Source organism: Schistocerca serialis, unplaced genomic scaffold (genome assembly GCF_023864345.2).
Source record: "Schistocerca serialis cubense isolate TAMUIC-IGC-003099 unplaced genomic scaffold, iqSchSeri2.2 HiC_scaffold_1420, whole genome shotgun sequence".
NCBI lineage: Eukaryota > Metazoa > Arthropoda > Insecta > Orthoptera > Acrididae > Schistocerca > Schistocerca serialis.
Genome location: NW_026047648.1, coordinates 5,115,470 through 5,184,626, shown reverse-complemented (window position 1 = coordinate 5,184,626; position 69,157 = coordinate 5,115,470). Strand labels below are relative to the sequence as shown.

General features: G+C 40.3%; 1 long non-coding RNA gene across 1 annotated transcript; it reads right to left on the bottom strand.

The window, feature by feature from the left end:
• Window positions 1-11,151: 11,151 nt before the first annotated feature.
• On the bottom strand, window positions 11,152-41,504 carry LOC126443010 (uncharacterized). Its single transcript, XR_007581806.1, has 4 exons — window positions 41,332-41,504; window positions 41,099-41,223; window positions 15,002-15,113; window positions 11,152-13,133 (listed from the first exon to the last, which is right to left on the bottom strand). It is a non-coding gene; the product is annotated as an uncharacterized LOC126443010 (long non-coding RNA).
• Window positions 41,505-69,157: the final 27,653 nt, after the last annotated feature.

Sequence of the window (69,157 nt, the reverse complement as noted above, 5' to 3'; positions counted from 1 at the left end):
GAAGTAAAGATGTGCCAGTTTTCGAAGGAGGGGATATAAGAGACCGTGGAAACGGTCGGCCAATAACCGTCACACCTGTTTTGTCTAAATGGTAAAAGCAGTGATTACAGATGACAAACTTTGTAACACACATCAGTGAGGCAATGGATCATCAAAAGAAAGTATCTAGTGTCTATTTAGACCGTTCAAAAGCCTTTGATTGTGTCTGCCATTAAACTCCTACAGAATCTGGACTGCTATGGCACAAGAGAGAAAGCTGCTGGAAACAGACAACAGTGTACTGAAATAAAATAAAAATCTGGAAATACAGAGAGAAATGTTTACTCTGATTTTCTGCAGGTAAATTGTGCAGTAGGTCAGGATTCAGTACTACAATCTCTGCTCTATCTTTATATCAATGATATGCCCACTGCTGTAAATAAAGTGATCATGCATGCCAATGACACCTTCACTAGTACGTAGTGACTCCGTGAAGGAGTTGGAAAAAAGAGCCAGTAAAAACTTACAAATGGCAGAAAGGTATTTTATAGATACTGACTTATTGGTCAACAGGAAGACGACTATGTTTACAAATTTTGAAACAAACAAAACCAACAGATCAGAGGAATTTACAGAGTGTATTGGGGTGTACACTTAGAATCAGTGGACTGTAACAGTTTTCTGGGTGTAGATGTGGACAAATGTCTACATGTGGAAACCACACTGACAGGATCTGTTTCAAAATAAGTACAAATATATTTGTAATGAAAAAAAATTGCTGTACAGTGGACACAGAAACCTTGCTTAATATGTACTATGGACTTTCCTTCCCACACGTATTTTACTGTACCCCAACACGAGGTGATGCAGCAGATGTCCATGAATAAAAAAATCCTAAAGCTTCAAAAGAAAGCCATTACATGCACAGCTAAACTAATGCCTCGAGAATCCTGCAAAAACAAATTTGAGGAATTTAAAATATTAACTGTACCAAGTCTGTACATATATGAGAGAATACTTCTAATGGTAAAGTGTACAGCACCTCTAAACAGAGAGACTACCACTTAGTATCAAGAGCATCAAGCAACTAAGCATGTTCAAAAGAAAACTCAAGGGACACCTCATCTCTGGATGCTGGTATAAGGTGAAACAGTACTTGCTGACAAATCAATAGGACAAATGTTATTTGGAATTAATCTCATGTAGTTCGTGAACGAACTAGTTCGAGAGAGCATTCCCACAGGCGAAGTACACGAAACAGTTCACGGATAACCTAGCTCCTTAGTTCGTTTGCTCTTTTCCGAAGACCGACGGACAACAGCGAGACGGAGAGAAAGCCCGCAGTTGGCTTTAAAAAAAAAATCACGTGCTTAGAAATCAAGAATAAAGTTGGCAGAGTGCAGTTACCTCAGAGGGAGAATCGAGATATTTTAGTGGCTGATCCTACTGCTAGTGACCCTTTGGCGTCTTATTCTAGTAGCAGCAGTAATGAAAATAAAAAAGACTATATGGGACGAGTATGACCAAGAAATAAGAAAAATCACTAGACCAGATAACCAACTTGCTGCCGGTATTCGCGAACTCTATAAATACCTCAACGAAGAGTATTTAGATCGAAAAGAAGATTCGCTCGAGTGGTGGCACGAGCGTCTTCAGTTACATCCTCATGTACATGCATGTGTGTTAAAGACATTTTGCATAGTAGAGACATTAGTGCCCTGTGAACGCGTTTTTTCTGTTACGGAAAAAATCCTTAATGAACGAATAACATTATCAATGAACAAAGTTTCCAAATTAATGTTTTTACATAATAATATGTACATTTTTGTAATATTTCACTTGAAAATTAGAAGACTGATTATTTAAAGAATGATAATGCAAAGCACAAAATGTATGCTTTAGAATACAATCTCACTCAGTCGGTCATAGTTATTTTTTCTATGTCTAATTGTTCGGTAGCAAATTACAAGTGTTAGTGTTTCTTCTGTTAATGATGAAAGTATTATTGCTTGTGCCATATAGTACTTAACCTGTAGCTAAAGCAGAAATATTTTTGTTGGTTATTTCCAAAACTTTAAAAAAGTCTATTATTTATGAAAGTGTATTTTTATTTAAAAAAAAGCACAGAATTTGAAATAGACACAGGAGTACGACATAGAACTAGACTGTTTAGCATTTGCTGATGACGTGGCACTGATTGCACAAGACATTACCGATGCACAGAAACGGCTAGAATTATTACAAGAAAAGGCAGCTAAAATAGGATTACAAATTTCATTTGAAAAAACAAAATTTCAGACTGACATCAAAGATGCGCCCTCTGATCTCAAAATTGGTAATAACTACATCTCTCGAGTAAAAGAATTTAAATATTTAGGTGAATGGATTGCAGAAAATTGTAATGAAAAGAAATCTGTCAGATCAAGAGTCCAGAAAATGGAGACGGCGTTTCAGTTAACAAAAAACACCTACAACAAAAAGTCTCATGGAACTGCAAAATACGACACTATACAACAGTAATTAGACCCGAAGCTCTCTACGCATTTGAGACACTAAACTTTCAACACAGAATACTAAAAGAGGAATTAGAAGTGAAAGAACGTGCGATAATGAGGAAAATCCTAGGACCAAGAACTAAAGATGGGGTACATTATCCAAAACCCAATGCAGAAATATATAAAAATATCTCCAAAATAACAGACACAAAGCACATGAGAAGAATCCAATTCATGGGGCACTTAGAAAGAATGGACTCAAACAGGTTAATGCACAAAATCCACACATTTTTAAAGAACAAAACTACAAGACCGAACTGGTACAAACAGACGGAAAAAGACCTGAGATATTTAGGGTCTTCAAATCTACATGATAGAAATGAAATCACAAACACACGGGGCTTTGAGGAAGAAGAGAGAAAAACCTAACTGACATACATGGTCTACACAACGAAAGCTAGCCCATTCGTTGTTTATGAAGGAATACTGGGCTAAAAGAAAGGCCAACAAATGTTGATTACGCGTGGTCCTAAGTGATCCATCTGCGAAGAAGAAGAAGAAGAAGAAGAAGAAGATTAAAAAAAAGCATTTAGCATATTCTGTAAGTAATATTCCTACACTGAACTAATAAATAAATAAATATTTTTTAAAATTAAAATACTACAAGTGCACTGTACATAAAGTAAAGTGGTTTACTACCCCATTTTACCCATTTGTATAAATAACTAGTTTATTTGCCCTTCCTAAGTCTAATTACTCGACATAAAACTGTGATAATACAGGCATTGGTACCACTGGTCATTATTTAAAAGACCAGCATAACAAAAGAGCGTGTGCAGCAGCGGTACCAAAGCGAGTGAACTGTCTTTCCGGAAATCGAGATGGGCGCTAACGAACTAAAAGAGCGACCTAGTTCGCAACAGAACCGTGAGCTAAACTGAACATTCCCAGTCGCGAACTGTTATGCGCAAGACTAGTTGGAATGTCTAATTTTCCTGAAAGAAGGAAAAAGAAAACTAAGTGTAGTGCTGAAAATACAGAAGAAAACGTGCAGACTAAGACTCAGAATTGCAATAATGTATAAATGTCCTAATTTTTCTATGCAGTGTGTTTAACATAGATGAAGTAAAAGAGTCTTCAGTTCTTCTACACATATTATTATTCGGGACCTGAGGACTGACCTTGTGGCCGTAAGACCCATCGAAGGGCAACCTAAGTGTCGGAACCAGGTCCGAGCACTGGCCACGCTACGCGGATAGGGGAACGCCTCCCGTAATAGGAGGTAGCTGCCGAATGTATGTCAATAGGTAGCTCCGGACCGAGGCCCCGTGGGCTTCTCTGGGGGCCCTCTGTAGTGGAGGGTTGCTGCTGAATATACTGAACAGGCAGTGCCACGCAGGATCTACAGGCCGACCTCGTAGTAAGTCCCCTTTTCTGCCGTCGGAGGGCAAACAAGAGTTGGAACCAGGTCCGGTCTCATATGGTGGGAGACCGTCACGAATATGTTGAATAAGAGACTGTTATGGGGCCCTCTGTAGTGGAGGGTTGCTACCGAATATGCCGAACAGGTGATGCCAGACCAGTCCACGGTTGAAGGGTTGTTGGCCAGGGCCATCGTTAGAGGAGTCGGGCCACGTTCTTTAACGTGGGAATCACTAGTAACCTAGAGCCATTTGGCCACGATGTTACCCTGTCAACTGCATGGCAACGACCCTTAGAACTGTCACGTTTCTACCCGATCCCTAGCTCACACGAGTTAGGTCGTAAAGGGCGAGACTGGCAGATCGTCAATGCAGTAGAGGATCGCGTCGGCGACCTCGGCGGAAACCCGTCACGCGCTGCAAGAGGAGTCTCGCTAACACGAGTAGCGTGGTGGTAAAAGACCATGCGAACAAGCGGTAAACGCTGGGATAGCCGTCTGAGGTGTCGGTTCACGTGGTGGCGTGAACTAGTATCCGAACTCTGTTTGGTAACGGCGATGTCCCTTGGCAGACCACACGCCGTTTACTCACAAAACTGCCGGAAGCTACCCAATCCCGCGCCTCAATAGGTAGAACCCACGGGCAACGGGCACTTTCTGGTATGCAGGAGATGTGTGGTAGAGGATTGCGCAAGCGACCTCTGACAGTAACTCGTCAATGTGACAAGAGAAATCTTGTTAAAACGAGTACCCGTTTAAAGGGAGCCATGGGGTAGCTGCTGGGGTAGTCGTCAGAGGTGTCGGTTCACGCGTGAACTAGTATCCAAGTTGTTCTGCGGGAGATACGATGAGCCCCTTGGCAGACTGCACAGCAGTTACCCATAAAACTGCCCGTTTTCTACCTCATCCCTGGTTATCGCCTTTTTCCAGGGCAACGGGCGACTCAGGCAGTATAAGATGTGCGGTAGAGGACCCGAATTTAAATGTCCTCGGCGGTTACTCGTCTAACGTGGCGGGACTAAATGCCAACACGAGTAGTAATTATTATTATTATTATTATTATTATTATTATTATTATTATTATTAGCAGTATGTCGGAAAACAACAATTAGGTTGTAGACTTTCCCTATGTGTGCTAGACTGCTGTGTAAATGAACACAGGCTATCATATATCACTAAACAAAAATATTATCAGTAAACGTTACTACAGAATTATTTCATGGAACAAATGACAAATTTGCAAGAAATTTGTTTCTTTCTGTATAAATTTGCAACATAACACACCTAAAATCATTGTAAAACTGATCATCAGAAAAAATATAAAAAATGGGAGACCTAATCATTTCTGAGAGTGAAGTGATTATGATCATCATAGTTTTAGCAGTGGTGATGGCTTGCCTTTGTCTTCGCTTGCCACTAATACATGGAGTAAAATTTATTGTGGTAGTACAAAGTGTCCCAACTTCAATGTTTATGTTGGTGTAATGGGCAAATTGGAAGATGAAGGTAGCAACATGGCACAGCATAATTTGCTTTCTGTTTTTCGGTTATGATTTGATTGAACATTTAACACTTCAAACTAACTTGCATGCCACCTAAAAAGCCACACGTGTAACCAAAAACAAATTGTTTTTCTAGCAAATAATATTGTCGTGGGAATAAAATGCCCCCTTAGTTACTGTGACACTTGGTCTTGCTGTAAAGAGTTGAGGGACAACTGTACAAGTTCACTCATGCCCCTAAAAAGTTTTGGAGGGCTACTAACACACATCCATTTCAACAACGACAACATGACGCCACGAAGAGAGTCTACAAATTATGGTATACTTTTATAAAGTAAGAGCTACGTTTGACCACATCAAGCAGTTGACGAATGCAAGGCGACATTCAAAGGTAGTATTATTTATAAATAATACGTGCCCAAAAAACCCACCAGGAGCGCATTTACAGTAAGGCTTCAGGCCGATGAATAGTTTGTGATTTTTAAGTGTACACTGCAAAAATAGATAGAGCTGAGGATAATTTAGGGCAAAGAGCTGTACCTGACTTGTGCTAGGGTCTGGAAACGGAAGGTTACCACACGATTTCTGACAACTGCCTTACAAGTTTGCCACTAGCAGAAAGCTGAAACAACATGGGATACACAGTTGTGGTACCTTCATGTGTGACCACAAAGGTTTGGCACAAATGAAGCACGAAGAACTCAGTAGAACGGAATCTAATTGGCCAGTAAGGAATGATGGAATATCCTGTATAACAACGGAAGGACAATTTTTTAACTACGATCAATTCTCCAGATGACGTTTCTGTCGTGAACAGAAACGAGACTGACGGCAGCATGAAGCAAATTTCTTATCCTGACACAGCTAACACATATCGTGCAAATACAGACTGCACTGAAAGCTGACACCGTTCTATACAACTGACAGAAAATCGTGAAGGCCGCGATTAATATTTGTTTCTGTATTTTGTCCATTTATCAGTTGCGATGTATACCGGTATGAGATTACGACTAGGAATTTAGAGTTAATGTTTTAACTGGTTAAATAAGTACTAGAAATGTGACAGGTTTACCACGTAATACACCACACCCCGACAGATTCAAACGACAGGTGCCGACAGAAAAGAAAAAGTCAGAAGCGACACACACACACACACACACACACACACACACACACACACACACACACACACACACACACACTCTGCAGCAGGGGCCTCTAAAATGTCGTGCAAACTGTGGTATGAAAAAACACTTATGCTTGTCACCTGACAAGACCGCTTTCATTCCTTTCCATAATTAGTTATTTTGAGTCTATCCAGGCTGTGACGTACGTTTTCTACTCACCGTGTATATCTCTAAGATTTGCCACAGTGGTTTCACACGTAGCCAACCTCCAATATTCATTCGAATGTGTAAGAATGTAATAAATTCAAATGTTTATTTCCTTACTCTGTATCTGATTAAATTTAATAAAATTCCACCTGAAATTCAGCAGTTTGATGTTACGTTCCATAAAATGATTACCAGATACGGCAAGGTAAGAGCACCACTTGTCATTAACAGCCCCGCCTTCGCACTCGTGCGGCTGCAGACCGGTGCATCACAATTTGCCAGAGACTGTGACCACATACTGGACACTGAGGTTGTCGTCAGGCACCATCTCCTCCGTGAAGTGTACACGGGCGAGCTGCCGCAAGGGAAGGGGAGTGGGAGTGGGCAAAACTACTGCCAGCTGCAGACAATTGTGAGCTCCCTCTCCACAAGGAGGCTCGTCAAGACTAATCGGTCCTGGGTTCGACACCGGAGGACGTGGCAGACCGTGCAGTGCCGGCCTCACGGCACGTGTACTCTCGCCTGACGGACACCGCCGTCGAGCCGATCTCCCGGGGCCTCCCCGGACGTCTGGAGAACGGAAGACTGACGAGACGGGGCGGCTAGCTGCCCACAGCCGACGGCACTAGTTTTGCAGTCAGTCGAAGAAAAAGAATCGAGTTTGCATAAAATTCACACTTTCGAAGTAACGGTTTGAGACGACCCTCAAGTTTCCTTCCATCCGTGATGCAGTAATGTAAATCTCACACGGTCCACAATCGGCACCGTCAATACACGTGTATTTTGTCGACAGACACACTCCGTAAATGATTTCTTCTTTGAAGGTATTTTGAAATTTTCATATCCTCGTGCAATATTTTTGAAGTCAGTCTCGTGATTTACAATCTATAGTGCTGATGACTTAATGCAGATATGGGATAGACATGTAGAGAGAGAGACTATCAGTTCCACCGACAAAATCCGAACGTGAAGCATTGTGCTTCCTTCTAGAGACACTAATATTCCTAAACTGACTAACGTCGCCACTAGGTATATCTCGCACATGCACTGTTTTTATGTTTGTACAGGGTGGCGCAGGGGAACGGGAAATTTTGAACGTTACAGTTGGCAGCACTGTAGCACCGGCAGATGTTCGAAACTTTGCACAACTGATGTGAACGCATTGCCATTTAGTAATCGTGGAGAACTGGACTGGTGCGGAACGTGCAGTAGCTGTGAGGGCGTTTTACAAAAATGGTGATAGTGCGACTGCCGCACAGAGAACATTCTGACAGCATTGCCAGCTCGGACGTCACGGACGCGTCCCATCTGCGCATGCGATTACAACGTGGGTGTGTAATTTTGAAGAAACAGGATCTGCCTTGAAAAGAAACCTCCAGGTGGCATTCCGACGGTACATACCCCAGAGAACAATGCAGCTGCTAGAGCCGTTCGACGGCACGCATCTTCGCTAGGGATTAAGCAATGAAGCTTACGGAGAATACTGCACGAATTAGACTTCCATCCCTATAAGTTTCAGATTGCGCAACACTTACACGAACACATGTGGAGTTTAGTAGCCAGATATTGGCTAAAATCAACGAGGACGCGAATTTCCTTGGTAACTTATGGATATCAGACGAAGCCCATTTCCACCTGAACGGATTCGTGAACAAACAGAATTTTCGTTATCGGGCACAGGACAATCTTTGTGAGTTTCAACAGCGACCACTACATAGCGCCAAGGTCACAATACGGTGTGCTGAATCATGTCACGGTGTTATCGGCCCTTATTTTTTTGAACGTGAGGATGGTAGTGCAGTGACAGTAACATCCGCTCGATATGTTGAAATGCTTCTAACATTCATTACACCGAGACTGTACGAGCTTAATGTTAACGTCGAAAACGTGTGGTTTCAGCAGGACAGAGCCACGTCACCCACTGCTCGACAATCGATGGCAGCAGTTCGTCAATTGTTTGGAAGACGCATTATTTCATGTAACGGTGACATTGCACGGCCTGCGAGATCCCTTCTTCCTGTGGGGATATCTTAAAGGCGAGGTGTACCGTACACGTCCTGCAACAATCCATGAACTGAAGGAGAACATTGAAAATGAAATCACTGCCACTCCCCGAGATTTCCTACACCGCGCATTGCAGAGTTTTCGTAACAGGCAGTTAGAGTGTGAACACCGAATGGGAGCACATCTTTCCTATGTCACCTTTAAAAAGTAAAGAGACATTTTTGGACATTTTGATTGTTAAGACATACTGAATAATGGCATACTGAATACGTTCACTTTCGTTAATAAACTACTAGTTTTATGAATTTATTCATGGAAATGACGTTATTTCCCCCCCCCTCCCCCCTGGGGGGTGGGGGGGGGGGGGGGGGGTGCACCAAAGTGTTATCCACCTTTGCGATTGTGGCCAGTACAATGAACAGCTTTCCCTGGTCTGCAACCAGACAGTGGAACCCGGTACAGTGATGGTGACTTGTCCCGTGTAACACAGTTCTGTCATACGATGCTGCAGATAAAACCCTGGTGCTAGGCCAGCAACATAGATCAGAAAACGCGTGGTTGGCATATCAGAGAGTGAACGTCAGACACAAAGCTGAGGAGAGTGTTTTTAGTAGTAGGGGCGAGTTATTTTGCGACTGACCTCAGACGTGATGCGCTATTTTTGACGAGTTTCTCCAGTTGGGGGCGGCAGGGGGGGGGGGGGGGGGAGCAGTTGCTGTTGGGCCGCAGTGTTCTTTAATTTGGTAACTGCACTGTCAGGTGGGAATGAGATGACTATTTACGACTAAAGGCACCGAACAGCCAGGCCGTCAGTGCTCTCGTGTTAATGATGTACCGACGAGCACAGAGAACAATCTTATTTCAAAAAACGGCAATAAAATGGAAAACCGAGTTGCATTCCCCTTCGAGAACTGTAAGGCAACCACAATAATGTGAGCTGCAGGAAAGCCCGTAATAAAATCCCGACGAGATGCTGCACGACAACTAGATGAAATAGTGGATGAAGTACCAGTAAAGACATCATTAACAAGGAGTCAGGTGTGTGTCGCTAGGTGACTACTTATAAATAATCAGTGACCGAGCCACTCTGTGACACGTTAAAATCTGACATTCCATATTTGGGAAAAATTTCCGGAAATCAGACAAAATCTTGAAACACGAACACTACTCGCCTCATTATCAGTTACAATAGAGGGCAAGTCCTACGGGAGAGCCAGATCGACACTCGTATCGACATATAACACACACTCAAAATACCTCATGCTGATGTCTGTGTCCCACATCTGTGACAAGCTGGGGGCAGTCTTGCATCTTAAAAAGAAGCCACGTGTCAATGTAGAATGTTCCACTACGAGCTGTATAACGGTTACTCCTTCAGACCCTCCCAGGTGGAAGGAAGTAACCCAAGGACACACTGAACGTTTTACAGAACGTAGTTCATTACTCCTCACTTTCAACAACTGAAAGTCCTGCCGACACGTGGCCTTCCCGGTCAGAAATGGGGGGACAGCGTACACGGAGGGGGGTTGTTCGACAGTGAGCGAGAGTCAGAAAGGGAGCAAGCCTCCTCGGCAGCCGCAGTGGTGAGTTCGTTTCCTCGAATCCCTACGTCCGGGAAACGGGCAGGAAATGGTCCCCTCGTCTCGCCTTTAAGGTGAAGGGGAGCATCCAGCACTTCTCGCAGGGTATAACACAGTACCAAAATTTCGAAGACTAGCCATTCCGTACCGGCGGTGGCCACATCGGGGACTAGGCATCGAGTCGTGGCAGAGCACGCAATGCCTCCGAATTGGGTCACGGTCAATTCCACGTGGGACCTGTCAGTTCGAGTTGGGACGTAAACTGCGGCACCTCAGAGTTTTGACCGAGTGCCGTCCACAGAGGGCCCGCTTGTCAGCAGAGGACAGCACGGAACACCACAGTTGCAAATGTGGCGAGCATTTTAAGCGGCACTGTGGAATTACACGCTACTGCCCGTCTCGAGATCGACAGTCATGTGTCGAATGCAAATTTCTGAGGTTACACACCGAGCTTTCGATCACTACTTTGTCTGTAATTGCGAGTTTACTAGGGGGCACAGTAACTGGAATTTTTATTTTGCATTTTATTGAACCCTACATTTACAGTATTTTAGTTCCCTTCAAAGTATCATCCGTGTGCAACGGTACACTTAGCCCGATGCTTTCGCCACTGCCGGAAACAGTTCTGGAACTCTCGTGGCAGGATACTGTTCGAAGCCGTCAGTGCGTTTTCTTTGACGTCATCTACATCACCAATTCAGTTTCCTTTTGGACTTCGCTTCGTCCGTGAAAATAAAAAAAAAGTCAGAGTGAGATTGGGTGAGAGGGTGGACGAGGGACAAGCACCGTGTCAAGTTTTGCCACAGACTGTCGGCCTGTCGGAGCTGTGACGGCTGGAGCATTGTCTCGCTGGAGCAACCAGTTCCCATTTTTCCCCAGTTCTGGCCATATTCACTGCACACACCTTCGAATCTTCCTAACACATCCTCATAAAAATATCGGCTCACAAACTGTCTGGAACAACACACTCCCTGTAAACAATTCCATTCATATCAAAAACATAGATAAACACTGTTTTCATGTCGGACGGCACTCGACGTGCTTTCTCGGGCCGTGGCAATGTTCGAGTTTTCCACTGGCTCCGCACTCGCTTTTACCCCTCGACTCCAGATTGTACCCGTAGTACCGACTCTCATCCGGCAGTTGGACAGTTTTGCATTTCACTCTTCGAACCGTGGCAAACATTAACGTGGTTTTCTGTTCGGTCACCTGTGAGTGAGCGAGGAACAAATTTTGCATACTCAGTCTCGTGTGCAAATCTTCAGTTAAGATTTACTGGACTGTGCTCCGTGACACTTTTCTTTCCTGAGAAATTTGGTCAATGGTCCTCTGAGAATTGCTAGTTTGATTGATTGTGGCAATCGTTTTCATCATTTCTTGATGTCTAAGTACAACCACAGTGTGGCACTTTTCAGTCGATGTTTTGCGAGATCTGAAATAAGAGAACCACTCTTAGCCCTGCGATTTCTCCAAAGCATCGTCACTAAAGGCTTGCCGAAGCATCCCAATAGTCTCTGCTGCAGTTTTCCCCGACAGGAAACAAAATTTCATGCAGACTCTCTGCTCGTTGTCAACCGTGTCATTAAATGCCAAAGGAAGCGAACAGAAACACTAACAAGAGAGCGCAACAAACAAACCACTGAACTCCAACTGATGCCAGCTTCCTGAGCCATGTGGAATACCCCTAACCGACACCAGCTAGTACCACAACACGTAACAACAAAGCGTGCACATCCAACTGCAGCATTCCAGGTATTTTTTGATCCCATCTCAAAGTCTCAGTTTTCACTGCAGTTTATCAGTGTGTAAATTCACAGGTGAACCAGTAACACTGCTATACACTCAGTCATTAAACAGAATTTCAACACCAACAGACTTGTTAACAGTTTTGACAGTCAATTTTTGTACGTGAAGTTAATAGATGGTTTTAGTGAATAAATTTACGTGTTGAAATGAAAATTTGTTTTACTCAGATATCTTCAATCACATTAAATAATACGCAAATCCCTGCTAAAGGATCTACGCGCGAGGCCACAGTTAAATTTTAAATTCCGCACATTAAAATTACAGGATATGCCTCAAATACGTGGCCTGCTGAAAATTACTTTTCTGGGTTAGCAAAGGTAACCCTGAATAGGGGATTTTGCAGGGTGATTCCCAAATCAGATGTAATGTGGAACACCACCCTCTGGCATTACACTTTCAGTTCTACAAATGTTGTCAAGTAATTCTGTGTAGCCTCAAAATCTACTTCCCCATACTGGACCAAGTTGTCAAGTCTTACACGCTGCTCACGCAACTGGGTTTTTAGCACGTAATTGGCACGGTTATGAAGATTTTCAGATTTTCCACTGCGGCAACACATTTCCGTGGAAAATAATACTGCAAAGGAGCAAGACATCGAGAAGCAGATTCAAAATGCACAGGGAACGGAGACGCGGCCAAAGTCCTCGAGGTCTCTGCCAGGGGAACAGACGCGAACAACCGGCCCGAACGCGGCTACACTCCACCGCACTGTACAGCGGAATTCTGCCGCAGTCGGGGGCCGACGTCAACACGCAGAACAAGTGGCAGCAGGGCGGCCTCCACATAGCGGCAGGATACAGCAGGCAGGGCGCCGCAAAGCTCCTGCCGGTCCCCAGAGTGAACAGAGATGTGAGGGACAGCGAGAGGCAGGCAGTTCTGCAGACCGCTGCGGCGCGTGGTGAAGCGGCCGCGGTGGGAGTGACGCTGCGGGTGGGTGTGGTCGAGTCCGCGGCCGCCGGTGACTGCTGCTGCTGCTGCTGCTGCTGCTGAAGACCTCTCCAGCTTGCCATAGCCTACAACAGGAAGGTAGTAATTAACACTCTGAGGGGGATTCGTGCCATGTAACGCAGGCCTGTGATACGATGCTGTAAGTAAAACAAATAAAAGACTGGTATGCCACACATCAAGTGCCACCAAATTACTGAAATTTGTATCCACTCCTCTTCCCCCCCCCCTTCCACAACCACCCTTTCTCCTCCTCATACTGTCTTCCTTCCACACGTGAGACTTCCTAAACTACTGCCTTTGACTTTGTTCAAAAAACTCTCAAGCTTTCCGAACAGAAGTTTGTGTTCACACCTCTCGAATATCAGCCATTAACAGTTTAACCTTTAGGTGTTTTCGGTGGTGTGCACAGACTGATCTGTTGCATAGCACGAGGTCTAATCTGACTGCAGTTAACGAAGCCAACGAATGTGAATACGGGATATAGTGTGTGGTAACAGGAGTGATCTGCAGCACGTTTCATCACAATAACTGAAACTGCAAAGTAAATTCAGGAAAGCTGTATCGTAACAGACACGTCTGCGACACGTATTCCAATACGTACTAGGTGTACAACTTTGCTTTTGCCGTTTACCGATAGGTGGCGACAATGGGAAGTAGTGGTCGAAAGAAACAGATCGCAGATGTCAGGCAGTTAGCTCGGCCCTCGGTCAACATAACCTCGTTCAAACATTAGTCGATTTGTGTCTGCACCATAAAGTTGTTCTGGATTGAAAATGTCAGTTTACGAGCCTAATTCTAGTCATTTGCGGGAGGTGTTACTGTTTAGTTTCAATATGAAGAGAACTGCAGGTTAGTCTTATTGAACGCTCTCTATTATGTACGGTATAAGTGAAAGAACGTTTCGTGAGTGATTTTAACTTCGCAGACCGGCATAGCGGTGGAAGAGAGAATGTTTTCGAAGATGCAGAATTGGAGACACTGCAGAGTGAACACTCGAGTCAAACTCGGGAAGAATTGGCACGATTAGTGGGAGTGACACAGCGAGCCTATTCGAAACGTCTCGAGGCTATGGGCACGATTCAGAAAGAAGGAACTTGGAGTCCCGTGTGAGCTGAAACCGAGAGAGACTGAATGGCGTTTGTGAACAGTTGCTTCAGAGGCAAAAAACGAAAGGGATTTCTGCATCGCATTGGGACTGGGGACAAACCGAATATTCACAGCTCAAAGATCGTGCTCTGCATTTGGTGGGACCAGCTCTGTGTCGTGTACAATGAGGTGTTGAAACCAAGTTAAACAATCACAGGTGCTCGTTATCAAACACAATATGTTTGAGCAGAGTGTTCGAAGACAAACGGCCGCAATACAGTGGGAGGTATGATAAAGGGATTTTGCAGTATGACAACACTCGACCCCACATTGCAAAAGGGTCAAAACGTACTTTGAAACGTTAAAATGGGAAGTCGTACCCCACCCGCCGTATTGTCCTGACATTGCTCCCTCTGACTATCACCTGTTCAGATCAATGGCGCACGGCCTGGCTGACCAACACTTCAGATCTCACAAAGAAGTCACAAATTGGATCAATTCGTGGATCACTTCAAAAGATGAACCATTTTTTCGACGTGGGATTCGTACACTGCCCGGAAGATGGGAGAACGTAGTGGCCAGCGATGGAAAATACTTTGAATGATACGTGTGTAACCAATTTGTTTCATTAAAGCCTCAAATGCCGGGGGAAAAAAATGGCAGAAGCAAAGTTTTACACCTTGTATTACTCACGTATGTTGCACATAAATTATGAAAAATGCATCAGGGTACCAATCGAGTTTGTTGCTGTATACAGCGACCTGGAATTTGGCCTCGAGGAAATCTACGGATCACAATGGACAAATTAATGAAATAAAGAACGAAATGAAAAGGGATCCATTCTTACCGTGTCGACCGGCAACGAAGCGTCCAGCGATTCTTCCATTGCGGCAACAAATAGGCTGACGATTAATGTTCACAGGCGTCAACTTCTCCGATTTGGTTTGTGCTGCAGGGAACTGTTCGTAAACAGATATTTGAATCATTAACATCTTAACAGCAAATTGAACATTTTAACACAGATTGATTTCACATTAATTATCATTCACACACAGATTCACACTAATTTACATAGTTGTCTTAACTATGAATTGCCAGTAAACATGTAATCATCACATTTTTTGTTTTCTGTTTTTATTGAGCACAAACAACTGGACATGCTTCTAAGATATAAAATATTGTCAAGCCAAGTACACGCACAGCATTTTCTACGCATCTGCATCCACTGTCACACACTAACAGCAGTTCAACACTGAATACATTTTAGTAATATGTATTTAAATCCAAATACAGTCCAATTGCATACATATGATGACAATGAGGCAGCTACCCAAGGGATAAGCAAAAGTCAGTAATTGACAGTGCCACACTACATTCAATCATTCTCTGCTCGGCAGTCTGGAGCAAAGCAGGCATCACCAAAATCTGAAGTGACAAGAAATGTTCAATAATCGCTAGAAAGATCACTGGATCTGTTAATTTTGACAGTGTGAGGCTGATGTGCTTTTCCATCAACACTTGGTATGAAAACTGCCATTAGTTCAAGGTTTTTATATATTGAGATGCAGTGGCAAGTTAAACTACTGCAGGCCTAGGGCAGCAAAAATAAATAAGGTCCCCAGTCGGAGTTACAAATTTATGTGCTTGTAGTGTCCACTCTGTACAAAATAAGTCGGATGCTTCAGAAAAGAGTGAAGTATTGATAATGTATGTAGTCAATGCTCTAATGAAGGTCAGTTTTCACTGCCCCTCACGTCATGTCGCGTCTAAACACTCCACAATGCATTTCAAATGGCGGCGTCCACATTGGCCATCAAATCACTGTCGAGGTTTCTCAGGAAGAAAGTTTTGATGGCCGACATCACGCATTTATCACACGATCCAGAAACGCATTTCCTTCCGATATACAGTGACATATGGATCTCCTAACTTTGTTTTGTCACACATTTTGTGTTATTTCTATTAGTTATTTTTGTTATTTGGTATAATTTGTTCCATTTTGTTGTTTATTTTGTTAAAATGTTTAATTCTATAATGAATGACAAAAGATTAATTGAAGCAGTGAGGTAGCTTACGAATTGTAGAACACGAGTGTACTTCATTACTTGCTCTATACTACATTTCTAAAGTGGACTTCTATACATACCGCTATATTATTTAATATTTTACAATGAAATGGATGGCAGTATGCATGCAACTTTAAGCGGAAGAGATACTATGGTTAAAACCAGAGTACCGGTATTAAGTGGAATATATCTGGAAGTGGTCAGGCATTTATAATGTTCGATAAAGAAATGGACTGAAACCTTCAGGCATTGCATCTGCAAACCACTGTGAGGTGCATGGCAGAGTGTACGTCCCACTGTACCAGTATTAGGGTTTCTTCCCATTTCGTTCACGTACACAGTGCGAGACGATCGAATGCCTCTGTACCAACAGTAATTATTTTAATCTTATCCTCACGATCCCTATTTGAGCGATACGTAGGGGGGTTGTCGTATATTCCTAGGGTCAGCATTTAAAGCGAGTCCTCGAAACTTTGTTCGTAGACTTTCTCGGGATATTTCACATCTGTCTTCCAGAGTCTCGAAGTTCGGTTCCTTCAGTCTCTGCGACACACTACCACGAATCAGACAAACCTGAAACCATTCGTGCTGGCCTGTACACGTTCAACATACCCTGCTAGTCCTATTTGGTATGGGTCCCACACTCCTGAGCAATATTCTAGAACCAGTCAGACGAGTGGTTTGTAAGCAGTCTCGCCTGTAGACCGACTGCACTTCCCCAGTACTCTACCAATGAACTGAAGCCCACCACCTGCTTTGCCTACAACTGATCCTATGTGATCTTTCCATTTCATATCCCTACAAAGTGTTAAACCTAGGTATTTGTACGAGTAGGCCGATTCCAGCAGTGATACTCTGATATTATAGTCATATGGTACTACATTTTTTCGTTATGTGAACTGCAAAATTTTACATTTCTGAGCATTTAAAGCAAGTTTACAATTGTTGCACCACTTTGAAATCTTCTCAGGATCTGACTGAATAAATATATGAATATGCAGCTTCTCTTAGATAGTACTTAATTGCAGATAACTGCATCAGCTGCAGAAAGTCTGATTTTACTATTAATATTAACATTGTCTGTACGGTTATTAATATGCAACATCAACAGCAGTGGTCCCAACACATTTCCCTGGGGCACACCTAAAGTTACATCTACATCAGATGACAACTCTCCACCCAAGATAACACACTGTGTCCTCCACACGAAAAGGTCCCCAATTCGGTCACAAATTTCACTTGACACCCCTGAGCTGTGGTACCGAATCAAATGCTTTTCACAAGTGGAGAAATACTGCAACTACCCGATTACCTCGATGAAAAGTTTTCAGTACGTCTGCGAGAGAAGTGCGAGTTGGGTTACTCGTGACTGACATTTTCAAGATCCGTGCTGCCTGGCATTGAGGTGGTCACACTGTTCACAATACCTCATAATGTTTGAACTCGGGATACATTCTAAGATTCTACAACAAACCTACGTCAAGGATATTGGACGGTTGTTTTGTGGATCACTTCTACCCTTCTTGTACACGGCTGTGGCCTGCGCTTTTTTCCTAGAACTGGGCAGAGTTCTTTTTTTCGAGAGATCTACAATAGATTATAGTAAGAAGAGGGCTAACTCGGCAGCAAATTCAGTATAGAATCAGAAGGATTCCATAGGGCACTAGAGCTGTCCAATTTTAAGGATTTCAGATTTTTTTCTCAACACCATTAATACTCGCTTCCATTCACCTTTTCTGTGTTATAAGTATTAAATTAGGGTAATTCTCCTGGATTTCCCTTTGTAAAAGAACATTTGAAAATGAAGTTAAGTATTTCAGCTTTTGGTTTGCTAACCTCAATTACAGTCCCTGGCTCTTTTGCTTGGGGCTGGACACAACTTTGGTGTCAGCCTTTACATATGACCAGAATTTCTTTGGGTTTTGTGAAATATCACGCTACAACATTCTGCTGTCAGTCACTGAAGGCATCACACACTGCTCTTAACAGCTGACATTTCATTCGGCATCTCTCTATCTGTAGCCCGACGCTTTGTTTTATGCCTATTACATAGTAAACTCCGTTTCTTTAGAAGTTTCTCCACAGTAGCTGTATACTGTGGAGGTTCTCTCTCATTATTAGCTGTTCTACTGGGTACGTATCCATCCAGCACATGGTCAGCTGTTCTTTTAAACTTTACCCGTAGTTCCTGTACACACTCCTGCACTGTGCTGGAAGTTTGAAGTTCTTCAGTGAGATATGACACGACTGATTTTTTATCTAGTTTCTGCTTGTTTTAGTTGTCCTTTTTACTTTGGTACTCACTGTCGCCACAACTGCATCACGCTCACTGATACTAGTTTCGATGCTGACATCCTCAAAGAAGTCAGATCTGCTTGTTGCCAATAGATCCAACACATTTCCATCACGAGCGGTGCCCCTAACTATTTGTTCTAGTAGTTTTCAGTTAAGGCATTTAGTAAATTTTCACAGCTCGTCTTATCGTGCCCACCAGAAACAGAACTAATTTTCCCAATTAACTGTCTGACGATTAAAGTCTCCACCGACGATTACAGTACGATCGGGGAACTCGTACGTGCAAGTGAACCGAAGCTTTCTCTGAAGGTTTCTGTTACATCAGGAGACGAGTCTGGTGGGTGACAGAAGGATAAAAGTATTTTACACCCGCCATCGATACTGCGCCTCGCTCCAACAATATGAAGTTTCAATTTCTATCTCAGTCGATACGACTCTTTTCTACTGCAACAAATACACCACCTCCATTCCCCAACTGCCTATCCTGTCAATATACACTCAAATTTTTCCCGAAAATCTAACCGCCATCAATTTCAGTTTTCAACCAGCTTTCTGTACCTAGTGTTATGCAACCTTCACCGCATTTCACGAGCACTTCAAACTCTGGCACTGTTGCAAATGCTTCGAGAGTTAACCGTTAAGATTTTAATACTCTCACCTGCGGGAGACATTTCTTTCTATCTTACACTGATACTTCCCTGTATCGTACAAGTATCACTGTCTGGACTGGACGGAGAGCCGTCTAATCTAAAAATCGCACCCCACACACAGTCTGCTACCTGACTACTGCCCTCTGCCGTATAGGGCACACCTGATTCATTTAAGGGGACCCTGCAGTTCTCAGCCCTATAGCACAGGTCCAGGAAGTGACAGCCTAGCTTGTCACACAATCTTCAGAGTCTCCGGTTCAGTCCTCCACTCGACTCTGAAACGAGCGGCCACAATCAGTTCTGCGAACAGTGCAGCAAATTGTGAGCTTCGTTAAAACTTATCACGGACCCTCACTACTACGATGCAAAGTTATTCCCGTAAAGACACCGTCACGGTGTGGCTGACAGATGTAAAGTAATCTGTAGAGATAATCACGCTGTCACTTATCTCGACACTGCCGAATAGCCACCGTGCACGTGGCTTCGTCGTCTAGGCGACGATCGATTCCTTTGCTGCTCCAGATGAAAAAGGTGTGGGTTTTGACTATTACCAGACCGACCGAAATCACGAAGCAGGAGTCCACTATTTTTGTTTAGAAAATCTCTGATCACAAAAATAAAGTACCACGTGCACTGTGGATACCACATATTTATCGAGAAACACACAAAAACAACAACTCTCGACCGCAGCCAAAACGCGAGTGGCCGAAATCACGTTGCTGACCAATGACCTCAGAGTTGTATCGACAAAGAACTTACAATTTCTGTATCGATTATTGATACTACATTTTGAAGTTGCGTGAAATATCAAATAGCATAAAGGATAATTCAGTGACAATAATAATAAGAGTGAGAAAATTGTACATATAAATAATGCAATTCAAACTTTTAGAAATAATAAAAGTTTTAATTTAAATATACTTCCAAATTTGAATTGATCGCAAGACCTACCTTATGATCATACTAAGTGATCAGTTTTCGAAAACTACTTTAATTATCGTATAATGTCTCACAAAAAAAAAAAATGGGCTCTATTGGTAAGCTCCATTACAAACTAAGCACAAGTCGGGTCTTCTCAGCTGTCTATTCCAGTCACTGGAATGACCCAAGAATGACCTCAGAGCCCGGACAGGCATTTGTTCTAAAGTGTGGGATAACGTGCAGTCTGTTGGATGCTGTCCCTTCAATGGCTGCTGGAATAGGCTCTTCAGCATACTGAATAACACCCTCGGGCAGACACACTGAGGGCTCCCGGTGTCCTTTCCCGATTCTTGCAGCCATTTCTCCAAGTGGTACCATCATTCGCCGTATGTTCGAACTGCCTACAATTAGTAGACCCCTACACTTTTGCGTTTGCCTCCTCCTGACTCGGATAAAACAGGTTTCCCCACAAACAGGTGAAGTGAGTCCCACAGAGTCAGTTCCAGTTTCAGTGAAAAACTTCAACTCCAACTCGTCGGTTACGGGGATCGGTACGACACCCCGAGTCCTCCCCGGTCCCCTTCCACGTCGTACGGCAGGCCCGGATCTACCACTGACGTGCCACTTACATTTGAGTGCACAAGTAATGGCAGCTCCTGTACTTTCTGCAGAGGACACTTGACTTACAGGAGAGGACGGTACTCGAGGTACCTCCGGTACCAGTATAGGAGGTACACAGCTCTCGGCAGCTCTCCCGACGCACCGCTTCGCAGCAACTGCCTATCTTTTGACAATACTCGGGACGATTTCCAGCTGCGTATGAATGTCAGCCAATTAATTCCATGTTGGAGAACAACATTCACAGTGAGGCAGCATTTTGGCTGCAACAATGGCAAAGTATTTTGTGTGTAGTATACCTCAGACTTCTAGAAGAATATAATAATTCCAATCCCAAAGAAAGCAGGTGTCGACAGATGTGCAAATTACCGAACTATCAGTTTAATAAGTCACAGCTGCAAAATACTGAAGCGAATTCTTTACAGACGAATGGAAAAACTGGTAGAAGCCAACCTCGGGGAAGATCAGTTTGGATTCCGTAGAAATATTGGAACACGTGAGGCAATACTGACCCTACGACTTATCTTAGAAGAAAGATTAAGGAAAGGCAAACCCACGTTTCTAGCATTTGTAGACTTAGAGAAAGCTTTTGACAATGTTGTCTGGAATACTCTCTTTCAAATTCTGAAGGTGGCAGGGGTAACATACAGGGAGCGAAAGGCTATTTACAATTTGTACAGAAACCAGATGGCAGTTAAGAGTCGAGGTGCACGAAAGGGAAGCAGTGGTTGGGAAAGGAGTGAGGCAGGGTTGTAGCCTCTCCCCAATGTTATTCAACCTGTATATTGAGCAAGCAGTAAAGGAAACAAAAATTCGTAGTAGGTATTAAAATCCATGGAGAAGAAATAAAAACTTTCAGGTTCGCCGATGACATTGTAATTCTGTCAGAGACAGCAAAGGACTTGGAAGAGCAGTTGAACGGAATGGACAGTGTCTTGAAAGCAGCATATAAGATAAACATCAACAAAAGCAAAATGACGATAATGGAAAGTAGTCGAATTGAGTCGGGTTATGCCGAGATAATTAGATTAGGAAATGAGACACTTGAAGTAGTAAAGGAGTTTTGCTATTTGGGGAGCAAAATAACTGATGATAGTCGAAGTAAAGAGGATATAAAATGTAGACTGGCAATGGCAAGGAAAGCGTTTCTGAAGAAGAGAAATTTGTTAACATTGAGTATAGATTTAAATGTCAGGAAGTTGTTTCTGAAAGTATTTGTATGGAGTGTAGCCATGTATGGAAGTGAAACATGGACGATAAATAGTTTGGACAAGAAGAGAATAGAAGCTTTCGAAATGTGGTGCCACAGAAGTATGCTGAGGATTAGATGGATAGATCACATAACTAATGATGAAGTATTGAATAGAATTGGCGAGAAGAGGAGTTTGTGGCACAACTTGACTAGAAGAAGGGATCGGTTGGTTTACATGTTCTGAGGCATCATGGGATCACCAATTTAGTACCAGAGGGCAGCGTGGAGGGTAAAAATCGTAGAGGGAGACCAAGAGATGAATACACTAAACAGATTCAGTAGGATGTAGGTTGCAGTACGTAAAGTGAGATGAAGGTTGCACAGGACAGGGTAGCATGGAGAGCTGCATCAAACCAGTCTCAGGACTGAAGACCACAATAACAACAACTAATGTATCAGAGTCTTGTTTACATACATATTTGTGGCAGGCTTATTTACTGTAAAATAGCGCTCTGGACTGTGTGTGAAACAGTTTTGGAAGCATCAGTGGTCAACATTTACGTGGTTTCACTAGTTCACTGCAATGAAGTTTAACTATTAAAAGCCAAAGACACAATGTAAAGAAAATTTCTAAATCTTGAAGGGAAAGGTATTGAGGACAATATCACTATTGCACAAAAATTTGCACCGAACCAGTAACTAAACTTAACCTTGAACAAATTGTTTCTCACAGGGTGTGATGGCAGGTCACAACATTCTGTTTTAACAAAAAATTGTGTTTCAACTTTCTAAAATATTTATAAAATGCAGATTCCTCTTCCTCGGGCTCTTTGTAGAGTGAGAAATCCCCCTCTGTACCACGTAATAACATTTTTTGGACCCACTGCACTGTTTCACACTTCTCTCTTCTTTCTCTAATATACAAGCTATCCCTGCAAGCTGAAAACCATTTGAGTCCAACAGATGTCATTTCTATACAAATGTGGTATCCAGCATCCACATATTTATGTAACCGTAATTGAACTGAACTGGCCTGAACAGTAATATACATACTCAAAGATATCGGTCGAAACTTGCAGTGTATATCAGCATTTAGCACAGCAATTATCAGGTAGAGAGCAACAAAATAAGAAAATTACCTTTTATTTTGATGCCTGAAAACAAAGCCTGTAAAATTACAGTAACAGTTTGGTAACCACAGTACAAGACACTAGTTGTTATAAATATTGCTATTGTACGTATGTTTGTGCCTTCATTTTAACAACATTCTCAATTATGTCATTTAAATTCATCTCCTTTCAATTGATAAAATGGCTCGACTGGCTAGTCATTCTAGATTCATCATTAGTTTCAGAGAAACTGCTCTCGGATGATGCGACAGAGATAAATGATCCAGAAGTATTGCACTGTAAGTGACACACAGAGTAATGATTCGTGGAAGTCCCATCTAATTATAAATTTGAAGGTTTCCTAGGCCATCAATATAAGAGCAACTTCCACACACTTATCGATTTGTACAGAGATGCCTAAAATCTCTATTTCTTTCAGCACATGCTCCTTATCAATCTCTTACATTTCTACCAAATACTCCAGTGCTACAGCCAGAACATCAGCAGCTTGAAGCATGAATTTAGTTTCAACCATTTGGAACAGTTTGGCCATTTTTTCATGGTTAAATAGCATTGCAACATTTTCTTTATAATTCTGTCAATGCATTTAATCGATGATTGACTAACTTCCTGAATTGATAATCCAGCATTTATTTATTTTTATTTACAAGTCAAGTTCCATAGGACCAAATTGAGGAGCAAATCTCCAAGGTCATGGAACATATCAGTACATGAAATTACAACTAAAGTAATAATACATAAAAATAAAATGTTTCTGAAACCGAAAAAAGTCAATCCGTAAGTTTACGTAAATGCAATCAACAATACAACAAGAATCAGCTTAAGCTTTCAAGGAAAACCTAAACAGAATAGAAGGAGTGACGCATGAGGAAACTTCACGTTTCGACTTTAACGCACGTGGATTACTGCTAAGATTTTTGAATTCTTGTGGTAGCTTATTGAAAATGGGTGCAGCAGTATACTGCACACATTTCCGCACAAGAGTTAAGGAAGTCCAATGCAAATGCAGGTTTTATTTTTGCCGAGTACTAACAGAGTGAAAGCTGCTTATTCTTGGGAATAAGGTAATATTGTTAACAAGAAGAATGGGAAGAGTTACTCCAAAATATAATACCATACGACATAAGCGAATGAAAATAAGCAAAGTAGACTAATTTTCGTGTTGAATGCTCACTTACTTTGGATACCATTTCAATAGTAAAAATGGAAACATTAAGGGGCTCCGGAAAGGCTCAAAATCATGAAAAGTTCAATTTTTACTTTTTTGCGTTTTCTGAATCTGCAGACTATTACCTTTTAATAGATATATAATTTATTCAATTCCGAAGAGTACAACTATTTTTAAATTTTTTTTGAAATGTGTTCTACATGGACGTGACCCACTGTGGCGCTGTTAAACTGCTGTCAAATGGTGTTATTATTAACGTCCGTGTTCATCAGGTACATTTTAGTGATGTGAGAAAGTATGTGTTGTGGCTAACCTGTGATGGTTCAATATATATCGCTGGTGTGATTGTCGATTGTTTCATGTTTATTTACTCTGTCGTTATCTCGAAAATATTCGTAATTAATTCTGTTTCTTGAGTCTCTGTTTTGTTGAAGTATAATAATGAGTAAAAGTAAAGTTATTAGAAATCCTCTGAAGGCTTTTAAGGAAAGGAGAAATGTTGGAAAGCCAAAGGTATGTGTTATTACTGTAAACAATGAAGACGATAACCAAGTGAGTGAACCTAACCTCTCAAGTACACCTGCCCATAGCAGTCAAAGTCGGAAAGAAAATACTTCACAGAAGAAGCTTGGTTCAATGAGTGAAAAATATGAATGTTTTATGGGCGAATCGGATGTGAATGAATTATTTGATATGTCGGTTCTCAAAGGAATTTTTGCAAACTGTGTAAGATGTATTCATTGTAGTGAAGTTGGTCTGGAACTCTCCATAATAAAGCACGTAGGACTTGCTAGTGAAATACAACTGAAATGTGATAAGTGTTCATACATGACCACCTTTTGGAACAGTGTTGCAGTAACTGCAACTGAAGAAAATGGTAGCAAAATCTACGAACACAACAACGAGCGATGCTTGCTTTAGACAAGGAACACCTTCGGGCTGCAGACAGGGCTGTAAAGAGTCTAGAAATACAAGCAAGAGTAAACAGGAGGAGGAACAAGAGGAAGCTGGAGGAGGAGTTTGCAGAGGATGAAGATAATCCATCCTATGGACCTGGAATGCACTAAAAAGTTAATCCAATCTTTGTCGCTCGATTCCCAAAACTTATTTTCTCATGCTAATTACATGTTTTCTAAGGATCTTCCAAACATATTTGTTTCAAACTTTCAGTAAATGTTACACAGTACCTTCTGCATAATTTGACACAGCCTTTTTCCAAAAAACTGTATATTTTTGAATATATAAATAAAAAATTGCAAAAAATGTTGTGAATTTTCATTACAATTGAAAAAATCATCTTTAATAACTGAACTAAAATTTTGTAAAATCCCTGTGCTAAGTTGTAGCCCATATTCCAATAAATAATCTGTAAGAAGTTCAACTTCCTACTCCAATACTTTGTGAGGAAAGATGTAATTTATAAGCGTTATTTTAACATTGCAAGTATAGGGCGTTCCGGAGCCCCTTAGTCTTTGAACAAGATCCTGAATGTGGGCTTTCCACAAAAGTTTACTATCTATCTGAACACTCAGAGAAATTTGAACTGTTCAGTTTCACTAATCTTATGTCCATACTGTGAAATTAAAACATCAGAATTTGTTGAATTTTGTGTTAGAAACTGTACAAACTGAGTCTTACTGTGATTTAGCATTAGTTTATTTTCTACAAGCCATGAACTTATGTCATGAACTGCACTATTTGAAACTGAGACAGTGTTGCACACAACATCCCTTACTACCAAGCTAGTGTCCTCAGCAAACAAATATTTTAGTTACCCTTAATACTAAAGGGCACATGATTTACATAAATAAGTAACAGGAGTGGCCCCAACACTGATCCCTGGGGCAAACCGCATTTGACCCTACCCCACTCAGATCCCACATCACAGCCATTATCAACATTGTGAATAATGACGTTTTGCTGCCTGTTGCTAAAGTAAGAGGTGAACCAATTGTGAGCTACTCCCTTATTCCGTAATGGTCCAACTTCTGGAGCAATATTTTGTGATCAACACAGTCAAATGCCTTTGTTAAATCAAAAAATATGCCTAGCGTCTGAAACCTTTTGTTTAACCCATCCAAAACCTCAGGGAAAAGAGAATATAGCATTTTCAGTTGTTAAAGGACTTCTAAAGCCGAACCATACATTTGATGGCAAACTGTGTGATAAAAAATGATCTATTATCCTTACATACACAGCCTTTTCAATAACTTTAGCAAACACTGATGGCATAGAAATAGGTTCAAAATTTTCTACATTATTCCTTTCTCCCTTTTCATAAAGCGGCTTTACTACCAAGTACGTTAATCGTTCAGGAAACTGACGATTCCTAAAGGAAAAATTACAAATAAGGCTAAGTACAGGGCTAACATGTGCAGCATAGTACTTTAATAGTCTGCTAGGCACTCCATGATAACCAGGAGAGTCCTTAGTCTTCAGTGATTTAATTATTAACTAAATCTCCCCCTTGTCTGTATCACTGAGTATTTCAGACAACAACCTCAGAAAGGCATTTGCCAAGAGTATTATATGACTCCCTGCAAAAAATATATTTTTATTTAAATCACCAGCAATGCTTAGAAAATGGTTGTCACATACTGTGCATATATCCGATTTATCAGTAACAGACATTTTTACTACCAACTGACTTTATATCGTCGACCTGCGTGTAGCATCATGCTAGTTCGCATGGTATTTTTTTATTTACCTTCCCCCTTCCTTGTTTGTCAATGTTAATGCCCATATCATTGCATTTTTTGAAGCAAAAAGTGACAGAACTGTTACAATTTTAAACACGGCTGACGGCACCAAGTGTGTATAAACTTGCAACAAATGATGTTTACAGCAAATTGGTTACATAAAGTTTATTGTAATAAGCAATGGCTGGGTTTCAGTGTCACTACAGGTGTCTTCTTCAGTAGAAATAACATCATCTAACTTTCATTACATTAACATTGTAAGCACATTCTCAAGTAATTTTTTGAAAGTTAACAGCATTGTCTGTAACAGTTCTTTCCATCACTAAAAACTCAATCGGGGTTTTAAATTTGACAAGTCTTTAATCCAAAGTCATTTTTGGGTACTGCACATATTGTCTGACTAAATTTACTTCCCCCAGTGCTGTGCGTCTAAAGTTGATGTAGGTCATAAAGATAAATATCACATGCAGCTGGAAAGAGCAAACTCGGACATCTATTAAGGTTTGCCATAGATGGATCTTTCATACCTTCCAAAGGGCTTACAATTATTTTCACATTTCCTGTTATGACACAATAGTATTGAGCACTCCAGCAAATACCAGGCAATTATTTCAAACTGTCCCCTATTTTTTTTTCCCCTTACAAGTAATTCGAATCTATAAGTAGATGACAAAAAGAATGAAATTCTCTACAGTTCCAAAACAGGAATAGACGCGAATGCACAAACTCCACAGAGATTTAAGAAACAATTGACACAGACTGAACACAGCTTGTGGATTGACTTTTCTGAATTGTTTGTTTCACTTCTCCATGTACATCAGACAGACATGGCATCATGTTAACCTTCATCCATTCACTGCAATATCCAGACCATCTTTTCCCAGGTGTTGTTGAATATATTTTCACATATCCTCTGCAGTCTTTCCCAACATAAATAAAAAGCTAAGATGGGTTCCACAACTTCCACAATCGTGTCTCCTATACTGGCTTAACTGTAATTACAGTAAAGCTGTGTAGATGGTACAGTCATCAAAATGTTTCCTGCAGAATAGCTGCATCCAGCTCATTATCTACATTTACATACATACGCCACAAGACACGGTATGACGTATGACAGAGCTTACCTCGTACCACTACTAATCATTTCCTTTCCTGTTCCACTCATACAAGGGGTGTTCAATAAGTAATGCAACACTTTTTCTCAGTCAATATCGGTTGAAAAGAATTCAGAATTTGGGGAAGGACATCACGGAATTTCAGCCCCTATATTTTCATGAAGTTCCAATAGCTGGCAGCACTACACATAGCCTTCAAAACGGCATCTGTAACGGACTGTTTCCATCTCCGTGACAACACGAGGCCTCACACAAGCCCACGCACCTGAGAGAAACTCTCGAAACTTCATTCGACTGTTCTTCCTCACCCGCCCTACAGTCCGTATCTCTCACCTTCCGACTTCCGTCTGTTTGGTCCGATTGGGGACGCACTTCACGGGAAGCGGTACACGGATGTAGCGAGGCAATGGCTCCGATGTCGACAAGTAGAGTTGTACCGTGCGGGCTTATAGGCCCTTCCAGTAAGGTGACACGAGGTTGTCACACTGAATGGAGATCGTGTTGAATAATAGTGTTTTGCAGCTGAGCAAGTGGGGAATAATAGGGTGTACTAGAATTCTGAATAAAATCAACCTGCTTTCAGAAAAAATATCAGGACACCCCCTCTCCTCCATCCACAAACAGACAACCCAGCCCCCTCCACTTCCAGCCCCCTCCCCTTGTCTGCCACTGATGTAATGTACCAGATAAGGCACAATCCTCAATGACTCGTCTTCTAAGATGGTGTCAACACATCTTGTTTTTTGTACTGTCATGGCAGGGAAAATATGACAGCTGGTTTTGACAGTACCTAACTTCTTTTTGCTCCTTTTACCAAAACACAGCAGAGCTTACAACAGTCCATCATGAAACATTTAATTTCTTTATTTACGTTGTTGCAAAACCCCACAACAATTCACTTGTCCCCACCTACCAACATCCCTTAAAAATTTATATTATTTTATTGAAAAATCTGTAGTTATTTAAACATCATGAAGATAAGGAAGTTTTGCATTTTAACTATATGGAAAAATACTCTTCTCTTTGCATGCCATCCTTTGCCAAAATTTTGTTTCTATATCCCAAACCGTTTGTAAGATACAGGTGAGATGTTGTGGCACGATCTGAACCAAGTCCATTTCATACAATCCATTTTGCCGAGATCTCCTCCCAAGTTTAAAGACTAGTTCAATACATTAGCTGCGTTTCGTTTGCAGAAAGTATGCAACACAAACAAAACGCAAATTCATAGCAATCCTCGTTTTCCCATCCAAACTATTCAATTTTTTGCAATAGTTTACTTAATATGAAAACATCACAATAATTCTGGTTTTTAACAAAATGACAGACGTTACTTCATTACGAACCTGCCGAATGAGGTGATTAGACGAGAGAGAATCAATCTGTTTTACTCAATAGTTTGAGAAAGACTCCAAACCTCGACATTCTGTTTCGTCTCACGTTAACTGGCGTTCTCTGTGGCTTCCCGTCTTGCAGGCTGTGGTGGTACTCGCCATGTACGAGGTTTGTCCGGAAAATACGTATAAAAGTTGAATAATAACTATTTTACAATTATTCAGGTATTACAATATGGTCTCCTTCGAAGTGCCCACCCTGAGAGCGATACACTTCTGCCAACGGCTTTTCCACTGTTGATAACATTGCTGAAAGTCTTCAGTTGTGTTGTCGTTCGGTTGCCGTGTCGCTTCCGGCTCGGTGGCTTCCACATTTCCCGAGTGCCACCCCCGAAGCACCATATTGCATTTCGGGAACGTGAAGAAGTCACACGAGGCTAAATCGGGTGAATAAGGTGCGTGGTCTGTCACGGTGATTGAGCTTCGGGCCAAAAACTCGCGCACAATGAGCAACGTGTGAGCGGGCGCATTGTCGTGATGAAGGATCCATCTGCCCCCTTTTGCCAACTCCGGTCGAACTCCAGCCACACGAGCTCTGAGACGTGTCATAACTTTGACGTAAAAATGTCCCTTCACTCTCTGGCCGGGAGGGACACATTCCTTGTAAACAATGTCCCTAGAATCAAAGAAAACAATCAACATAGTCCTCACATTGGACCTCGATTTTCGCAACTTTTTTGCTCTCGGTTCTCCAGCTAGTTTCCATTCCTCGCTTTGAGATTTGAGCTCCACATCGAATTCGTAAAATCAGGACTCGTCTCCAGTGATGACTCAGTCGAGGAAGTCCCCTCGTTCCTCTGCTTCCAACCAATCCTCACAGCACTCGACCCTCTTCGCTTTCTGTTCTGGCATCAAGAGCTTCGGTATGATTTTCGCACACAATTTCTTCATTTCAAGTTTTTGTGCCAGGATTTCGTGAACGATTGTTTTGGGGATTGACAGCTCGTCAGCAATCATTCTGACCGTCAATCTACGGTCTTTAAGAACACGAGCCCGAATTCGTTCAACATTTGCATCGGAACTCTATGTCTACGGGCGTCCCGGGCGAGGGCCACCGTTCACTACTTCTCGGCCATCCCGGAACCTTTTTAACCAGTTGTTCACGGTCGGTTCCTTTGGAGACTTGTCTCCGTAAACTTGTTTCAGACACTCAAAAATCTCACAGCCATTCTTGCCTAGCTTTGCAAGAAACTTGATGTTGACGTGCTGTTCCTCAGAGAGAGCTCCAGGCCGACGGCAGGTGAAAAAGGGTGACTGTCACAACAAGCTGCCGCACACGCAGAGTGCTCCGACTGACTGAGCGTTGATGGGATTGACTACAGCAGTAGTCCCACCTGGTGGTGACTGCAACTTTTAACAAAGACATTCTTTAACTTTTATACGTATTTTCCAGACAAACCTCGTAATGTAGTTGAAGCACAGATAGGCCCATCCTCTTCTGGACATGACCTTTATAACAGCAATCCATAGCCTTCCATACAAAAAAAATTACCGATTTTGTTACATCTTTAAGTAATACACATACAAATTTTAACTAGTGTACATTATATTTAGAAAATAAAATACTTCCCACGTGAGTTTATAAGTGATACACAAATCATTTTATTCAGAAAATTGCAAATTTTATAAAGAGAGAAAAATCTGAAAATGTGGGAACAATTTTTTTTTTCCATTATACCTCCCCTTAAATGTGCCTGTCTGCAACTTAGTGTGTTATTATGGTAAGTAGCAATCTCTCTTCCGAGACTGTTTATATTCCTACCTGGAATTTCCATTGTTTGATTTCACTTATTATTTTTTTAAGAACCTCTTCACATCAGCTGTAAAATTTAATGAAACAGAATTACGAGGTTCTTGTTGCCTACCTCTGATTTATCTCTAGCACCTGAAGGACCATCTATCGAGATTGGTAATTTTACTGCTTGCTGCCTGGAAAAATTGTGGCAGTAACAATACCCCTAGCGAACCTTCACCGAGGGTTTTGGAGAGAGAAGAAATGACAGTTGTCTAGTGGAACCAGGCTCATTGTCAAAATACCAATCCCAAATGTCATCAAAGCAACAATTCTGAATGGCAAGTCAAAAAGGAAGCGTGCCATTTGATTTCAAAAGACTGGAGCTCCCTATTCATCTTGCATTCGTAATGACCATTGAATCCCAAGTCAGTCGTTTTAGGTACATGTAGGCTTTTCGAACAGTCAATTATATGAAACTTCCTGGCAGATTAAAACTGTGTGCCCGACCGAGATTAACTCGGGACCTTTGCCTTTCGCGGGCAAAGGCAAAGGTCCCGAGTTCGAGTCTCGGTCGGGCACACAGTTTTAATCTGCCAGGAAGTTTCATATCAGCGCATACTCCGCTGCAGAGTGAAGATCTCATTCTGGAGTCAATTATATGTCGCACGCTCAAAAGTGTCTGCCAAAAAAATTGTTATTGCGAAAGACAAAGACAAAAATGCTCTGTGTTCAAAAGTATACCAACAAACTTCAAATTTAATTACTGCACAAAGAATCCTCGTCTTTCATTATTTTGCACATGCAAATGTGTGTGCTTCACATGTGTGTACATACTCCAAAAGAAAAAGAGCCATCGCAACGCATGCTGGGCACAGCTCATGTTGAATAAAATCTGCTACCAGCCACAATCAAAGGTGGGTTATTTAGATCGCAGCCATTTTCAGTCTTACGCCTATCTTTAAGTAATCATACCTTATAGGTTATAAATTCTGTTTTCAAATGTAGTACACATTTTGAATGTGTGAGTTTATGTCTCGTCTGCAGGTAACAACATTTTTAGTGGCATTAATGTGTGGAAATCTGAATATGGCGGTGCAAGTGAATACTTTGGTGAGAAATGCTCAATTGTGATACGGATATTCCATCTAACAGTGAACAATTAACTCTAATCGAACGTCACAACATGAAACTGAATGTACAGTCATTTGAAGATCAGCATACGTACAAAACTGGTCCTGATTTAAATAAACCATCTCAAACAGTGATGACAGATTTTGTGTGTTCCCTTTCCTTATTTGCTGAACCTGCCCAAAGAACATTTATTTTCTTACCAGGTAGCGCACTATTGCTGTTTATAGAAGCCACTTGACACCAATTTCTCTTGATCCCCAGTCAGTTCAACATAAGGACTGATGCTTCGTGATTTGGTACTTTTGCCACTTTGTAATGCACTGTCACCCTTGGGGGTTAACCGAAGCGTCCGATTCCACCTGTCAGCTTTGACCCGTGACAAAGACGATGGCGCAGAGTTTAGTTTGTGAGAGTGGCGCGCTTGCATGTGTTTCGTTTTGATATGATTGGTGATGCTCTCTGGTGGTGTGTTTATGTGTTGTGTATTAGGTCATGCTTTTGGTTCAGTGTGTGTGTTTATAGGCAGCGCATTGTTGTGGTCAATGGTTCTCTCTGGTGGTGTGTTTACAGTTAGCGTGTTATGCGACATATGGGGTTCATTTGCATGGTAGCATTGCATATGTGTGGTATCGGTTGTGACTGTGCTTTCAGCGGAATATTTTTCAGTGAGTGAACAATTTTGGTTTTGTTATGTCGATGTTATTGTAGTTTTGTTAGTCGTGTGTGAATTTTTGTAAATCGCTTTGTTTATGTCTTTGCTAGGTGTTGATATGACTGACAAGGTGAACAGTTTAGGTTGTCGTCGATGATGGGGGACAGTGAATTGTCTCTAATAAAACTTCTTCAGCTATTCGGCCTGTTGGCTGAAGTTGTGAAGTGTTCAGTTTCTCGTGAAGAAATCAGGCTTACTAAAGTTCTGGTGTCTCGGCTAAGGGACAGCTATATGTGGAGATGTCTTAGGGATAACAGGTCAAGAGAATTGGTCAATTTTAATTTTCTAAGTTTTTTTTTTTTGTAGGATTAAGTGTGGTGGTGGTGAAAGTTGAGACTTATGTTGTGTCAGTAGTTGCTGTTGACCTATATAGGTCAAGGGAAGTGTTTGATTCCAGTGTTTTTAGTTGATTTTGGGAAGGTTGTGGTTGTTTTATTTTACTGTTTTTGTCGTTCAGTTTAGCAGCGTGTGTTTATTTTTAGTTTGCCCCCACCCAAATACCCCCAAGTTCCCTCACTTGTCCTGTTAGTTTCATTATACTTTTGGAGGAATATGTATTTGATGGTTTTTTGATCTATTTTTGTGTTTGTTGTCATTTTTATGTAATGACGTCATGGTCGCGATATGGGAGTTGCCGTGAATGGTCATTTCCGCCATATTGGTGACGTCATTGGTCAAAGCAGATGGGTGGAATCTGACATTTCTGTAAACCAACCCTTGGCACACTAAGTTGTTTGGCTGTGGCAGCCATTAAGTTGCCTGCCTGGACAGGTTCTATAGCTTTTGCCCTTTATTTGCGCCTGTAATTTCTACTGGTTCTCATTCCTGGAAGAAGGTGCTCCAGTTACTGACCACACCAGACATTGGAACCCAAATTCACAAGCATAAAATTCCAATAGGAATTCTTAATGTAATTAATTTTGGTCACATATGTTTTGAACTCAAACCATAAATAAGACCCTGGAGCCAATCACTGTTAGGTGGTATGAAAGACTGGACCATGACAATTATTACCAGTCTTCTATACCTTACCTTAAAATTAACAGATGGGAATGATATTTTTAAAGAGTCTTCTGTTCTTAATATACATTAATGACTTTCCATTCTATATTCACGAAGATGCAAAGCTGGAACTTTTTGCCAATGATAAACTCTAGTTATCACACCCAACAGACAAGAATTAACTGGTGAAATTGTAAATGATGTTTCTCAGAAAATCATTAAGTGGTTCTCTGCAAATGGGCTCTCATTAAACTTTGACAAAACACAATACATACAGTTCCACACAGTAAATGGAATGACACCATTAATAACTCCAGACTTCGATCAGAAATTGGTAGCTAAGGCAGAATATTCTAAATTTCTAGGTGTATGCATTGATGAGGGGTTGAACTGGAAAAAACACATGGGAGATCTGCTGAAACGTTTGAATTCAACTACTTATGCTATCAGGGTCATTGAAAATTTTGGCGATATACATCTCAGTAAATTAGCTTACCACACCTATTTTCATTCTCTGCTTTCGTATGGCGTCATATTCTGGGGTAACTCATCACTGAGTAAAAGAGTGTTCATTGCACAAAAGCGTGTAATGAGAATAATTGCTAGAGCTCATCCGAGATCATCCTGCAGACACTTATTTAAAGAGCTACAGATCTTCACTGTGGCCTCACAATATATATATATATATATATATATATATATATATATATATATATATATATATATTCACTTATGAAATTTGTTATTAACAATCCGAACGAATTCAAAAGTAATAGCAGTGTACATGGCTACAACACTAGGAGAAAGGATGATCTTCACTACTCAAGGTTAAGTCTAACTTTGGCTCAGAAGGGGGTAAATTATGCTGCCACAAAAGTCTTTGCATCTTAAGTCTGACAGATAGCCATATAGCATGTAAAAGGAAATAAGAATTTCTTAATGGCAACTCCTACTCAGTAGATGAATTTTGGATATAGTAAGTGGGTAATTTCCCCAACAGCCACAAAAAATAAATAAATAAAAAGATTAAGTGTCATGTAATATTTTGTGTAATGTAATATCTTGTATTGACACCTTTTATTAATCTGATACGTTCCACATCATTACGAAGTGTCGTATTCATGATCTATGGAACAAGTACCAATCTAATCTAATCACTGATATCTTGTTGTTCAACTGAGGAAGAAAATACCAGTGTTAGCCACGAAGGAAAAAGTAAGCAAGCAGCCAAACACTGGTATTACCAACAGCCAAAAGAAGAACATACCTAACACTGGTGTCGTGTACTTCAGTTCATCTACGAATTAAGTATTGCGAAGAAAACTAACTCTTCCATTGGTATCCTGTAGGTCAGATGACATTACCTATTGTGGAGGAAACCACAAACACAGTATCTCATTTCCGGTCACATGAATATTAACTGATGGGCAGAAAATGACACTTAACACTGGTATCCTATACAGATCAACTGAAAAATACGATATTAGTGTTACCCCCAGCAAAAAGAATGACAAACCTGACGTAAGTGTCTTATTTATTACGGCACTGCAGTAAAGTAAATGGTACACAAATTCCTTAAAACAACAAATGAAACACACACACACACACACACACACACACACACACACACACACACACACACATTCTTTCTTCCTTTCTTTTAAGGGTACATTCATTCATTCAAATTTAGAACTTGACACTTCGTTTCCCAAGCTATGCAATTTACTATTGAATTTAACTGAATTTTATCTGATCCTGTAAGATTACATTGTGTACAGTAAATGTACATGTAATACAGGACGTGTCAAAGTAGTAACATTCATTATCACTTATTTTTCTACCCCTTTAGCTTTTATTACATAATTGATAATGAATAACAAACTTTTTCAATGTGAGAGTAAGTTTCTTCGGAAAGTTGTCAAGTACACTACGTTGCACTTTTTAGACAGACTTCTTAGTAGACTGCTACCAGAGTACTGGGGTCCTGTTCTAGCATTGCCAGTCGGTGGGGTATGCTCCGTACTTCATTCTTCCTTCTTGTATTGTGGGTGTGCACACTAGCATTTGTAATCCAGTCCTCACTACCTTTTGTCATGTGCATTATTGTTTTGTATATATACAATGATGAAGTTAAGATACCTAACTTCTTGAAGCAGTTAGGTCTTTCTACTTAAAATGGTCCTAATTGCTTTTTTTTTGCAATGTGAACACTCGTTTTGTCTCTTGTTTGAGTCCCCCCCCCCCCCCTCCCCCCAGTCACTCCATACAGTAAGTATGGTTTGAAAAGTCCATGATACACTGTACACAGAAGGTTGTCTTAATACTGTGATGGCTGCATCATTAAGAATATGACAGAGCTGTTTCTTACAGACATTATTAATATGTTTTTTTTCCCCCATTTCAGTTCATTATCCACAAGAATACCTAAGAATGTAATAGATTCTAATTCTTCCAGCCTTGTTCCATCAACCTCTAAATCCACGTCTACAGCCTGCTTGTTTTTAAACACTGCATACATAGTCTTTAGATTTATAAGAAGTTCACTTTCCAACAGCCATTGAGCTGTGACATTTGCAGATATGTATGCTCTGCTCTATGACTCAAAAATAAAATGTCATCTATGAGTTAAATATGACATCAATGGACAAAGCTAATAAGTTTTGCACCATTCTTCAGTTGACATAACATTTTCCTTTGCAAAAAATATTGAAAACTGGTCTCAGAACACCAACAATCACTTCATAGTTTACTCTTCCACTAGAACAAAGCTGTGTTGAGGACCTGCTAACCTACAATTTTGCCACATCATAAGGCATTAGACTTTCACATCCACACCACAGAGAATGGTCCTACTGTCTACTACTAATCGAAACTCAGATAAATGTGAAGGGCTGTTTCTTCTACCTTAACACTTCACCATCTCTAAGCCCAACATATCCCTCATTACAGATGGATGGTGAGCCACCTCCCCCCCCCCCCCCTCCCCTTGTTCTTCAAAGTAGCAAATGGAAAGCTGCAGTTCACAAAATGGAAACCAAATAATGTCGCAGCAGTTGAGATGTCAGTTGATAATGTGTAGTATCACTACATTATGAAGACTTGTGCATAATGTGAAGATGGACTGGTAGTGAGGTATGACTGAACAGTGAAGCACCAGCCTTTTACTTCTTAGCAAACAAACCCCTGCACACTAGGGGTGAACCAAATGAAGTCTTGCTGTTTTAAGTGGACTGACCCCTGCATTTGCGTGGGTGGAGGTTCCCATCTCCATCTGACCATCCAGATTTAGGTTTGTGTCATTTCCCTAAATTACCTCCAAGTCAATTTAAGGATTTTTCCTACTATTAGGCTAAGGCCAGTCACCTGCCCCATCCTTGTGAAACTAGACCAGTAAGAATGTAACTGCCTCTCTAACCTATACGGTGTTGTTCTTAAATTGCACTGCTGTACATGTACAACACCCTTGCAACAATAATCCACCAATAAATAAAACAAAGAATGTTCACCATAATGTTGGGTTATGTTTATTTTTAGCTACCTTTTCCACAGTGGACCATTTCACAATACACTCGAGGCAGGTGGATTTGTAGAGGAAATAAAGAATTAGGCACACGCAAGCTTAGTTAACAACCAGTTATCAGAATATGAGAAATGTACTAGAGCACAAACTGCATCAGCTTTTTTAGGGACAGCAAAGAGAAGCCCATCAATTACAGTGCATACAGAGGTGTTTAAACAGGCATTCTTCCCACATTCACAACTGGAATAGGAAGAAGGCCTGATACCTGGTAAGGTAGAAGGTACCCTCTGCCATGCACCTGTGTATACTAGTGACAAAGAGCTCCACCTTACTGGCGAGTGTCAATGCTGAGACAATACACCGTTTCAAAGAATGTCTTCTAGCAACGACAAAAAGCCATGGCATTTAGATATTTCCAAATGACCAGAAACCTGAGGTTTTCACGACACTTGTCACTTTTCTCTAGCAACAGAAAGTGACTGGAAACAGGAAAATGTGTATGAACTTTGCATAACTAAGAAACATTCTTGTTAATTTCTCAACTAATTTTAAGTCAAACGGATGTATGACAAATACAAACTCTTTGAAGTTATGTACCAAGATGATACTGCCCGTCCTGATAGAATACGCAAGTCCAACTACTGCTATCACATATTTCATCGGAGTGTTGGTAATAATGTACTGGGTCATTCCATGTTAAAGAGACTTTGTGACAAAAAAATTAAAATGACAATATTACAAATATAACCTTAAAAATGCCGAGTTAAAAGTACATTTGTTCATTGCAAAATAATCATGAATATGAAAAAAATAAATTTCTACCTTCACTAAGTGTTTAAAGTGCACTACTCTATGGCACCACAGAGGTATGCTTTATGCTATTTCCAGATGAGTATTAGTTGTGTTATCTATGGCTGATTGTTCTATTGTTGCAAAGAATATTGAAGTCAACATTGTTATAGCTCATAATAATTCGTTTTGTTGAAGTAAGCTAATTGCATTTCTTTATTTTGTTAGTTTTATAACATATATGCAGCTTGTAACACCCGTAACAAAAATGATACAAAAGTTTAATTTGTAATCTAGTAAATTTGTTCTGTACAATACCTTTCTGTAAAAGTGAGGTTATGCACATGTTTTACAATATCATACCATTACATGGCATTTTGAAATCTTATTTAACACTCTTAGAGCTGTTACGGGTGTTACTAATTTTCGTTTCGGGTGTTACTTAACACATGCATAACACCCGTAATTTGAATTGGAAGGTTTAATGCCACCTTCATCTTTAGTAGGCCTAGGCCCTACATTTAAATTATAACCAAAGGGTATTATTATGAATGAAAAAGTTTTTAACTATGTTTATTACATATGAAAACAGTTTTAAGCATGAAAACTAAAATTTTTATTCCTCTGCATACATTTTTTAAGCACTACCCTACATTATAAAAGTTAATTAGAGCATTAACCTGACTCAACTGATGTTCTCCTAAAAAGTTAATTAAGCCCAAAATTCTTTACATATAGTTTATGTTTTCCATTCTAACTTTTCCAAGAACAATATTTATAACCTCAGTTTTAAATTTTACATAGGCCCAGTAAACTGCTTATTGAGGCAAATTCTAGTCATTCATAAGAGCCTATGTTTAACAATGTACTGTGCTGGGCAGTTCAAAAATAAATATACTTTGTCCAATCTATGTTATTTTGAGAGAGACTTTGGATTGACAGTCTAGTGGAATTTTTTTGCCAGTTCACATGGTAAAGGCGCCATGGATGGCATTGGAGGTGTGCTGAAGAGGAGCATGTGGACATGCTGTTAGATCTAGGAAAATTATTATTAACAACACAATTGAGTTTTATGACTACACTCTGAAGAATTTTTCTAAATTTAAGGTACTATGGGTTGATAAGATAGGAGCATAACATTCCTATTTTGGATGAAAGGTGGAAAAATTTACAAGCGATTCTTCAAATCCAGGGCTGACATCACTTTTGGCCTTATAACACAACTGATTTGCTGGTTTCAAAAACAGCAGAGTCATTAATGACAAGGGTGTCATTATTTCTGACGACGCCAAAGTTAAAACATTACATGCAAAAAGATGCATAAACTTCTATGAAGTGTGCAGTTCTGATGATTCTGATCAGGAGACTGCTTCACTATCTGAATCACAAGACAATATTGGAAGTGCTTGTGAGTTAAGCCTAACTAATAAAATTGAAAAGTCTGATTTAAAATTTGGGTTATTTGTCTTGGTTGACATTGCAAGTGATAAAAAGAAGCCAACCCTATCCAAAAGTCAGTACTGTTACTTGGGAATCTGCCAGAGTGAGGTTGATGAAGAGGAGGATGTGAAAATAATCTTTCTGAAGTCAGTAGGAAAAAGTAAAACACTTTTTAAACTAGATGAAACTGATGTTTGTTTTGTGAAATTCAGTCAAGTACTATCTAAGGTAACACCAGAAATCAAACAAGGTAACCGTTCGTACTTTGAGTTCAATTTTGAGTTGGATGTTGCTGAAAAAGATTATTAAATGAAGTTTTTAAACCTATCAATAATAAGAAAACATTTTTGTCATAAATTTATTAGGCCTACAAAATTAGGTTAATGTAAGCAATGATATCTTGGCCTAGTTGTACTATAAAATTGTAACAAAATTTTTTGTGTGATAAATAGCTTTATCCTTCAAATATGTTTTCTTAAGTACATACTTTTATTCCAAATAAACTACAGTACTTCTTTTACTTTGATGCAATTGTAAGAGGTAGATTTATTCCTCAAGAATCAAATCTGATGCATCTATGTAACACCCGTAACATTTAATGTAACACCCGTAACAGAAAAAAATATATATATACTGAGTTATGATGTCCAAAAAAATAAAAATTTATATTTCAAAATAAAATTTGGGGCAATACCTCTTAACAGTTGTTTTACAAGAATAAAAGCTTCATCAAGTTTGCAGAAATTAGAGAGTTCCCTAACTCATAACAGGGGCCAGGTCTACTTTTGGTAACACCCGTAACACTACTTTTTTGATTAATAACCAGGAGAATAATAAAACAATTCCAGTATCAACATTTGTCACATGAAATATAATTTAAGCCTTAAAAGTTTTCAGTATTAAATTCAATAAATATTATTCCTTACATTATTTTTCCTAATTTTAAGGTGTGTACATGTAACACCCGTAACTATGGAATTGCCCTACTGCAAAATTGTGACTTGATAACTAAATTTGTAAGCCAACGATTATCTTCCTGTGTTGTCACGCAAATATTAAACTAGCAATATGAAATATGCAGTGAACTACTTGATAAGCTTAAGGAATTTGCTGATTTGCTCACAGTACTGGTATATAGGCACTAGTCACTTTCTAATTTACTCGACTAAGTTTTGATGTCATATGTGTGAACAGCATTCAAATATTATGTCAGCTTACTGTTAATACTGTATACAGACAGTTTCTAGGTTTCTCATGCTTTTGTTCCATATATCTCGTCCATTCTGCATCCCTGATGGAACTCATTTTCGATGGGAGCTAGGGAACACGTTGAAAAAAATAACGAATGAAAAGGGACGCGTTCTCACCTTATAAACAGGAGCGAAATCAACCAGTGGGTCTTCCTTCCCGGCAACACGAGGAAGCGACAAATGGGCTAATAATTAACGTTCACCAATGTTCACTTCCTGGAATAGGGTCGTGTTCACAGGAACTGTTGACATAAGAAGAGGCACTAGAATCTTCATTACCACATACACCAAGTAAACTGAACATTTTAACACAAATTAGTGTGTTATGACAAATCATTCACGATTCTTACCAATTCATGTAACTGCCGTAACTATAAATTGCCAGTAGACATTTAAGTATCACAATTTTGTTTTGAATTTTATCGAGCACATCCGACCACACACTTACAAGACGTAAATTATCGTCAAGCCAGTCACAAGCGTAGCACTTCTGGTCTAATGAAGCAGGGAATATTATCTGTCCGCTGTCGGCTTTGACCAATAACGTCAATCGTCATGCATTAGTCAGAGATAGTAATGTCTTCACTTCGAGGCATAGATAATAAAACAGTTCTGTGTCCCGGATAAGCGCTATCATTGTACATTAAAATAATTATTCGTAATGATATTGAGGTAATTTGGAGTATTAGTTTGTTATTGTAGAAAAATTTTTAGTGTCTTATTTTCGTTTATAGGAATGGATTTGTTTGTTTGCGGGTATGGAACTTTCGTTATTGTCTGTCTAGGTGAGCTTCGGTTATTCCTCGATATTTCCGTGTGGTAAGTTCACTTTTCCATTTGCTTCTTTCACTGTATTTCACTATTTTGACATATTTCACTGTTTTATTCCACCAATATGTGTATTTTCGTGTTGTAAAGTACGTAATAGAAATTTCTCAGCTGTCGATCTTCTTTCGTTTCCCAGCATTAGTATCAGTACGACATTTTCGAATGTGTACTTGCTATATTACAGGCTAAACCCCCGGCACAACTAAAATTTCTATCATGTCCTTCACTTCGCATTAACACTGACGACACAACGAAAATTTGTATCCCATCCTTCACTTCGCCTTTAACTGACACTATATATGTCAATTGGCGAGCAAGATACAAATGTTGCGTATAGCTATATAGCTCAAGTAACGAATGGGATACCATTAGCTTCCAAGGCAACAAGGAAACTGTACCCCAAAGTGAAGTACGGGATACAAATTGTACATGTGTCGTTTTCTTGTCTCCGTGTAGTACAATTGAGGTACAGTTGCGAATGTAGCGTACGTCTATTTCCACCGTTTCGTCACCAGTGTACATATATAGAGGTCAACGGAAGTCTGGTATACATATATTACATACGTAGGTCCTTCTGTCATCAGTGGTACTGATATGTACATAAGAAAAGACTGTTAGTAGTAGACTAAATAAACAACACATCTACAATTTGTATCCTGTATTCCACTTAGGGTTTACTGAAAAGGAGGATACATCGTTCAAGTGAAGAACAGGACAGTAATGCTGGTGAAAACGAGGAAATCGACTTATGACAAACTCGTATTCCGTACTGTACTTAAGCAACACACTTCGGATGAGCTTTTAATTTGTATCGGGTTTTTCATTTATGGTTAGTGAAGCAGGGGATACATAGTTCAAGTGAACAACAGGACAGCAATGCTAGTTGAAATTAAGAAATCGACGTACGCTAAATTTGTATCCCGTACTGCACTTAAGCAATACAGTTCGAAAGAGTTTCGACATACAACTGACGTACATGTAACTTGATGTCTTCTTTGCTAGTAATATATTTCATTCATGTATTTCCATTGTATTTTGCGGAGAAATACTAAGATACAAACACGCGATATCATTAACGTGAAAATACTACTAGCCCTTATATATGTGAAGTACAGTCTTTCTGTCTTGCATTCCTTTGTTTCTGAACATTCTTCTCAGCTCTTTCATCTTTATAATACATGATTTCTGGCCAATTCCGAAGCCATTGGTCAAAGCCGACGGGTTGTATCCCCTGCTAAACTAGACCTGGACTTTTTGTGGGCAAGTTTTAAGAGTTCCGCATTAAATACATTCTACAAGCATGCATTTAAATGCACATTTGGTCCTGTCGCAAACATACGTGTACAAAGATACCGCGGCACAAGAAAAAGAATAATCAAATTTCCACTCTTCTGTTGCCTTGATAACATTTAATTCATTTCTTTCCATCCCACGGGGACTTGCGACCAAAGATGAATTACCTATGTCTGCGAAAATCCTATCCGTTCGTTTCGACAACAAACTAATGAGTAACGAATACCTTCATAATATCCTGGTGGGCATGATCTTAACATTCGACAGTGTTACTTACATCGTCAGACTATCGATTAATCGATAGTATATGCGCTATCGGTAGTCTGGTTTAACTATCGTTAGTCCTATCTTTTATAATGTAATTGGCGCCTGAAAAATTGTTGGTTCCTATTACCTCCATGGCGTTTGGAGTGCAGAGGAAATGTAGACTGTATGGTGCTATTTAATCAACAACAAATACGGTGGCGCCTAAGCCAGTCTAAGTTGTTTATAAGCTATGTTGTTAATGGATTGTTCGCTGTGGGAGAGGGGTTCGTGAAAAAGGGAATTTTAATTTTCTTGTTTGTCTTCCAATGATGACAACTCATGGTCGTGTGTCTCGTACCGATCAGATGCTTATGGCGAAAACTACACAGCTAAATAACACGTAATTGTGAATGTGCGTTATACTGATTTTCATCTTCAAATGTGTGGGCTTACTTACTTGTAAAATGGAATACAAATGTAAATAATGCTGTTGTAATACAACGCAGTTAGTAGAGGAAAATATGACATTTTAAAGATTTTTTAAGTGTTTCTGATTGTAACGTGTAATGCATTTTAAAATAAATACAATTATTGTCGTTATCAAGTAAACACACCTGCTACTGCCCTCTTCTGTTTCTGAGTCCTCAATGCACTTACAAGTGTTTTCAGTTGTACATATTAATACGTAAAGTGATGGCTGGACACAAACATTAAAATATACAGCTGTATTTACATGCTATATGCTTTCACAGCATTGTAGGGCGTATTCATAAGTAATTCGGGCGAAATGTGAATGTTTTAGTGGATGTGAGACAAAACTAATCACTTCTTGCCAAGAGTTGACTGAATGTCCACGGCTGTTTTTGCAAAGCTCCAAATCCTGTATATATTTCTTAAGCTCTTGCTCGTTAATGCTGAAACCCCTTGTTTGAAATTTGTGCAGCAAGTGAATAAGCTCACCATTTTTTTCATTTTTCGTGTTTACATCTTTCTGCAACCTGATGAATAATTTTTCGAACGTCACGAGAAAGAATTCTATCCCTTAAGCTTCTCGCTCTACGAGGTACCATAGGGGGCGACCACAATATGCCAACAATCGCTTCTTCGTCACTCACTTCGTTATTTAAACGCCACACAACATTATTATTGATCATGCAACTATAGTGCCACAACTGTTCAACCTCTGTCGGCAGCAGTGAGACAAAGAGCACAGTAGCGAAGAAGTTTTCCGAATGGTGCCGACATGAAGCGATCAGTACTTTTTGCGTGCCAGCGACAGTCTCTGTTGGCTGAGGAAATTCCGCGCTTTTGTTTATGTAAGAGCTGCGTCTTATTGTTCTGAAAATGAACCGTAAAAATCAATAATCCATGTGGAATTTTTTCAAGAAAGCGAGGGATAACAGTCAGTTTGTAAAGTGTACCATCTGCATTTGAGATAATAAACATGATCAGCGAATAGGACTAATTTAAGAGACCACTAAAAAGAAATCATGGTGAAAACTAGGAACCATGAATTAGCAATAGAAGCGAAAGGGAAGGGATCGAGTTGTGAGCTAGATTAAGTGCAAGAGGTGCAACCAAAAACATCGAAAACCTCTACAACCAATTATTTTAACACAAGACAGTTGTACGATGCCAGTTCAAATGTAAAAAAAAGAACTTGGTTCTCTTTATGCACAAATGACTGCTATCTACATTCTGCCATACACAACTTCCGACCATCAATGCTTGAAAAAAATTGTTTGTGCCTTAGACAGCGGATAAAAACCACACTTAAATGTTTACCGATCTCAAAACTATAAGAAGCGATAAAAAATAAATCGGAGTAAGCCCTTACAAAATGTAATTTTTTAGTGTTATAACAGACATGTGGAAAAGCGACACATATAACTCATACTGCCATTGACTTGCCACTCTATAATAAACGAAAAATTAGTTTCACCCATATTAAAAGTGACAAAAACTACAGGCTACACAAGGCATAATCTATGCACATGCAACTAACATTTTTTAAAAACGTTTCCTCCTTTAACTTGTCAATGCCATGCTGAGTTTCGTTTCGTTCTTGTGATCGGTACATGTCGGTATAAGTCAAGTCGGCGTAACTTGTAAGATATTTCTTGGCAGTTTCACCCGTCCCCTTCCCGTCCCCACTACACTCGCCAATCTTGTCGATAGAAATCTGACGTTATCGTGTATTTGTGTTCTGTTTAGACACTGCCAGCTGCAACAGATCATTGAGTAATTGTGTTACAACAGGCTTAGTATATTTTCTTATTCATTACTACAAATAAACAACACATTTGAACATAGATGTCTCTGTAATGCGCTTTCTCAAAATATTGTTACTTCCACGCCCATAGTTTTCTCTTGAGAGTTCGTGCAATAGCAGACTAACAAGTGAGAAATGAATGGTAACCCCAACACGATCTGAACCAAAGTTAATATAGCATAGAAAAATCAGCTGCTGTGGCATTACAATTACAATGTTGCTGTCTTCTGAGTATATAAACAACTTGCTTTTGTGGCGATTTATGTGGAAGTGTTTCCCTTATGTCAGCGAATTGGAAAGAATTAAAACTTTCGGTGCTTATAAAATGGCATCAAAAATTAACACATATATTTGCCATAAAAGACTAACCATAGCAAGTTGTAAATATAAGCCTTACTAACGAATCGAAACTTACCAGTGGTAATGGTAAACTCTGAGCTATTGAGTAATGGAAGCTGTCGTATCGCCACTGCAGTGAAGCTGACGAAACGCTATCTCTCAGGTTCTGTCAAGTGTATAATTCGAGCAACGCGGGTATATTATAGGAATACATCGGTCTCTCGCTGCACCTTACCATATCCTTCATTAATACCGTGCTCTTTATACCGCTCCGTGTGTTTCCCCCCGACGAAAGGCAAAACACCCAACAAAACTTCTACAAGCTACATGCTTTATGTCAACTGCACTAAGATCACAAGTGCTACCGATCTCTGTGATGTAGTGGCTGTAGCACTGCAGTAGAATGATGGCCCTTTTGTTTCGTACTGAGTGTCAACTCAACAGAGAAAAAACATGAGTGAAGGAGCCACCCTTGATCTCTTCAACCCAGTTTCAACCTTGTTATTCCAATGTCCAGTTTATACCATAACTGCTGCAGTTCATGAGCAAGCATGCACACCTAAGGTAGCAACATTGCGTAGCTGAACGGTGAACATTTCCCCTCTCACATCCCTTCCCATACGACCACCTTCTTCTTCCTCTTGCTCTTCCTGTTTTCCCCATGCTTCTAAGACTCTGAAGCTCGATGTAACGTCGACAAATAACATATTGGCCAAATTTTTATGTGAATTATTTTTTACGTATGAAAGTAATTTTTCAGATAACAAGACGCTAAAGAAAGAAATTTTTTGACAATATTATGCAAAATTTCGGACATACTTGCAGGTTACATTAACATTACATATTTTCAGATCAAATCTTACTAGAATACAATACCCGTGATAAGACAATAGTAGTGGTTACAGACAACACTGCAATTACGAAAAATCTGTCTAAATTTTAAGGATTCGACATTCACCCTGTTTTGCCCACTGCATCAACTTAAATGTAGAGTTCTATGTACTGACTTGGCAGAAAATCCTTACTTCGAAGAGGTAGGAAGATCAAAACAAAATGTCCAGACACTCTGTGACCAAAATGGTACTGAAACAGAGGATGACAGACTAAAGGCCGAAGTACTAAATGTCTTTTTCCAAAGCTGTTTCACAGAGAAAGACCGCATCATAGTTCCTTCTCTAGATTGTCCCACAGATGACAAATGGTAGATACCGAAATAGATGACAGAGGGATAGACAAACAATTAAAATCGCTCAAAAGAGGAAAGGCTGCTGGACCTGACGGGATACCAGTTCGATTTTACACATAGTACACCAAGGAACATGCCCCCCTTCTTGCAGCAGTGTACCGTAGGTCACTAGAAGAGCGTAGCGTTCCAAAAGATTGGAAAAAGGCAGAGGTCATCCCCATTTCCAAGAAGGGACGTCGAACAGATGTGCAGAACTATAGACCTGTATCTCTAACGTCAATCAGTTGTAGAATTTTGGGACACATATTATGTTCGAGTATAATGACTTTTATGGAGACTAGAAATCTACGCTGTAGCATGGGTTTCGAAAAAAACTATCATGTGAAACCGAGCTCGCGCTATTCGTCCACGAGACTCAGAGATCCATAGACACGGGTTCCCAGGTAGATGCCGTGTTTCTTGATTTCCGCAAGGAGTTTGATATAGTTCCCCACAGACGTTAAATGAACAAAGTAAGAGCGCATGGACTATCAGGCCAATTGTGTGATTGGATTGAAGAGTTCCTAGATGACAGAACGCAGCACGTCATTCTCAATGGAGAGAAGTCTTCCGAAGTAAGAGTGATTTCCGTTGTGCCGCAGGGGAGTGTTGTAGGACCGTTGCTGTTCACAGTATATGTAAGTGGCCTTGTGGATAACATCGGAAGTTCACTGAGGCTTTTTGCGGATGATGCTGTAGTATATCGAGAGGTTGTAACAATGGAAAATTGTACTGAAATGCAGGAGGATCTGTATTGAATTGAGGCATTGTGCAGGGAAAAGCAATTGAACCTCAGTGTAGCCAAGTGTAATGTGCTGCGAATACATAGAAACAAAGATCCTTCATCATTTAGCTACAATATAGCAGGTCAGCAACTGGAAGCAGTTAATTCCATAAATTATCTGGGAGTAGGCATTAGGAGTGATTTAAAATAGAATGACCATAAAAAATTAATCGTCGGTAAAGCAGATGCCAGACTGAGATTCCTTGGAAAAATCCTAAGGAATTGCAGTCCGAAAACAAAGAAAGTAGGTTACAGTACGCTTGTTCGCCCACTGCTGGAATACTGCTCACCGATGTGTGATCCATACCAGATAGGGTTGATAGAAGAGAGAGAGAAGATCCGACAGAGAGCAGCACACTTCGTTACAGGATCATTCAGTAATCGCGAAAGCGTTACGGAGATGATAGATACACTCCATTGGAAGACTCTGCAAGCGAGACGCTCAGTAGCTCGGTACGGGCTTTTTCTGAAGTTTCGAGAACATACATTCAGCGAGGAGTCAAGCAGTATATTGCTCCCTCCTATGTGTATCTCGCGAAGAGACCATGAGGATAAAATCAGAGAGATTAGAGCCCACACAGAGGCATATCGACAATCCTTTCCACGAACAATACGAGACTGGAATAGAAGGGAGAGTCGATAGAGCTACTCAAGGTACCCTCCGTCAGGTGGCTTGCGGGGTATGGAGGTAGATGTAGATGTAGATGTAACAGTGAAGATTGTTTCTAAGCAGAAACGTTTTCCAAAATTTTATTGAAAATAAAGGCTATTGTGACTTTCCTTCATAGCTCTAAACTAGCCAGTGACAAACTGTGCAACGTTCAAAAAAGAGCAAACAAAAAAGAAGTGAGACTGATGCAAGAGGTGCTGATTCGATGGAACAGCTCATGCCACATGCTCGAAAGAATTTTGGAAGTACGAAGTGAGCTTGGCATTGTGAACAATGAAAGTTCAAAAGCACTGCCCTCACAGCAGAAAATTACCTAGCTGTACAAAATATAATAGATCTTTTTGAACCTTTTGAAATAGCAGCAACAACAATCTCGGGGGAGTCATACATCACTGCTTCTTTAATTTTACCTCTTATATGAGGTGTCGCTGCAAAATTTTCGGACTTGTAAAGCAACTTGACAAGTAATGAAGGACAAAGTGTTCTGGATTCCTTGATTAGTCAGTGAAAGAGTGAAATCATTTAACACATTGACTGTTAATATGCTGGTGACGTTATTAGACCGTAGGCTTAAAAACTTGTTTCAGGACATTTCAAGAGGCAGAGAACGCTGCACAAGTACTTCAGAACGAGTATGCTATCATTGCATCAACTACAAGAATAGTACCTGTAACAGAAGCATCCATGGGCTGTGTTAATACGTCCACTGATACGTCTAACAGTTTGAAAGTGGATGATCTACTTTTTTTTCCAATTAGCAACAGTGTTACGTCGATGTCGCTACACTAGTCAGTGCTTTGATAATTGAACTAAATCAGTATTCTGAAAAACGTGTTAGACAAGCGTGCCTGTGTGTTGATGACAAAGCTATCTGAAAAATGTTCTGTGGACATATGTCTCCCAAACTATTCTCTTCAGTGCAGTCTACATGTTGCCAAATTAAAACAGAATATTTGTAGTTCATAAAAGAGCAGTGAGGCAATTGTAAAGAATATGGCACAGATGGTCATGTACGGAAGGCTTTGTGCAGCATAATACACTGCCAGAAAAAAAAAATCCGACACTCTCAAGAACTGTGTTCAGACACACAGCGTATAAGATGCGCATACTGAGGGGCTGTAGTGTTACAGATTCTTGATGCTCAGTAGGGCTGTTTGAGGACCCTGGGTTCTGACTCAGCATGCAATAACTGTGTCGAGTTTAGAGGTGAAAAGTGTTTGAAACATTCATTCTGGCGTACAACCGTACCTCACCAAAGAGGGCAGACTCGTGCTGAACAGCTACAGCCAGCAGGAAGATGGATGGACAGATTGCTACACATGTTGGGCACAATGTATTGGTAATGCGTCGCTGCTTTCATCAGTGGGCTGTGGAACATTTCCACGTCTGTAGACCATGTTCTGGACTTTGATTTAGTACAGATGAATGTCAATGTCGACCCATTGTGTGAAGAGTGGTGGCCAGCCGAACATCATGAAGGATCGAAATCAGGGCTAATGTTGCATCTGCTGTCTCGTCAGGGATAATTGGGAACCATCAGCTTGCAGCAGGATTAAGATCACATGCATGTTTGTCCAGGATACCACAGCCTCCATGACACCACTAACCATGGCTACCAGCACTCTGGTGTCGTTAAAGTGTTGACTGTAGAGTGGAATGGAGCTGTTGTCTTCAGTGATTAGAGAGTAGGTTCTGTCTATATGCAAGCGATGGACATACTTCTGCTGTACACCTGATGAACTGCCTATTCTAGAGTGCAGTCACCTATGACACATACGTCTCATTCCAGAGTTGATGGTAGTGGTGGGAGAGAGGCAATCACTTAAGTTAGTGGTCATATCTGGTGTTTCTGAAAGATAAAGTAACCAGTGCCCATTACATTGCACAGGCATAGACCATTTCTTCGACACGAAGACGATGTGCCTTTTTAGCAGGATAATGTATGGTTGCTTTGGTGCAATGTGCTCTTCGTCATGTGCATCAACTGTCCTCATCTCTAGTCAGTTGCAATAACTTACTGATTCTCCAGAGCCTGGAAGAACCATTGCCAGATTACAACGAAAGGCAAAAGATGCTCAGCGCAGTTTATCACAGGACATCGCTTGGCACCTTTATGATAGTTTGGACTCAAGAGTACACGTCTGTGCATTCACCAAGTAGGGGTACATTACACCATTTGATCAAAAGTATATGGGCACCCCCAAAAACATACGATTTTCATATTAGGTGCATTGTGCTGCCAACTACTGCCAGGTGCTCCATATCAGCGACCTCAGTAGTCATTAGACATCATGAGAGAGCAGAATGGGGCTCTCTGTAGAACTCACGGACTTCGAACGTGGTCAGGCAATTGGGTGTCACCAGTGTCATATGTCTGTACGCGAGATTGCCACACTCCGAAGCATCTCTAGGTCCTCTGTCTCCAATGTGATAGTGAAATGGAAACGTGAAGGGACACGTACAGCACAAAAGCGTACAGGCTGACCTCGTCTGTTGACTGATAGAGACCGCCGACAGTTGAAGAGGGTCATGATGTGTAATAGGCAGACACCTATACAGACCATCACACAGGAATTCTAGACTGCATCAGGATCCACTGCAAGTACTATGACAGTTAAGCAGGAAGTGAGAAAACTTGGATTTCATGGCCTAGCGGCTGCTCATAAGCCACACATCAAACGGCCAAATGTCTAATGACGCCTTGCTTGGCGTAAGGAGCATAAACATTGGACGACTGAACAGTGAAAAAATGTTGAGTGGAGTGACAAATCACGGTACACAATGGGGCGATCCGATGGCAGGGTGTGGGTATGGCGAATGCCCAGTGAACATCATCTGCCAGCGTGTGTAGTGCCAACAGTAAATTTTGGAGGCGGTGGTGTAGTGGTGTGGTCATGTTTTTCAAAGAGGGGGCTTGCACTCCTTGTTATTTTGCGTGGCACTATCACAGCACTGGCCTATACTGATGCTTTAAGCACCTTCTTGCTTCCCACTGTTGAAGATCAATTCTGGGATGGCAATTGCATCTTTCAACACAATAAAGCAACTGTTCATAAGCACGACCTGTGACGGAGTGCTTACATGACAATAACAGCCCTGTAATGGACTGGCCCGCATAGAGTCCTGACGTGAATCCTATAGACACTTTTGGGATGTGTTGGAAATCCGGCACAACCTCATCCACCAACATCTATACCTCCCCTCAGTGGAGCAGTCCATGAAGAATAGGCTGTCGTTCCCCAAGAAACCTTCCAACACCTGACTGAACGTATGACTGCGAGAGTAGAAGCTCTCATCAAGGCTAAGAGTAGGCCAACACCATACTGAATTCCAGCATTGCCGATGGAGGGCGCCAGGTGTCCGGATACTTTTGATCACATATTGATGCGACTGTTTGGGCACGTTTTACTGTGCTATATGTGTTTTATTTGGTCAGAAGTTATTGTCATATACTGCTACAGTGATGAATTATCTATCATCTCACTTATCATTAAAAAGACCTTGTCACTGAGGGTGCCGCAGTCTTGTTCCAGCACTGTATTCTGACAACATACACACTATGTGTTGCTGGCATAAGCTGTCGCCAGCACACCGATCGGCAAAGAGTTTGCAAGAAGATCGATAATAGGCGATGAATCAAGCGCACTTATCAGAAGAGAGGGGAAAAACAGACTCGCAAGCAATGCGCCGCCAAAGTCCTCTCGACCGTCAGTATTTAGATCGCCGCCGCGCCCAGTCAGTCACAGACGGCCAACCAAGTCAGTCAGTCACAACCAGCTCAGTTACTAGCTCAGTCACTATCCTGGTTCGCATCTGCCATTTTACATTACCATTTATAGTGGGACTTGTACTTCACCAGCAGTGAGGCTAATGTGGATTATTACAGAAGAGCTTGTACCACAACAACTTGGTTAAAGATAAGTAGCTCCTTCTTCTTACGAATAAAGAACCTTGTTAAAATATGTGTGCAGTTGTGTTATAGAAAGAGGACACCAGCTACCAAGCAACATCCTCTCCTTGCTTCCCATGGTACAAGACCCTACAGTAGCAAATATGACACAAAAATATGTATTCATGTAAAACGCGTCTAAACATAAATATACGTAGATACCGCAAGAAAAAGACTTTCTAACTTCTAAGACAAATAAGTATATATTTGTTGTGGATTAAAGACACACCAACAAATTTGTTTTCCAGCCAAAAATCTGGATTTTATCTGCCCTCGTTATACGTTAGGGGAACAATCACTTCACTTAGTGTGATCAGATGACAGGAGACGTAGATATCGGCTGGAAATACGTACAACTGTAAGCAGCAATTCATTAATGTAAAAATTGTGTTGCTTACTATTTTCTGGTCAACCAGTATCGTGTATAAAAGCAAAACTGTGTAGTTCGAGAATAAATCCACTGAAGATTCCTTAAAAGGCGAAACTGTAGTGGAGTATAGGCAAATAAAGATTGCAGCAAGAAAAATACGTTTCCATTTATAAATTGGATATCTCAGTACTATGGCTCCTAATAGAGAAATTATTACACTAGACAGATGAATGTGAAACCAACGATGAGTGTACCTGGTGAAGCAGTCAAAATACTCTTTAATAAGCAACTGAAATCAGTTATGAGAGAAATGTGAAATGTCTATAACATGTGGAAGTAGCTAAAATGGAACTAAATCTTCGAGGCTATATTGTAACTGAAAGTATATTATATATATATATATATATATATATATATATATATATATATATATATATATATATATATATATATATATATAAAGTCGTGATTTAATATTGCAGGGTAAATGCTGTCAGGAGACATGTATTTAAATTTGCATGATGCATCCAATACTCTCACTGGTAAACTGTTTGAATGTGTGGACAATATATTTCGTGTGTGACGGCGCAAAGTGCACTGTGTAAAATAGACCTCTTTGTCATTGTCTAACACTCTTTGTGTGTGCTAATTATTCTGTTGTGTTCGCTGTTAATTTTGTTTGTTCTTGAATGTGCAAATATAGTTATTAGTAAAATTTCCTTTTTTTCTCCTTAATACTTATTGAGCTGCGCAAATTCCAATAGGTTATGGGCCCAGTGTGCATTTGGAATAAGTATATCAATAAAATGGTAGGGAGAAAGTATTGGAAAAGTTCCAATTTACGTGAAGTGCGAGTTATCCTTACAAGACGATCGCAGTTTTTTTCCGCATTATTTTTCGGTGTTCTTTACGGCAATAAAAAGCAAGTTACCGTTAAGAATGAGTGCGGCACAAATTCCACAGATTGAAAGACTTATAGGTCGCGAAAACTATGCAACCTGGAAGTTCGCAGTAGAAGTGTATTTACGTTTAGACGACCTATGGGACGTGGTAGATGGGACAATGAAATTCACAGATCAGAATTGTTCAAGTAAGGATAGGAAAGCAAAATCAAAATTGATATTACTGATTGATTCGGTGAATTATGTTCACGTTGGAAAAGCTGCTACAACGAAAGAAGTCTGGGACAATTTACGAAGTGCATTCGAGGATGGTGGTCTTACGAGAAAAGTAGGATTATTACGCGAGTTAATTACCACTCGTCTGGACAAATGTAAGAGTGTAGACGAATACGTTAGCAAAATAACAACCACGTCGAACCGACTGAGAAACATCAGATTCGAGATCGCTGACGAATGGATAGGAACATTGCTGGTGGCAGTACTGCCCAAAAGGTATGCATCTATGATTATGGGACTTGAAAGCTCGGGTATACAAATCAGAGGCGACAGTGTTAAGGTGAAAATCCTGCAGGACGTAAAGAGTGCTCCAAGCTGTTGTACATTGGAGAAGGAAGGTGCATCTGCTCTCTACTCAAAAAACAAAGAGAAGAAATTGGTGAGGTGCTATAAATGTCAGAAGATGGGACATATTGCGTCTCAGTGCAAAGAAAAAGTAAGCCCAAGATCAGACACTCAGCAAAAGAGGTATGTTACTGATAGCCCAGAGAGAAGGTCCAATAACAAAGGTAAGGCACTCTCATGTTTTTATTCTTTTGGTGGGATGAGCAATCGTGATATGGAATGGATTTTAGACTCAGGTGCATCTGTGCATATTGTTAAAGATAAATCACTTCTTTATGACATCAAAGATAAGACTCATATGGGAATATCTACTGTTGATGGCAACAAGCTCCAGTGTTACCTGGCTGGGAAACTAGATCTACATGCAAGTGTAAATGGTGAATCAGATATGGGTACAGCACACAATGTTCATTATGTGAAAAATGTGGCAACTAACCTGCTGTCTGCAGGGGAAATTGTCAAGAAAGGAAATACAGTCACTTTGACATGCAGGGTGCAAGAGTAATCAGTGAAAGTGGTGAAGTTATAGCTACAGCAAGTAACGAAAGGGGTATTTTTAAGTTGGATACCATTGACAGTAAACATAATAATGTTAGTGATTCAGTATATTCAGCAGAAGGTTTTTTATGGCACCGGAGGCTTGGACATCTAAATAGAAAGAGTATGTCTATAATAAAGAATATGGTAAAGGTAATACAGAATTTTAGTGTGTCCAAGAATCCTTGTGAGGCATGTATAAAGGGAAAACAAGCAAGGTTACCCTTCAAGACTAGTAAGAGTAAATCCACAGAAGTCTTACAGTTAATCCACACAGATGTATGTGGCCCAATGGAGTGTGAATCCATAGGTGGGAGTAATTATTTTCTTACGTTTATTGATGATTACTCACGATATACTCATGTTTATTTTCTTAGTTCGAAAGACCAAGTGAGAGATATCTTTGAGGAATATTGCAATATGGTTGAAAGGTGGATGGGAAAGAAGATCAAGATCATCAGGTCTGATAATGGTAGAGAATATATTAACCAGAAATTGATGAAACTTCTGGCAGAAAAGGGAATCAGGCATCAAACTACCATAAGGTACAGCCCATCTCAAAATGGGGTTGCTGAGAGGGCTAATAGGACCATTGTTGAGAAAGCAAGGAGCATGATGACTGACGCTGAATTATCCAAAGATTTTTGGGCAGAGGCAGTGTCAACAGCTGTATATTTGAACAATAGATCACCTACAAAAGCATTAAAGAATAGAACCCCTAATGAGATATGGATAGGAAAGAAACCTGATCTAAGCAATATAAGGGTTTTTGGGTGTGTTGCAATGGCACATATTCCAAAACAGCTAAGAGGAAAATGAGATCCGAAAACTAAAAAGTATATTTTTGTAGGCTATTGTGAAAATTCAAAGGGCTACCGATTAATGGATCCATTGACTAAAAAGATTGTCACAAGTAGAGATGTAATATTCTTTGAAAATAGAAAGGACTCAAAAGAGAGCAAAACCACTAAGTCAACTGCACCTAGTTCAGAAGGTGAAACCTTGTGTGAGGAAATAGAAAGTGCAAAAGAGGAAGACGACAGCCAAGGACAAATGGATACAATTTATGATGACAACGAGTTAGAGGATGAAAAAAATGAAGAAATCAATGTAAGGCGTTCTTCTCGTGTACCAAAACCGAAGGAATATCCATATTTTGAGATGTATACAGCACAGTCTTTTAATGATGAGCCAAGAACAGCAGAAGAAGCAATGAGTGGCCCAAACTCTCAAGAATGGAAAGAAGCGATGAAGAGAGAATTAGAATCTTTATATCAGAACGAAACCTTTGAATGGGTAGATATGCCAGGAGATAAGAAACCACTACAGGCAAGATGGGTATTCAATCTGAAGAACCCTGAAAGCTCATCACCAAAATACAAAGCAAGACTTGTGGTAAAAGGATATTCACAAAAACAAGGGGTAGATTACGAAGAAACTTTTTCACCTGTAGTCAAGTATGCATCATTGAGATATCTTTTAGCCTTGGCAGTAAAACGAAAATTTAATAATTCATCATATGGATGTTAAAACGGCATATTGAAATGGGAAATTGGAGGAGGAGATATATGTCATTCCACCAAGGGAAGCCATAAAAACCAGGTCAGAAAGTAAAAAGATTTGGCGTTTGAGAAAAAGTATTTATGGACTTAAAGTGGACGTTGCTGGAATCGATGTCTACATGAAACTCTAATAAATATGAATATGAAGCAATCCAAGGCAGATCCCAGCATTTACTATAAAGGGAGTAAAGGGAGAAAAGAAGAAATAATAATAATGGCGATATGGGTGGACGATTTCTTTATCCTGACTGAAAGTGAAGGCCAAATGAGAATTTTCAAGAAACAGCTGCAAACCAAGTTTAAGGTGCATGATTTGGGAGAAGTCAAACGTTATTTAGGTATGCAGATTACTAAGGTTGAAGAAAGACAAGAATTGAGCATAAGTCAATCATCATACACGGAAAAAATATTAAAGAAATTTGGCATGAGTGATTGCAAACCCATAAGTACTCCAATGGAAGCAGGAATGAAGTTAAGTGTAAATGAGACTGATGTGGAATGTGACAAGAATGTTCCTTATTTAGAAGCAGTAGGGAGTCTGTTATATTTGTCTCAAACGTCACGACCCGACATTGCTTTTGCCACCAATGCAGTGAGCAGATATTGCAGAGACCCAAAGGAAAAGCACTGGAAAGATGTAAAGAGGATATTCCGATACCTAAGAGGAACCTCAAACTATGAGTTAAAATACCATAGAGATGATAATGCAAAACTAGAGGCATATAGCGATGCGGACTGGGGGAGTGAATTGGGAGACAGATACTCCACCCCTGGCTGCTGTTTTAAATTAATGGGGGGCCTCACATCATGGTCGTGCCAAAAGCAAAAAACTGTTGCATTGAGCACCGTAGAGGCCGAGTATATGGCACTATCTTACACCACACAGGAAGCATTACGGCTACGAATATTAATAAGTGAAATAGAACCCAATTTAATTGAGGAACCTACAACCATCTTCTGTGACAATAAGGGAGCCATAAACCTAGCTAAAAATGATGTTACTAGTGCTAGGACAAAGCATATTGATATACGGCACCATTTCATTCGGGACCACATAGAGCGACAGAACATTGCCGTGGACTATCTGTGCACAGAAGACATGTTAGCTGACCTTCTGACCAAACCCTTGGAAAGGGAGAAGTTTGAGAAGATTGTGGGACTATTTGGTTTATCTTGTGGAAGCAACACACAAAATATAAGTTCAAGGAGGAGTGTTTGAATTGTGTGAACAATATATTTCGTGTGTTACGGCGCAAAGTGCACTGTGTAAAATAGACCTCTTTGTCTTTGTCTAACACTCCTTGTGTGCGCTAATTATTCTGTTGTGTTCGCTGTAAATTTTGTTTGTTTGAATGTGCAAATATAGTTATTAGTAAAATGTCCTTTTTTTCTCCTTAATACTTATTCAGCTGCGCAAATTCCAATAAAAACTAAGAGTTAGACCGCAACAAAGAACCAAAGATGTACCTATAAGTTCGACCATACCGGAAAGAAGTTGAAACAATTCGCGGTGCTGCAGGCACTGCTCTCATTTCGTAGTCATCGGTGTTCATTTGTCTTCTGGGACTCGGTTTGACTAGCCGAAAATTAGTTACTGTTTGCCGTTCATTTGTCTGGTGGTTGAGTTCGTCAGTCATTGAAACAGTTGAGTCCTAATTTTTGTAGTCGTACTACAAAGGATTTTTCTCTGATGCGAGAACTTACTTTAGCATTCTGCATGAAATACATTATAGATTCGTCCGCTGCAAGATTATGGTACGTTAACGAGACAGTGTGTTTGCGCTTTGTCGCTCGTAATAGTTACTATAGATGATGTGATGTATGTCAGCTCAAGGAAGTTGTGCGTCCTGATAGTAGGATACGGAAAAGGTAATATTGATGCAATTTTCTTTGTAGGTAACAATAGTTATTTTGTTGGCCTTCCTTGCAAACTTGTAATCGGTATCATTAATTTTACAGCCAAGTGGTTTCGAACAGCATGTGGTCTTCAATTTCGCTTAAGCGGAAATGAGGTTGAATATGTGAACTAGGCGGATTTTCGTAAAGATTAAGAATTCATTTATTCATGTACAGAATGAAGTTACCTGTAATGCGTTTACAGTAAGGCATTGCTTTCATAAAGTTTTTGTTTCATAAGACAGACAATAATAGTAAATGTTATGTAATGGACTCCATTGAATTTTTGTAGTTTGTGCAGTGTGTGTACGTGTTATGGGAAATACGGAAGCGTCCGACCCCGCCCGTCTGCTGTGACCCATGACGTCACAAATATGGCGGAAACAAAAACAAACACACACACTTTCCACAAGCAGCCTAATGACACTAACGGGACAAGCGCGGGGAATGGGGTGTTTTGGGTGGGGGGCAAACTAAATATAAACAAATTTAGACGCCTTGCGTAGCTACAACGTGTAAGTGAAGAGAGCCATGCATGAATACCCACCCACCCATCCACCCCTGCAACCCTTAGAAGATAAAGATGCTTCAGTAGCTGATTAGTGTTTTTTGTCTTAAAAAAAAAATCTCACGGGATAGAACGAACAGATCAGAAAAGTAAATAAAATAAGATAAAACAGAACTGGAGACAGCCACACTCAAACCAAACTCCGCGCCATCATGACGTCACACACAACACCCTTACGTCACGGGTCAAAGCCGACGCGTGGGATCGGACGCTTCTGTCGACCCGTGTTATGCGTAAAAATATTCGTCAAGCCATATCCAGTGTTTAATATGGGTTTCCTGAATTTGCAATTTACTCTTTTGTAACGAAAAATGTGTTAAATATGGCACGAACAAAAACATTTGGCTAGACTACAGATTAGTCTGTTACTACTAGTATTATTACTACCACGAATATGTCTGGGTGCGGTGTTGCTGGATTGAGGGGTGGGGGGGGGGGGCATGTTGCGGATGTGGTAGTGTCCCATGTGTGCTAGGTTTTGTTTAAGAATGGTTACTTGTAGTGAGAACTTTGTTGAAATTCGTAGTTATTCAGGTAGTATAAAAATGGTACATATTCTACAGTTAGGCCACAGTCTACTCACATCCCTTTTCGCCTGATATAATCTCACTCTACTACGATTCACAACTCTTGTGGGAACCAAATGTCCCTGCTATGTTTTGCTATTGATATAGTAACATATGAGGTAACAGATTGGAAAGTGCAAATGTAAGTAGGTCCTACTTGAAGTTAAGCAGGAATTGTGATGTAACAAGAATTGAGGACACATATATGTAAAACATTTGGAATTAATCAAAAATGTATTCCCTAATATAGCAGATATTTAGTTAGCAGGATCTGTGTCTCAGAATAAGATTAGTAAATTTCACCCTTTTGTCATTGTTTGATATCCATAGATCAACTGCCATTGCCACTATTGGTCAATGTAGCTGTTCACTGTAGACCTCGATGTAATGGTGTTGGTAGAAATACTTATTGAAATTGGTTGGTAAATGGCTCATTTGTTGGAGCTGAGACATTGACAGATTGCAGGTGATACCAGCTGCTAGCATTGTGTTGCTGGTATGAGGCTGTCTGCAGTCAGTTTGTTGTTATCTGGGGAAGAGTTATAGTGCGTTTAAAATGAGTTGCGGCTTTTGACAGTTCAGTACAGAGTGAGTGGAGGAGGGAGGCGCATTTGCCAGCATGTGCGGCGCGCATCGGCAGGTGACGACAGTATATTGTCAGGCCTTCTCAGTGTGGAACCTGGCAAGACTCGCTTCACTTGTGTGAACAGCAAACCGATGGATCTGCGATTTTTCTAAAATTACTTTAAAGAAACTATTCTGTAACAAAAAACTGATTCTCGCATATCTTGTAGTTTAATTCATCGGCTTCATGGTGAACCCCCTATCATTTTGTTGGTGGCATAATTATTGTGATATACCCATAGTAGGTAAACTCCAGAGAGAAATCCTTAGTTTGCAGCGAAAAATAGGTGCCGCAATGAAATTGTTTTTTGTGTGTGTGTTAGGTTGCGTGTTGCTACGTATTAAATGTAGACAATATATTGAATTAATTCTTAAATTTTGAAGGAAAGCTGTCTGGAAATGCAATGCATGTAAAGTACTCAGTCACGAACTCGGGTGTCGGTGGAAAAAAGTAGAATGAAATATTCACAAATTCCTCATATCTCATAAATAGTTTGATATATCGAACAAGATTTTGGCAAATGACAGCACGCAAAGATGAGTGTTTTGCCATATGATTAATATGCAAAACATCCATATCTACCACGATATTAAAGCAACTACAGATTTTTCAGTGATGTAATGTAATTACTTAGGGCCATTGATAGCTGGTGAAACAAGAACTGCTGTGGTTTTTGCAACAGTATAGCTGAAGAGGTTACTGTTTATTTTTATACTGAGGATGGGCTGTTTCATTAACTATTGACCTGACTTGCACTCAGTTGTTAGTTTAATAATTCACTACCTCAGGATTCTGTCACAATTTCAAATGCATTAGAAAGTTAGTGACATGAATATTTCTACACTCTGGTATGTTTTGACAAAAGAAGCAGATTTTAACAGGGCAACAAGAGAAGTTACGTATTCCTCAAAGCTTGCCACAGTCCTTCATGAATCAGTGTTCCCTCAACTATCTCCTTGGTATGGCTGACATCTCAAGACCAGTCCTGTTGTGTAACATTTGCAGTGGCTTCTTTTGTCAGCATTTCAATGTCAGTGAGCGTACACTTCCTGTTGCTTTTTGCCAGTGTACTTTTCACTTAGGCCCATATACTCTGTCGGATTTACACGGGCACGCTACGGAGGGTGCCCGATTAAACTACGCCCTTCACGTTTAGCCAGTTCGTCGACCTGGTAGTGTGAAGTTTTGACTTATACTGCACTAAGAGTTCCATTAACTTTGCTTTATACATGTTACGTTCAACTTTATCTCGGGCAACATTTCTTTGTACACAGAGCAAAACATCCCTTCCCTCCACTGCATTATTGGAGATTTATGCATAACAGCAGTGTGGTATGGCATTCTGCCCATTACTGTTGTCATTCCGAGGAATGTTTTGCAGCACAGTGTTTCCTGACCGGGGAACAGTGACTCACGTTCCCAACATGTCCACACCACTGCATTCGTGTGGACATGTTGGGAATGTGGGTCTCCTGAGGAGCGTGCAAGGGATAAGTCCTTGCAGGTGCACTATCCTCTGTGCCCTCAGTGGCTCTGGTTGATAGAGCGTCTGCCATGTAAGCAGAAGATACCGGGTTCGAGTCCCGGTCGGGGCACACATTTTTCAACGTGTCCCCAATGAAATATATCAACGCCTCTTTGCAGCTAGGGTGTCTATTTATTATAATTTAAATACAAAACACTTCTTCAGAATACAGGACTACACAACATTTCAGTGCCATAAAATAAGACTTAATAAGAGCTGACACTGCTGAATATACTGTGTGATGCCATTCAATATTTTTACTTGTGCTTTGGCAACCGGGGCACTTTACCAGCCGGACTGCTGCCGGCACGGCAGGGAAAACCGCCTCGCCATTGGTGTTACCTGGAAAACGGCGTCGTGTCCCCCTCTGGTCAGCCAAACGTCAAGCTGCAACTAATTTTAAATGCGCTGTAGTGCAGGATATGGTATAACATTCCTTGTCCACCGTTACATCTGCTTTTTAGACGATTTAAATTTTTGGTGATTGTAGTAAATTGTGCTATTGGAGATAGGGAACGGGGGTTGGATTTATGGTGATTGTGCCAAAGTGTAGCAGATATGTTGTGAAGTTCTCGATTCGGGAATTATAGTCGAATATGTGATGTGTGTCAGTTCAGCAAGTGTTATCCCATAACTATGGCAGTCTGTGTTGATGTAAAATGTGCCGCATTAACTTCTGGAGCGAGATGTATGTCTTCAGATCCATAGACTGGTTTGATGCAACTCTCCGTGCTAGTCTATCCTAACATCCCATGTACTGTGTCAGCTAACACCAAACAAATGTTTAAATGTAACAAGCACTTCACCAATATCGTACATCTGAAAAGACGTAAGGCTGCTACTGGCCAGTAATGTAATTTACATACATTGAGGCCTAAGAGAAAGACGGGCTGTGGCGCATACATTCTGTACAGTGAAATTCTCGTTTGTATGTACGTGCCTAGTTAAGAGTTAACAGATGTAGAAATGCAGTTTGTCTGCTGAGTTGAGTGAGCAAGTGAGCTCGGGCCTACCTTGATTTTGTGATGTTGCTGTTTTCTGTTTTTATTTTCTGTAGAGCTTCACTTCATATGAAAACAATGGTCTTCTGTGACTGGGGTAATTGTGCTTGTCTACTAGTTTGTTTTCTGGTTTCGCTTTATTTCCACCTTATTTGCAAATCAAACATTAATCATTTTGCAGAACATTAAAGTTAATTTTGTCTGTTAGCTAAAGATATTCAGCTTTTATTAATCAGGTAAAATGAACTGTTCTTCAGTGTGAATCTAGAAATCAGAATGTCCACGTCAGGCTGAATGGTTTTTTTAATGTGGTTTATAAAATTGATGCTTTCAGTATTTTGTGATTTCTGATTTGTTTTTATGGTGCTTTGTAAGACCGTGTAATACTAAACATATGAACACATGTTAGTGTCCTTTGAGGATGAGTAAACAGTTGAATGTGATCAGCAGTGCAAAAATATATTTTTTCTTCAGATTTGTTGACAGCTTTAGCAGAATAAATGGTTCTTTTACTGATCTGCTTTCTGTGAAAAACAATGTTTTTCTATGACAAGACATTTCCACACCTATCTGGCACCTTCTCTAGGCTTCATGCTATTTCTAGGTTTGTCTTTGTATTATATGTACAGAATGGTGTTTGTTGGTTATTTATAGATTGGCAGTGATTTATCACATGCCTTAGTATTCTTCTCCAGAAATAAATTTAAATTGCCAGTTGTGCATATTCTTGGCTTCGTAGATTCTTACCAATTTTTTTTATAAATTTTGAAATTGTCCTGAAGTAACTTATTGTCTAGTTCTGGTGGATACAAATAATTGTATTTTATTATTTTTGCAAGAAATTTGTGATCCTTCTTAGTGTACTTCTCGCATTGATGCTTTGAATGTGTAAACTTGATTCAAAATATTACTGTTGCAAACTGAAATCATATGGATCGATATTAAACTTACAGTGCATGTTATGACATTATAGTTGTGACAATTTATGGTAAATACATGGAACACAAACCCAAATGTTAGATCCAGAAATAAGTCAGGAGCCCCAAACACATTTTTTATAAAAGGAATAATGCTCGAAAATTAGAATTCTGTCTGCTGTGGCAACATAATGAACAGCTGGTATGTAAGTATCATCTGCAGACATTGGCACTCTTCCAAGAGTTTAGGATCTCATTTCATTTGTTGATGTGAGCATTTAAAATAATTAATCTTTAGTTTAACAGCAGCTATTTCACACAAATAATCCACAACTTATCCAGTGGCTGGTCTCAGTTTATATGACTCACTTTTTTGGCTACAAATTAACTTTATTTATCCACCCAACATCTTTGAAGATTGTGGGATAGGCCTACGTTATTGGTTTGCAAATATTGCAGATGCCTCCCCCCTGTCCCCTCTATGCACGTGCCCACACACACAGTTCTGTCCTACTGTTCTCGTTCCAGAACCTACTGGCCACTGTTCTCTAACTTTTTTTTTTTTTTTTTTTTTTTTTCAGTAATAAAATGGGAACACATTGAAGTCAAATGAAGTACTTCATAATTGCTCCATGCAAACTGTGACAAAGCTTGTGTTTCAAAGTACAGCCACCAGGGAGCAGTGGTAGAAGGAAGTTGGGGTAACAATATACAACCAAGTTGAACTTTTGTGGCACAAGAAAAGTTACACCACAGAAAGTGGGAGTTTTCACTTGCAACTGCAGTATGCCACTAGCTGTCTCAATACTTGTGTTGCATGTGAATCCGGCTTTACTGTCAACAACCCAGGCACTGTAAACAGTGTTATGGGGTGAATGCGTGAAAGTTGCAATGTTGTTCCTGTTGCCTACTGATGCATAATTTTTTTTATACATACTACTATGTGTGTACGCATATTGTTGTTTGACACAATTACATTAAATATCTAATGATTATGAAAATCTGCTGATAGCAGAGGAACTAGTAGCAGTTATTTTTGTTGCTTAGTGCTCCATTTCTGCCCATTTGAGGACAAAAAAATCAAAATTTGTTAACGAGTTTAGATTTGTCAGGAAGTGCTCTCTGAAAGTATTTGTATGGAGTGTAGCCATGTATGGATGTGAAACATGGACGATAAACAGTATAGACAAGAAGAGAAAGAAGTTTCGAAATGTTATGCTACAGAAGAATGTTGAAGATTAGATGGGTAGATCACATAACTAATGAGGAGGTACTGAACAGAATTGGGGAGAAGAGGAATTTGTGGCACAAATTGACTAGAAGAAGGGATAAGTTGGTATGAACGTTCTGAGGCATCAAGGGGTCACCAATTTACTACTGAAGGGAAGCATGGAGGGTAAAAATTGTGGAGGGAGACAGTGACAAATACATTAAGCAGATTGAGAATAATGTAGGTTGTAGTAATTACTCAGAGATGGAGAGGCTTGCACAGGATAGAGTAGCATGGAGAGCTGCATCAAACCAATCTTTGCATTGAAGAAAACAATGGGCTATAACAACTGACAGCAGTTTAAATTATGAAAAATATGGCAATTTAGGGATCTTAATGTATCAATTAATGAAGTATGTGAACTAGTACATAAAATTCTGGCCTAAAGAAATGAAGACAGAGGTTGGAGTTTTATAAGCCCCAAGGCAATGTCTGCAAGTGAAGATGCAGCTATTTCTGATATTGAATATCTTGTAAATTAATGAGTCTAACAGAATATGGGAAACGTTAGGCCTACTTAGAAGTTGAACTGCTAGTCCTTAAACCTAATGTTATCACTGTACCCAGGAATACATTAGTTTGTTTTTCTTATGTTACGTATTAGAATTTTCGTCTGTGTTTAACTGAGGTCTCAGTAAAGCTATGACCAGAATTAGAATAAGCACATTGAAAATATTATCTTGAACAATCAATCCAAGAGGTAAATGATTTGATGTTTTGGAGAATCCGAACACCTTCCACATGTATACTATTTAGAGAAAGTACAAAATTTGAGAAATTCACAAAGGGGGGAAAATCCAGATATTTTCAGGAGCTGAAGTCATAACAGATGGAATTGTTCCAGCTTGCTACTGGCCTCTGTGGCCAAGTGGTTCTAGGCACTTCAGTCTGTTACTGCGCGACTGCTATGATCGCAGGTTCGAATTCTGCCTCGGGCATGGATGTTTACGATGTCCTTAGGTTAGTTAGCTTTAAGTAGTTCTAAGTCTAGGGGACTGATGACCTCAGAAATTAAGTCCCATAGTGCTGAGAGCCATTTGAACCATTTTTGTTGCAGTTTGCTATCTCTTACTGGTTTTCCTAAGGCTGCCAGTAATTCAGAGGAGACGTGGTCTACTCCTGTGCACTTACTTCAGCCTAGGTCTTCCAGTGCTCTGTGAAATTCTTGAAGTATCAAGGTTCCTCCTTCATGCTTACCTACTTCCTCTTTTGGGTTAACAGTATTATCTTGTAGTTTTGTCTCCTGACATAAACTGTGTATATATGCCCTGCACTGACCAGTCTTCCCCTCTTTGACCGGTAATGGTTTGCCGTCTGAGCTCTTAATATTTATACAGATGCTTCTCTTTTCTCAATTTTAGGGTCTTTAAGATTTCTGTAGGTGTAATTTATCATTTCCCTAGACAAGCATGTTTCTGCACAGTTGCATCTGTCCTCTAGCCATTCCTTCTTAGTTGTTTGGCATTTTCTGTCTTTTTTTACCCCTTTCATATGCTTTATTTCCGTGTTTTTCCTTTCGTGAATTAAATTCAGTACCCCCTATGTTCAGTTATCCACTGTGTACTGCAAACACAAACCAGGTAGTGTCTGGCGCAGGCTGCTGTCTATCTGTGGAGGTCATTCCCACTTTCTGCAGGCAATGTTTCTTCACATCTCCCTGTTTGCTACTGGTCTATACAAATACAATTTGTCACAGTCTACTGTAGTACACCGCATCACTTTGGTTACACGAGTATTGAGAGGTTTTACTGGGTCCAAGGTACAAGAGGACATTTTATTGACTTTATGTTCACTTTGTTAGAACAATTTATGTGCTTGCTGGTTGAGAATATGGCTCTCTTAAACATGTTGGTTGTGCTCCTTTTATAATATTCGGGATATATCAGTCGAATCTGATACAATTAAGTTACCTGTAACTGTTAAAATTTCATTCCATTCTGAGTTGTTATTCAAGATTGACAGACCGGATGTTAAGTTTTACTACCGACTAGTTTGTGTGAGGTGAGATACAGTATTCTCCTCTCCAGTACCAGTTAGGCGTAGAGCTTTGTAGACATCTCAAGTATGTTGTATAGTTCGTTGTTGAGCTGTGTGTGTTTGACAGGAATCAAAATATTCTACAGGGACTTGTCTTATATCTAATATAATTTACTTGTATTGTGCAGTTTATTTGTAATGCAAATTGTATTATAAATGGAATTCATGCATGTGTGGTTTGAATAATTTACCAAGATGGAAAACTTTGGGAGATGTAACAATAGTGAAAGCATATACGGAGGCCGGTCGTGGGAGACCTCCTAATATCGTGTCGGACCTTTTGCCGAGCACAGTTGTAGCAACTCGAAGTGGCGTTGTCTCGACAAGTTGTTCAAAGTCCCCTGTGGAAATATTGAACCGTGCTGCCTCTATTGCTGTCCATTATTGTGAAAGTGTTTTTGTTGCTGGATTGTGCACGAACTGACCTCTCGATTAGATTCCATAAATCTCTGATGGGATTCCTACTGGACAGTTTGAATGGTCAAATTATTTCCTCGGATTGTCCATAACAATTGTAGCCTGATGACGTGATGCATTGTCATCCATAAAAATTCCACCATTGTTTGGGACTGTCAACAGGGTTACCACAAGTTCTGGAAATCAGAGAATTTCAAATGTCAGGAAAATGAGTTAAATATGAAAAAAAACAGTGGAAAATTTAGTTTTTTTCTCAGTAGATGAAATGATTTGTTTACTGAGATATCAAGCATTGTCACTGGCTGGGTGCCACTTCCCTTCTCCCTAGTTCTTACGGCTTCTCCCCTTCTTACCACTCCCCTTGGCTTGCAGTCAGTGCTTGCACCCCTTCTTGTCACTAGCCTAGCAGCTGCTGACGAGAGGCAGGGAAGCGTGAGGAGTGCTTCGTTTGGATCCGATTCTGAGATTGTCGACGCGGCGGCCAGAGACGGCGGTCGTGCGTGCACGAGATGCCTGGATGTGTGCACGCTCTCGTTTCTGACAAAGTATATGGTCAGAAATTTAGTTGAGAGAGTGCGGTTGTCTCTTCTAGTGGCCTCTCTGCAGCTCGGCAATCGTCTGTACGGTGAGTTCCCCCTATCCTCATTAGTACTGATTCTGAGTATTTGTGCAAGTTCTGCTGCACGGGTTGTTCACTGCGGTCTCACTTCGACACGGTGTCTGTGACGTGTGAATAGTTGGCCACACGAGTGGACTTTGACAACGGGCCAAAACTGCAGGCCGTTTCTGCGGGTATCTCTAACGGATCGGGGCTGCCGCTCTGAAGCCCACCGTTTCCCCGTAATGTGTGAGCCCTGCCTGTCGGATCTGGTCTCACCGAGCTACGCACAGGCTGGGTCTGTTCGTGTGTGGCACAATGTGGTGGATTTTCGCGGTTCATCCGTGGACCTAGAACTGCGGTGCTCCTTGGCAGGCCGGAGGCCGCGGGTGATGGAGTTCGGGAATTGAGGCTCTCTCACCCCGAGTGCATTGTACAGTGCAGTGTTTCGTAGATATTTTATTTATTACAGTACATTTTGGCACCTCAAAAGTAGTTTAAATATTAGAAAATATGGATGGTAAGAAAAAGAAAATGTGGCAGTGACTGGAAGTTGTATGCTATTTACTCATTTATTTCTCGAAAAAATCACACAATCCCTGTAAAATAATAGACATAACAGTGTGTAATAACTGACAATTGTTGGTTTACACAACTCTTCCCCATGTTATACACTTGACACGTGAGGTTCTTTCTGAAATCAGTGAAGGTATTTTAAATCTATCTTGCAATTCCAAGGAAATGCCTATTTTTCTCACCAAATGTATTTCATGTTATTGAAATAAAATAAGTGGTCTTAATGAAACACACATACCATTTGGCTTGCTTTCTGCATCTAAAAGTAGTTCATTACAAAAGAATTTTGTGTTAGTACTTAAGATTTTTGCAGGAGAAATACAGAAGTCCTTAAACTTTAAGTCAACTTAGGTCTTTACTTACCATTGAGATCTCAGAATTTGTCAGGGGTAAATGCTAGAACTTGTGTGGAAGTCGCGGAAATATCAGGGAATTTCACTTGCGGCAACTCTGAAGTCCACAAATGGCTGCAATGATCTAAGTAGCCAAACGTAAGTATTTTTAATGATCGGTTTCCATCTTATGAAAATACAGCCCACACCACTATGCAGCCACCACCGGGTTGCTCGGGTCCACGGCTTC